At 44.2% G+C, this 71227-nt stretch overlaps 4 protein-coding genes and 3 long non-coding RNA genes across 10 annotated transcripts; 5 read left to right on the top strand and 2 right to left on the bottom strand.

The window, feature by feature from the left end:
• The first annotated feature begins 1174 nt into the window (after window positions 1-1174).
• On the top strand, window positions 1175-1703 carry LOC134216641 (uncharacterized). The gene is made up of 3 exons (XR_009980757.1): window positions 1175-1238; window positions 1302-1475; window positions 1540-1703. It is a non-coding gene; the product is annotated as an uncharacterized LOC134216641 (long non-coding RNA).
• A 5043-nt stretch (window positions 1704-6746) lies between these two features.
• On the top strand, window positions 6747-8378 carry LOC134216650 (uncharacterized). Its single transcript, XM_062695503.1, has 3 exons — window positions 6747-7155; window positions 7214-7690; window positions 7784-8378. The coding sequence occupies exons 1-3, from the start codon at window positions 7064-7066 to the stop codon at window positions 7788-7790; spliced, it is 576 nt and encodes a 191-aa protein (XP_062551487.1). The 5' UTR covers window positions 6747-7063; the 3' UTR covers window positions 7791-8378.
• A 5406-nt stretch (window positions 8379-13784) lies between these two features.
• Window positions 13785-14597, top strand: LOC134216660 (uncharacterized). The gene is made up of 3 exons (XR_009980763.1): window positions 13785-14218; window positions 14276-14353; window positions 14456-14597. It is a non-coding gene; the product is annotated as an uncharacterized LOC134216660 (long non-coding RNA).
• Window positions 14598-19077: 4480 nt separating this feature from the next.
• LOC134216669 (alpha-ketoglutarate-dependent dioxygenase alkB homolog 7, mitochondrial-like) lies at window positions 19078-20351 on the top strand. 2 transcript variants are annotated; one of them, XM_062695525.1, is made up of 4 exons: window positions 19078-19486; window positions 19541-19878; window positions 19942-20117; window positions 20170-20351. In XM_062695525.1, exons 1-4 carry the CDS (start codon window positions 19357-19359, stop codon window positions 20285-20287), a joined length of 762 nt encoding a protein of 253 aa, XP_062551509.1. In that variant the 5' UTR covers window positions 19078-19356; the 3' UTR covers window positions 20288-20351. The 2 variants fall into 2 exon arrangements, with proteins under 2 accessions (XP_062551509.1, XP_062551501.1); XM_062695517.1 differs by having other exon boundaries at window positions 19095-19486; window positions 19541-19884.
• On the bottom strand, window positions 20337-21189 carry LOC134216687 (large ribosomal subunit protein bL32m-like). The gene is made up of 2 exons (XM_062695531.1): window positions 20966-21189; window positions 20337-20883 (listed from the first exon to the last, which is right to left on the bottom strand). The coding sequence occupies exons 1-2, from the start codon at window positions 21066-21068 to the stop codon at window positions 20369-20371; spliced, it is 618 nt and encodes a 205-aa protein (XP_062551515.1). The 5' UTR covers window positions 21069-21189; the 3' UTR covers window positions 20337-20368.
• A 456-nt stretch (window positions 21190-21645) lies between these two features.
• On the bottom strand, window positions 21646-23093 carry LOC134216697 (uncharacterized). 2 transcript variants are annotated; one of them, XR_009980786.1, is made up of 4 exons: window positions 23039-23093; window positions 22731-22824; window positions 22229-22663; window positions 21646-22165 (listed from the first exon to the last, which is right to left on the bottom strand). It is a non-coding gene; the product is annotated as an uncharacterized LOC134216697 (long non-coding RNA). The 2 variants fall into 2 exon arrangements; XR_009980778.1 differs by lacking the exon at window positions 23039-23093 and having other exon boundaries at window positions 22731-22947.
• A 9370-nt stretch (window positions 23094-32463) lies between these two features.
• Window positions 32464-52529, top strand: LOC134216707 (protein spindle-F-like). 2 transcript variants are annotated; one of them, XM_062695548.1, is made up of 3 exons: window positions 32464-32670; window positions 32731-33508; window positions 51611-52529. In XM_062695548.1, exons 2-3 carry the CDS (start codon window positions 32782-32784, stop codon window positions 52075-52077), a joined length of 1194 nt encoding a protein of 397 aa, XP_062551532.1. In that variant the 5' UTR covers window positions 32464-32670; window positions 32731-32781; the 3' UTR covers window positions 52078-52529. The 2 variants fall into 2 exon arrangements, with proteins under 2 accessions (XP_062551532.1, XP_062551527.1); XM_062695543.1 differs by having other exon boundaries at window positions 32465-33508.
• Window positions 52530-71227: the final 18698 nt, after the last annotated feature.

Raw genomic sequence — 71227 nt, forward strand, 5'->3', positions numbered from 1 at the left:
ACATTGACGAAACTGTCGGAAGCTGTTGCGTTGCAAATGAAAATTATCAAGCTGGAATACGAATTTCAAAACGCAACTGAGATTGTTTACAAGCTGGAAGACCGCATGGCACAAAATTGGAACGGTATTGAGCTGCTGCGAGAGGATTCGTTTGATCGGTGCGTTCACAAATTTGGCCTGTTATATATCTTAAAAATTTCTTCCATTGATCTACTCTCGGAGGTTTTCAGTTCGTCAAGACATTTCCATGATTGTATTGTTAACCACGAACAATTTAGGAATCTTTTTTATACGCCGTATTTCAATAGTTTATTTTCTATCTTTGTTTTCAGTTATCACGAATTGTATCAGTCGTATTCGAAAATCTGCGAAATGCCTTCCACGTTGCAACAATTGTTTCTCTGGGAAACAATGCTCGTTAAACAAAAAGTTCGTTTCGAGCAGCTCTCAAAGCTTTCAAAACTTGTGGAAACCAACCAGTTTGAAAAACGTGATTTCTATGAACAACGAATTCATAATAATCGAAAATTACTAGAAGAGGCGCGGCTCAATTACGACCGGAAAAAATACGACAAAGATCTGATCCAATTCAAGCACGATATCCGCACATTGGGTGAACTTCTAGCTGAAGCAGCTGCCCTGCACACGGCCGCTTTTCCGCTGGATGTGCACAAAATGCTCAAAAGCTTCCTGGCAGAACACAAGGAGGAGCTGGACAGCTCACTACAAGTCTTGGCCAGCGAACAAACCGGCGCAATGAATGCTTTCGAAACACGGGATCAACTAGACCAGATCCATCGGGAAATGATCGCGCCCGAGCGGGAAATGCTATCCTACAACTATCTCTTTCTCGAGCTGACGGGCTTCCTGCAGGAGCTCCGCCGCCAGCATCCACCCATCAACTTCCAACAGTCGGCACCGAAAAACATCGATGCGAATCTCCAGCGCGTGTACGAAGCCCGCCAGATGCTCAATGGGACTCAACCGGCCTACACGCCGGACCAGATCGAAGAATTCAAGTTCAAGATTGGCCTCTGTCGTACCGATTTGGGCTTGTTGGCGGAACGACGCATGTTCGTCGCGGCCAACCTGACGCTGCCCTGCATAAACAAACTAACCGTGCAGAAGTTGCGACTGATCACCCAAATGATGGCCGAGCTGCCCCCTACCTGGGCGAACCGGGGCGGCTGGAGTTGAACTTCTACTATGATCATACCAAGCGCCACACATTCGAGAAGGTTGGAAGCTTTGCATTCCTTCAATGTAGTTCGATTCATTAAACGTTTTTGAACTATGTGCAGGATGGCTTCGAGATCGATCGCATTGTCGGATTGAGGGTGCATTTCGATGACATTGAACCAGGTGCAGTGCTCATGCTTGACGGTGATACGGCTATGCTGCCTCATTTCTTATTCTTCGTCTCGTTTTTGTGTATCGAAGGATGCAAACTTCTGCTGTTGGATGACGCATTTGCAGTAAGTTTGTTTATGGGTTTCAAAGGTTATTCGATTAATGAATGTTTTGTCGTAATTTTTACAGAATGTTACCCCAGAGGAGCAGCGGGATGCAGTGAAACTATTGGAGGCGATGTCGAATCGTATGCAAATCTTTGCCGTGGTTGGATCGGATGAGTAGTGTTATTTATTTTTTTGTTTTTTCACACTTCTTGACATATTTTTATATTTAATTTATTGCTATTTAAGTTCCACATTTTTAACAGGTAATACATTTCTTTCGATTTCTACTTCAAACGCGGAGTAGGGAAAACGTGATCTTAAAAGCGTTGATTGCTGCGAATACTACATCGAAAGCAACGGCAGGAGTGTCCCCGTTACACGGTAGATCACTTTGACGTTGTGTGTTACGGTGTAAGATCTACCAAACAGAGCCCTAGCTTAATCCAAGACTCAAATTTCGAACTCCGTCTGAGGCTGAACTGTATGCCTTCAATAGTATTGCTCTCTGTAAAGGGTCTAAATGGCGAGACCGCATCATGCTCTTGAGAAAACAAAACAAGAACTGTTTTTTATATAGGGTTAAAGGCAAATCTGCAAACAGACATCTGAAATTATCACTCAGGGAGTGGGGTTGACAGAAGGCCGATCCACTAAACCCACCCAAGTAGCGGAAGGTTAGGTGCTCGCCCTTAACATACCACGTGAGGCTGACCCGGACGCTCACTCTACTCTCCCCTGCCATGCCTCGAGATTTCGATAGCGATAGGTACCAACAGTTCTACGCTACTACCTTCCTACCTCGGTATGTGCAGTCCATACTAACACCTGTGCGCTAACCCTTCTGCCATGCCTCGTGGTGGCGACTGCGGTTGCCACCCGCTGCGACATTCTTACCTCGACAAGCCTGTTTTCGCTCTAACTAACCAATCACAAGTAAGTCATGCTTGTCGACTGCTGTTCGGCGCGACAGATTCTCTGCAAGCTGCAGGCAATCTGAGTGGTTGCAGTCAAAACTGCGTTCCACTTCACCACCGCTTGGCACATACTGGATTGTGTCCCGACCGCAAACGTCTAGGATAGCTCTTCTTTCGACGTCGAAACGAGGACATACGAACAGTACACCAGGGGAGTCAGGGCAGACGGGGCTCTCCGCGTGCCCAAACCTGTGGAGGTACTGCCGAAAGCAGCCATGGCCTGACAGGAATTGTGTCAGATGGATGTGAACTTCCCCATGGGGTCTCCCCACCCAGCGCGATATACTAGGTATCAGTCTGTGGGTCCACCTACCTTTAGAAGAATTATCTCACTCGCGCTGTAATCTGGCAACCGAAGTCACCCTGATGTGTTTGCGGGCTCCTCTGTTGCTCGTTAGAGATGGTCGGGTTTCACATTTTGTAAACCCGAACCCGACCCGAACCCGATTTATAAATTCCTTTCAAACCCCGACCCGAACACGGAATGAAAAACCTTATCAAACCCGAACCCGACCCGTAGCCGACATTTTTTGCAGTTTTAAACCCGAACTGGACCCAAACTATTTTTTTGGCGAAACACTCAAACTAGTTATTATTCAATATTTTGTTTCTTAAACTCGAACCCGACCCGGACCCGACATTTTATCATCTCACAAACCCGTACCCGACCCGAACCCGACATTGTCCTAATTTTTCAAACCCGAACCTGACCCGAACCCGTCGGGAACGGGTTCTGGTCGGGTTTCGGGTTTGAAAACCCAAAACCCGACCATCTCTATTGCTCGTAGATCGAAACACTAGTCGACTTCCCGGTTGACCACCCCGACTGCTCGCAATCACGCAGGCTGCATCGTGTGATATCGTGCGGCAGGTAGTCGAAGCCCTCTTGCAAGCCACATAGTCGACAAGGTCAGCTTGTCGTCTATTACGATCATAAGGAGGTTCAAACTCCACTTTAATGCGATCGCGACTTCACCCACGTGAATCACTGCATGTTGATCCGACTTGCGGTTGTTGACGATAACCACCTCCGTCTTAAGCCCTCTGTACACCTCCCGTGAACATGAACATGAACAAGAGGTGAGAAAGAGCGATAATTTCACAGTGAACATCGTCGTGGACAATCGAGTCTAGTTGGAAGTGTTGAGTTATTGCCCACAAATGCAGGCAGCAAGTAAGTGTGCAGTAGTAAACGAAGAAAATAGAAATGAAACATATTGTCGCATATATATATTAGAGTGGGGCGCAGTTGTATGGGAAAACGAAAACTTCGTCCGATCAAGTGAGATCAAGGTTTTTCTGAATCGTTTTGGGACCCCAATCAACTGTGCAAAATATGGGCTCAATTGGTTGCGACCTCGCATGCCGCATCGCGTTTAAAGTTTACATGTAGATTAGTATGGGAAAACGTTCTTTTTTACATTTTTGCTCTTAGCGGCTTTAATTTATCATCAATCACGTGACTCAATACGTTAGCATATAGCCTGGAAGATGCCGAAAGACTTTGCCGAAAAAGGTACGCAGCTGGAAGGTCTACAAAAATGTTATTACGTTTCGAAAATTGATTGTTCAAACCATATGCAAGAAACCAATGTTTCTGCCAGCACTACCGGACAACCTGTAGTTGTCAAAAAGCAAAACCTATTTTCCTTCCAGTCGAAATTCTTACTTTGTGAAATCATTCCGAATATCTCCCATTGACTCCAAAGTCGTATAAAATCAATAATTTTGAAATAACACTCAGTTAAATTATTGCTCCACGTAGTTCGGCAGTGCTGGCAGAATAAATGATTTTTTGCATATGGTTTGAACACTCAATCTTCGAAGCGTGGACGTGGACGTTCCAGCAACGTGCCTTCTTCAGCAAAGTTTTCGGCATCCTTTGGGTTATACTTTAACGTAATGTGCCACTTGGTTTACGATGAACTGAATCCTTTAGTACTAGAAATGCAAAATAAACGTTTTCCCATACTAATTCCCATACAAACTTCAAACGCAATGCGCAAAGCGAGGAAGCAACCAATTGGGCCCAAATTCTGCACAGTTGTTTAGGACCCTGAATGGCTTCGAAAACCATTGATTTGAAAAATGACCATGACGCCCCACTCTAATGTATATGAATTATTTGAGTAGGTAATCTAAGGAACGATGTTGATCAAGTTGTTTAATTTCAATCATCTTTTCGTTTAAATGTTCGGGAATTTTGTTATGAAAAGTCAGTAGGTACATAAACTTAATGATTTCTGAATGGCAAATTTTCAACTGTGCCAAATGTATACATTTTGCACCGTTCAAAGTTGAATTAACAAGTTCCGGTGGTCAATTGACCTGAATCCAAATATTATCTTTCGACTGGTATGCATCAAAGGAAAGAACAACACATTTTGTTAAATTATCTATATAATTCTGTACAGGATCATTACAAAATGTATACACAAATTGGGCTATACAGAATTGCTAGATTCTTCTATGTACAAGAATGTTGGCCTATATTTTTAACGATTTTCTTCGAAATTTATAAACATTAACTTATCAAATATTCGTTGAATAAAATAATATTTGATACATAAATTTATAATGCAATTGAAAAATAAAGCAATTTGTAATGTTGCAAGAAGAAGAAGCAAATCTAATGAACAGAGAGATACGCTGCAAACGCAGCGTTTTGTCATTGATGGTTTTATTTAACTCTAGCGAGTTTGAGGAGTTCTGGCAAAGCTAACCACGAAGCATGTAATTCACATGATTCATTCTGTTCCATACATTAATACAATAATGTTCAATTATGCAATTAAAGTTAAGAAAATACGAATTTACGAATAGAGGAAGTATTTTTTCCTAATTTTCTATTTAGTGACTTCTATCCCATTTGAACGATTGATTTTGACATGTAGTAACAAGTTTAATTTGATGAGAAATTATTTATTTTTTTTTACTTTTGCTAGATATAATTTTTAATCTTCTCTTCTGACTTACAATTGTTTAATACTTGGTGTGGTGGATATAGCGTATATAGTGTATATATCAGAGAGGAGAGAAGCTTTCTCTGGTGAATACAGGTAAAAAAATTCCACGGAGCTCGTTCACGTTCGAATGCCAAAAGCATTCTAAAAATCTGTTCACCGTGAACGACAGAGACGATGCGCAAGCATATCAGAAGCATATCAAATGATTCAGCAATAGCCTAATAGGCAAAGCAGAAAAAGTATGCCAAGCATTTATAACTAATATAGCTAAGACTTTAAATAAACAAATGAATAAATAAATTAATTAATAACTTTAAATTAATGGGTTGACAAATTAAAAAATGAACAATCGATTTAATTACAAAATTATTGATTTGAAAAACTAATAAATGGATAATTTTTTAAATTAATAAATTCAGAAAGGAATAAAATAATAAATTATTGAATCAATAAAAATTAAAAAATAATAAATATAATATAAAAAATAATAAATTTATCAATTAAAGAAATAATAAATTAATAAATTGATTAATAAAAAAATTGATGTAATCATCAATTAATAATTAACAAATTACTAAGCTGCCGCTGCAAGCATAACTGTCCAATATTTACATGATTTGCTATCTATATGGGAAAGTTATGCTTTAAAGCGCAAAAGTAAATTAATCAATTAAAAAGAAATTAATAAACTAATAAATCAAAAATCTAATACTAAGGGCAGTAAATATATTTTGCTGGTAGAAGTTGAAAATTTAAGGAATTTTGGTGTTGAATGAGCGTCAAAATGCAGTTTAGTTGAATTTTTCGGCCGCGATGATTTGAAATCGTCGCAAAGCAAATTGGGTCCTAAAGCCCTACCTCGTTTATGGTTGCAAACGATAGTGCATCGGTCAAGATTACTTGTACCGTTGTTATAAAAATTCTGGTAAAATTCTAAATCAGTACACTGAGAAAAATTCCATGGTAACGGTTACTATTTTGTAGACTACGCCATGTTTTTAAAACAACCACAAATTTTCAGTTAAATTAACCACGCATTCGGACAAATTCACCACTGATTCAGTTCATGCAACAACATTCCACCAGGACCACAGTTGATTTTTACTGCGCGCATGGTAAAATCAAACGGGTTTGTTGTCTGCTGAAAATCGTCGGTGCGTATTCTTAAATTAACCCTCGGAATGGTAGTTTCGACCGCAACATTTTTTTGCGTGTAAAAATAATATTTTTGTGTTTAAGACATTTTAAGGCAAATTTTGGGCTGTGCAACATTTCAGAACGAATGAACCATCAGCCCAAAACGTCAGCCCCATACACGCTTAGTTCAGTTTACCTATAAATAGGTACTTGATTCACCCATATTTGGGTAACCGGCGCATTACCAATAATATGGGTGAACTGTACGGAGAAAATCGGTAAATTTCACTCATATTATCAGTAACCCGACTTTACCCAAATATGGGTGAGAAGGAATTACCAATATTTGGATGAAAAAAGCGACTTTCATTTTTCAGTCAGTCAGCTCAGTGTTGTGTATTTATTAAGTTTCACAATATTCGGTCGCACGAAAAACGACAAAGTTTGCCGTATCCATATAAGATTGGTTATACCGATTATGCCGGTTATGTAATTATCTGTTCCGTAAGTTCTGGATATTGGATCTGCTATGAGTACGAAATACCATACAAGAAGGCAGAAGTGGACCACTTCACGCGATTTTCTGCGGCTGATGTCGGATCAACTGGATGATGGAATACAGTAAGTCGCCCATATTTTATTTATTTGAAAACTTCAATAATATTAGCTATGCTTGCAGTACGAGTAAACAAAAATCATGCGGGGAAAACCCCCATTTCAGCAGTATGGTAGACAGCCGAAGCAACGGCAGGCGGCAGGGACCGGTGGTCAAGTTCAGCAAGCAACGATCGTCGTCTGTGGTGTTGGAACCAGTGCGAGTCCGACCGTGGCAACACTTGTGCAAGCCTCATCAATACAGGCCGGACGCGCCCAGCCTGTGGTCTCGACCCCAGCCCGAGTCAGCAGCAAATTGTGAAGGCCATAGTTGCAAGCCCTTTAAATCAGAACATTATCACCCAGCAACATCATCCAAACAGGCAGTACAAGTGCAATCAGTCGGACAGAAGGTCTCAGTTGCTACGGTTAGTACTAGTTACAAGTTGCGCAGCCGGCATCTATTGCCGCTGGTGGACAAATCGTGCTGGGGAAGACCAGTGTCGGACGGTTCTTTCCGGTGTCAGTGTCACAACAGGCCAACCAACGACAGATCGTTCATGTGAGTATTGATTCTCTACTACATCGAATTGCGACTGATTTTGTAGTTAGATCATCCATTAATAACCCTTAAATTTATCATCAACATTTTCAGGTTGTGACCGCAACTTCGGCTGCACAAGCAAATGCAGCTGGCAACATCCGAGCCCATGTTCCTACTCAGAACATCGGGAACATTAAGGTGGCCGCCGGAGCGACTTCAGCTCAGCAACAGCAGGCTATTCTGACTGAATTTCAAAATCAGCAGCGCTCAACTGCAAGCTCAGTGAGATTGCAAACGTCCAGCGGATCATTAGCGATGGTAGCGGAGGCAACCGCTACCAGTGCAGCCGAGCTGCAGCAACAGACGAAACAAGTTGTTACAGCTGGTATATCTCAGGCGCAACAGCAACAAACGCAAACCGCAACCCAAGTTCTGCAAATTCAAACAATTTTATCGACTCGATCGGGTGCGAAATGCCATTTGAAACAATGAGTGATATACAACCAGAATCTTTATCGAAATGATTTGCCAGGAGTACGCTGAATACCAGGTCGAAAGATTATTTTGTATAGAACGTACGATTATCTTTATCATGACCAGTCTCTGTGAAGTGTTAGGGTATCAGACTAGCTGAAACCTATTAGTAAATTAGATATGTATGTTTTATAAAATATAATGAATAAATTGTCCTTTGGTTTATCCTCGGAAACCCATTTATATCGGTTGTTTTTTTTTATTTTAAATATTCAATTTAAGGAAATGATTCCGGTGTATCCCGAGGTATATCCTATATACAAAAGTATGAAAAAATACCCATATTTGGGTGAAATTTACCTATAAGTTTGCTCCTATCGAATTACCCATATATGGGTAAAGGTCACTTCACCCATATTTACGTATGTGCACTTTTTGGCGATTATAGGTAATGTTCACCCATATGTGCGTGAACTGAACTAAGTGTGTATACTAACTGTCAAAGGTTGAGTCAAGTGCCCTGCGGTGTTTTGCTAGTGCGTTTTAATCCGTACGTCAAACAAGACCGAAAATGTCGAGGAAGCATTTTTCATCTATTTTTCAATTTCAAATTAAACAATGTCCTTTTCGATTTTTGAGTCTAAAGAAAAACTTACATGTTTAGAATGATTACCTTCATCGTTCCCTGAAAGAAAATCGAATATCTATTCTTCATTTTAGGACCCAATTGTCGCCGAAATCGTCGCCAGCAAACATGGCCATAAGATATGTCAGATCAACTGTGAACAAAATTGTTTGATTTCAATAATCAGTCCAGAAATTGAGTACTTTTTTGCTTGTTTTAATGATTTGGCTTTGCATTAACACAGATTTAAATTAAAGATACTGGCGACGATTTTAAAGGTGCATAAAAAGTGATCGACGCGTTTTGTTACCAGCGAAATTGACAATTCTATTATTTTAAATGATATTTGCCAATGATATAATGAAAATAACGAATAATCATATATTTCATTGAATGTATTGAATTATAGGGGACTTTGGGGTCATACAAGTCTAAAAGCTCATTAAATATATTTTTTTATACAAAATAGGATAACTTTTTTCACGGACGACTCACAGAGGAGAATGAGGGCTTATTCAAAAGGAAATTTTCAAAGAAATTCGGTGAGTGATTTTTTATAGACGCGGGATACTACTGTATGTAGTTATTGAGCTCGTTTTACTTCAATGTCCCATAAATCATTTTTTTTTCTTTTTTTCGTCCTTTTATCTTTAAAATATTGTGCTAAATGTGTTTTCCTCTTTATTGTGGATCCTCAAAAAGCACTATACATATTTAGTTGGTGAAAGTTGGAAATTCAAGTGATTTTGGGGTAGAATAATCATCAAATCGCATTTATGTAAAGCGCATTTATGTGAATTTATTTTAATATAATATAAGCTACTGAGATTGTTTGACTTCAAAACCCTTCTGGAATCATTTTTTCAATGCAATATAATATTTGTTATTTTCATAGTACAATTGACGAATTATTATTAAATTAATATTACTCCATCATTTCTTAACTCACAATTATTGAGCTATATAATTTCATAGAGGAATTTGGGCGAAAAGGCATGAGAAAAGAATATTTCCGATCTCATCCTATCTATTGTCACATCGACTCTCAAATAATATGATAACACTTGTCTAGTTGTGCAATCGGGTATGGTTTGGAAATGTTCGGCATCGGCTCTATTCAGAAGTATTTAAAAATCGTGCTTTATCCAATAAATCACAAAACAAAACATTTGCGAAATGATTTACTTCATTAGTTATTGTTTCGTAAACATTTATCAATATCTGTACAACATTTTTTTATCAACAATTATCTGTAAATACTATTTATTTTTACAGAATACATGAAAAATTAACATAAAATGCACTTTGATGCCTATTTGACCCCCAAATCCCTTAAATTTCTAACTTTTACCATATTTAGTGCACCTCTATGGATCCACAGTGAAGAGATGAACACAATTTTAGAGCGGCAGCAAAATAAAATTTCCATTAAAAATTAGAAATTTTCCATAAACAATTAGGAAATTGCCAATAAAGAAATCAGGGTATGAGCAATAAATAAATATAAAATTTCCACAAATAAAACAAAATTTCCATAAACAATTAAGAATTTTCCACAAAACAAAAATAAATAAGCACTTTTAAAAGCAAAAATAGCAATTATAAAAGAAGAATTTTCCATAAAGAAATAAAAATGTTCCACGTAAAAAAAAACAAAATTTCCATAAATAAATCAATATTAGCAATAAAAAATTTAAAAAAATTCCACAAAATAAATATATTTTTTCCCTTTCGTTATTATAAAATTCCCTTTCGAATAAGCCCTTGATTTCTTCCGTAAATTGCTCGTAAAGAAAGTTATTTTTTTCCTTCTTCGAAATTGTTACTCAAATTATTACTCTAGAAATGACAATAGAACAATAGAACAAGTTAAAGGTAAGCCAAGTTTCAGTGGCATGTAGAGCCATTGATGAGGAAGGAGAAGAAGAAAAATAATGAATTTATTTTTTATGAATGAAGCAATCTATCCATGAAAATTTTTTTTTTTTGATTGAATATACGAATGATTGAAGTATTCTAATAAAAAATATTTAAAAAGAAAAAATAATATTACCAAATAATAAAAAAGAAACACAACTCATTTAAGAGAAACTACTGAGTTATTTTCCTTCCGACCAAACCGATACGAGTATTAAAATGGGCGACAGCAACACACAAAGCAGGAACGGTGGGTTCGAAACCGATTCAACGAGAACAGTAAACACTCTCGGTCGATGTGAACTCCCAATCAAAATCAATCTTTTCTCCTTGTATTTTGAATTCACCACAGCTCCACGTTCATGTTCACCGTCGCGTTTACACTAGGGATGAGTTCACCGTATATACGATTTCACGATGATTTCACAGGCATGACCGTGGAATGCTCATAAATCTGATATTATTATTGTTCTTTAGTTTTTAAGCATCTCACTACTAAATCCAGCATCTGCCTTTCATTTGAACATGATTCCCTCACGATTTGAGTATGTATCAAGAAGTTATTATCGAAAAACAGTTTGTTCACGTTCACGTTCACGGGAGGTGTAAAATGCGCTTTATGTTGAGCTCAAGGCCTCTCGCACTCATCCAGTCCGCCACAGTGCTGATCGCGTGTGCTGCGGTTAGTTCTACTTCGGAAATTGACTCCCGTCCGTAGACCTCAAGGTTACGGCATCTGTGAAGCCGACGATCTTAACACCTGGAGGGAACTTCAGAATCAGAACCCCGTCATACATAAGGTTCCATAATAAAGGGCCCAGTATTGAATCTTGCGGAACTCCTGCGGTACTAGGTACGCTTGTCTGACCTGCATCGGTCTCGTATAATAGTACAGGCTAAGCCGGTGTAACGAGAGCGCGATGGCATCCCAGCTTGCGCTGTTGAATGTGTTCTTCACATCAAGTGTCACTAACGCACAGTATCGAATACCTCGCATTTTCCTGTTGGATCGCTATCTCGGCGGTCTTTACCACCGAGTTAATAGTGTCCAACGTGTACTTACCTTTGCGAAAAACTGAACTGATAGCTTGACAGGCCGTTCGTACCCTCTGAGTACGGGGTCAGTCTGTTGAGGCTTTAAGAGTCTATAAGACAGACTGATCTATGCGCCGATGGGTTGCCGGCGGCTTTCCGGCCTTCGGCAACAATAACACTCATCAAGGCATCTCTGCATAGCTAGCCTGAACATCTCCGGGTTCGCTATGATTGCTGCCTTGAGAGCGCTGTTCGGAACTCCATCAGGCCTTGAAGCTTTGTTCGTTACCAGGGATTTGGCCACAGCGAGTAACTCTTCGTTTTCTCCGGAGCCACCATTTCGGCCGCACTCATATTGTCTTGCAGTGCAAGAGGGCAGGGACTTGTGGCTCGGGGTGAAGAGCTCCTCGATAATCCTCACCAACCTATCCAGGGACCGTTCGGGGGGTGAAGAGGTCCCTTTGGTTTTGGGCATCACTGTCCTGTAGGCGTCACCCCAAGGATTTGCGTTGGCACCTTCGCATAGGTTTTCGAAACACGCTCTCTTACTGCTCTTGATGGCCTTGTTAAAAACCAGTTCTGCAGCTCGAAACACTTCACGGCGGACCGCTCTTTCATCCTCGGTGCGGGCACGTTGCATCCTTCGTCTAACCTTGAGGCATGTTGATCGAAGGGCCGCAATCTCGGGACTCCACCAGAATACCGGTCGTCTGCCATTTCTTGGCAGGGCTTTCCTCGGCATGGTGGCGTCGCACGCGCTTAGTCCCAGGTCCGCGGTGAAAACTTTGTTGTCGAATTGATTGGTCCTCCACCCACGGACCTGACAGGGATCCCCGGACCTCGGATGTTGCACGCCATAGTTGATCTTAAAGCGAATTACTAGATGATAACTATGGGTGTAGCCCTCATCCACCCTGCAGTCCAAGTCTGGTGCCAGACCAGGCCTGACAAACGTTACGTCAATCCATGACTCGACCCCGTTCCTTCTGAACGTGCTAGCGAAACCATATCATTGACTAGCACTGCATCGAGCTTCGCTAGCGCCTCTAGGAACGCTTGACCCCTTCGTTTGGTGGAGCGGCTGTCCCACTCCACTGCCCAAGCGTTTAAATCTCCTGCTATGACGACCGGCCTACGACCCACTGGGTCGGACGATAGCCTATCTTATCTGGTTGAACTGTTCTAATGGCCACCTTGGTGGGGCATAGCAGCTACAATAGAACACACCATTGATCTTGGCTATCGCGACACCCTCAGCAGAGGAGTGTACCACCTCTTGGATCGGGTACCGTCCCGTCGTGCAAATAGTCGCCATCCTAGACCCGTCCGCCACCCAATTGCCGTTATCGACAGGGACGTTGTACGGGTCGGACAGGAGGGCGACATCGGTCCTCGACTCTGAGACCGACTGCCACAGTAGCTGCTGGGCAGTTGCACGGCTTCTTCTTGTTTGTCTTTTCCATAGGACATGAAGATCTACCCATAACGTAGTTCCAGGCTTGCTTTTTGTGCAGATGAAGCACTTTGGTGCCTTACCGCATTCCTGCGTCTCGTGCTCTTCCTCACCACAACGACGACACAGATGGCTACGGTCTGGGCCCTTACAGTTGTAGGACTTGAGCCCCAACTCTAAGCACCGATAGCATCTGTCCACTGAAGGCGTCTGGAGTTTGCTCACTGGGCATACTGACCAGCCGATCTTCAACTTTCCTTGCTCCATACCTTTTGGCTTCCACAACCGGTAACCTAAGGTCTTCTCGACCTCTGCACCGCACTGGTCTCTGACGGCAGAGACGACATCGTCCGCGTTCCTGACCTCGTCCAGTTGCTTGCACCTGAGGGTCACTTACGCCTCCAACGACCTCGAATCGGCCCAAGACCTTGTAACCTATGTTGTACAAACGCCACAGACCACGCGTGAGTTTGAATTATTACTCCCAAGGTCTACCACATTAACAGAAGTGTATGTTCCTCTCGCCATATGTGAACCACCACACTACACAACAGCACAACAGAACAGATTTTGTCAACAATCATCATCAGGCAACCAACAAGCCCATACGCAGATGAGAGGGCATCGCACTACCTACTTTCCTTATAAAATAGGTCAGAGCAGAGCACAAAGGACCGACCAGTATATGCACACGCCTATAGAGGAGGTAGTCAAAAACCACAGTTCACTCGCATCCATATAAGTACCATCATCAAGCGGCTATCGCAGCATCCGATCTCGCGTCGATCCGATCTCATCAATATCGGTATGCGTTATCGCTATCCACCGGCAGACGAGGCGGGCTTGAACGTCTGCTTCGATAATCACTCTGAGCACTAAGTCAGTAGTCAGTTAAACGCAAAGCAGGCTAGACGGTATACCGACCAAATTTGTGTAGTTGCCTGACTGGCATTATATTTCGATACAAGTGAAGTGCATGATAGAGTGGAAGTTAATCTACGGAATTGAAGTGGCAAATCGATAGTGAGGAGCTTGGCTCCAGGTAAAACCGCCTAAGGTGAATTGTCTTTGCCAGGTGAATTAATTGGACTTTTCTTAGCTAGCTTATGATACGTAGATATGTGTGCTGAATTCATTGGAAGCATGGAGTAGCTAGCATAAGATTACTGTGAGATCGGTAAGCCCCTGAAGCACCTTTCTGAGTTTTTTTAAAACAAGTCCCAAAAGTGCATATTATAGACGTGTGAATCTAAGTGCTCCCTTGTCTTGTGCTCAATAGGCCTTTCTTCCATCCAAAACTATGGTGGTGGCTGCCATCGAGTGGATCGGTGATGGGCTCCCCGCATCTGTACGAGGCGTGTGGCGTTGGAGAGTTCGGCATTGTGCCGGTTATAAGACGTTTGTCCGGGCAAGCGCGCCTTCTTGCTGACGCCGTGGGATACACCCTAACATTGACGCCTACTCAACATTAGGTCTAAGTACATTAATCAACTAATGAGTAAGTAATACAATTAATTATAATGCATGTGAAATATACGCTTTTGATTCTGTATGGAGTGACCCTAGTAGCTTACTTTTGCATTGGTTCTACTGACTGAATCGAACCTAGTCTTTTCGGTAAGTACGGGTAAGTATGAGGTAGATCAATGCCACTGCCACTCTTTCGACCATCTTTGTCTCCATCTCATGCGCCCTCACCCCCCAAGGGGAGGTGACAACCTCTTGGACCAGCTTCCTGCAGTCAGTTCCGCTAACTTGCGCTCCGCGTTTCAGAACTAAGATCCGGTCTTGGTACGTCTGACGCTTCGCACGTCCTGACCTAGTACCGAAAGCTTTTCGGCCGCCTGCATCGTTTTAAGGAGTTCAACGTACCTTTCCTTATCAGTTTTCACCAACAAGGCCTCGTCTTTGTCCTTAGCTTTCTTTGCGGGTCGAGATGCGTTCGACTTCCGCTTTGCTCTACTGACCAACTGCCAGGGATTTTCGGACCCTTGTGCCGACCCCTTCGGGCTCCTCTGCACCCCGATCTGCTCCGTCTAGACGACGTTTGTTCTTTATGGTCGCACGTCGTTTAGCTTTGCTATGAGCGCTATCGCCGGATTGCTGCCTGAGCTGTTTCGGGTTAGGCGCAGTCTTATCTTCATTGGCCGTCAGGGTGAAATTAATCGCCACTTGAGCCATAGTCGCTCCTCCACGGAAGGAGAAGGCATCGGTTTGGGACCTTTGTCGGCCTTCTCTTTTCCAATCATCCGCCAGATAAACGCATCCTGTTCATGTCTTGCGACTCAAACAGCCTGGCGGAGCCTCCGAAGGTTCTGTTTCAGTTCCTTACTGATGCTCTGCTTTGCGCTCGCGAACTCGATGGTATCATCGAGTTGCTCGGCGACCACCCGCAACCTGGGTAGTGGCACGCCGAGCGCGCTGATAGGGCTATTCGTGCTGGGGAGATTCCGTGAAAATCGTACTCTTAAAGGAACTTTTGGAAAGGAACTTAAAGGTGCTGCTAGCCTCCGGGCGAGGCCGAGTGTCCGAACCGGTGTAGATACTATCTGAAGCAACCATGGCCTGTAAGGACCTGGGTCAGGTGGAAAGTGATTTCCCCATGGCGCCTCTTGACCCACGTACCTATCTCCGGTATCAACCTATGTGTCCATCTACCCTTAGTGGAACTGTCCCACGCACGCTGCCATTTGACCATTGAGGCCAACCTGACAGTCCTACGGATGCCTCTCGTGCCGCGCATTTCGAAGCACTCTATGTCTTCACCGATAACGATGTCAATAGGCATCATACCGGTGATGACGTAAAGTGCATCGTGCGACACGGTACGGTACGCGCTCGCAACTCTTAGGCACATGAGCCTATACGTACTTTCTAACTTCGTTCTGTAGCAGAGCAACACTAGCCAGAAGCTTGCGCTTGCTGGCATAAACCGCAGAGCTATTGGACATCCGGGATAATGCCACTATAGCTGTGGAGGTACGCTTGCAGGCGTAATTGACGTGGCTACCAAAGGTGTGCTTATCGTCGATCATTACCCCCAAGAATTTGATGGAGCGTTCAGAGGTGACCGCGTAGTTGCCTGCCCTTATCACCGCTTGTTGCTCCGACTTTCGGCTGTTAACAACAACCACCTCAATCTTGAGGTGAGCCAGTCCTAACTTCCTGGAACTCATCCACTCCTCCACAATTGCGATCGAGTGGGCTGCAGTCAACTCCACCTCTTCGATCGATTCGCCGTAGACCTCCAGCGTAATATCGTCAGCGAAGCCGACGATTACCACGCCCACCGGGAACTTCAACCTCAAGACACCGTCGTACATGACGTTCCATAACACCGGACCCAGTATGGAACCTTACGGAACCCCTGAGGTTATGTCAACGCACTTCCGACCCGCCTCCGTGTCGTATACCAGTACTCGATTCTGGAAGTAGCTTCCGAGCATCTTGTACAGGTACTTGGGAATTCAAAGACGCAGGAGCGCATCTGCAATAGCTGCCCAACTGGCACTATTGAATGCATTCCTCACGTCGAGAGTCACTACTGCACAATAGCGAACTTCCCTCCTCTTACGCTGGATAGCTATCTCCGCGGATTTGGTAACCGACAAGATAGCGTCTACGGCTTACCCTTTCGGCAGCCAAACTGGTTACTCGATAGACCATCCGCACCCTCCGTGCTTATCAACAACCTGTTGAGGATGATCTTCTCGAGCACCTTCCCCGCCGTATCAAGCAGACATATTGGTCTATATGCCGACGGATCCCCCGGTGGTTTTCCCGCCTTTGGCAGTAGGACCAAGCTCTGCCTTTTCCATGCTTCAGGGAAGACTCCCTCGTCCAGGCATTTCTGCATAACAGATCTGAACATCTCGGGAGCCGCAGCAGTGGCCGCTTTGATGGCCAGGTTCGGAATACTATCCGGTCCTGGCGCCTTACCTACACTAAGGCACTGTACAATCCCGCAAGTTCCGCCACAGTTACTATTCCCTCGTCGGCCACCCTGGCCCCTGGCAGCTCTACAAAGTGAGGCCAGGGACTTGGGTCGTGACGTGGGAATCTCTCCATCTCTGATCCTCTCCAGCATCTCTGGAGACCGCACTGTAGGGACCATCGCCCCACGTGTCTTGGCCATTACGACCCTATAGGCGTCACCGCATGGATTCGCGTTGGCACTTTAACACAGGCCTTCGAAGCAGGCTTTTTTGCTTGATCTAATCTCAGTCTTCAGAGCGGCTCTAGCAGCCACGAACGCCACCCGTCGTTCAACACGCTCCTCTTCTGTGCGTGCTCGCTGCATCTGCATGCGCGGCGCAGGTTCGCAATTGCTTGAGTCCACCAGTAAGCCGGTGGCCTTCCATTCCTAGGGTGGACTTTCCTAGGCATGGTGGCATCGCATGCACGCGAGAGTACTGTTACCAGTTGTTCGCCGCTCAGACCGAGAGTATTGTGCTCGCGGCGGAGCGCTTCCTTAAACACCTAATCGTCGAAGTATGATGTCTTCCACATACGAGGGCTAGCTATGATGGCGATATTCGTCCCCCATTCAGCAACTGTCTGACACAGCAGTTGCTGGGCTACATCACAGTGGTTCAGGTTTAGCTGCGTTACCTGCACTGTGATTTTGCAGCACGCTTAAACGCCGGGCACTTCGAACCCCCCATGGAGTGCTTGCTGTTCGCAGCTTTGCTGGAACAGATCAAACAGTTGGGAGGGTTCGTGCAGCATTGTGCCTTATGTCCCTCCAATCCGCAGCGTCGGCAGAGATTGCTTCTGTCAGGGCTTTTGCAGTCCCATTGCTTGTGCCCCGGTTCCAGGCACTTGAAGCAAACTTCGGGTTGCTCGTATATGCTTACAGGGCATACCGACCACCCCACCTTGACGCTCCCTAACTTGACTACCTTGGAGGCGTCCGCTGCAGGTAGCCGAACCAATGCTACCTGTGTCCCTGCCGGACCTTTCCGTAGCCGAACGGCTGCGGTGGACGCCTCCACTTCACACTGTCGCCGCAGTGCCGTGACGAGCTCTTCGACTTCGGTGATCTCGTCCAGGTCTTTAACCTTTAGATTCACCTCCGTCGTGAGTGCCCTCACCTTGACCGTCTCGCATAGGACTTCCTCCGCCAACTTCTTGTAGGCGGCGCCCTTTTGCGAGACGCCCCGCTTTAGCTCGAGGATCATCTCGCCCATCCGGGTACGTCTTATTCGACGTACGTCGGCGCCGAGTTCACCGAGCTTGACGTCACTCCTCATCGCCTACAGTACTTAGCTTCGTCCGTCTTGATGACTAGGGCATTGCCCCTGGAGCGATTGGCGCCTACCCTAGACTTCTTGCTACCCTCATTCGCCTGGGCCTTCTTTTCGGCATTTGACGTCTTCGGTTTCCTCTTGTTCTTGACCAGGGTCCAGGAGGCGTCATCCCCCTCTATTTCCCTGGTCTGGGGCGGCTGAGAGCTCTCAGCCTGCCGTAACCCCTTACCACCGTCTTTCCTGGGTGGACGGACCTTTCCAGGTCCTTCCTCCCCCGGTTTTGGAGGTACCTGGCCGGGGTTCAGCTTCCCAGCCCCACTACCCTTGTTCGGGGTAGTAACCCTCCGCGTTTTGGAGCGGTCCCCAGGGAGCTCATCCCCTGGAGACTGTCTCCCCCGTTTTTGTGTCTGCTCCGTTGGAGCAGTCACCCCCGACATTGTGGGTCTGGGTAGACTTTCGCACCACCGTCTTTGCTGGCACGCCCTTGCCCGAGTCCACGAATTCTTGGGCCTCAGTCTGGGTAGACCTCGACTCCACAGATTTCACGGGTTCGCACTTGGCCGTCCCGACCGCCTTCCCCAGCTTGGCGTCCAACATCGACTTTCGAAGTTTCAGCAAGCTCCCCTTGAGATCCTTGCTGATATTATGCTTCGATGACGCAAAGTCGATGATGGCGTCCAGTTGTTCCGTCGCCACCTCGAAGGCCGAAAGCCCAACGCGTTTGCGTGTGTGTGTGTGAGTGTGTGTGAGCATTAAACAATGTCAAAGTCGAATCGTCTTGTAAATTAAAAAATCAACAAGCGTTTTTAGGTTTTTTTCACGTGACACAGTTTGATGCTATTTTGTTTATTTTGATTTTCTCTGCTCTATACATAAATCGCATAACAGAGTGCTTCGTATTTAGATTACTTGTTTTTCTGCTGAGCAAATCATGAAATTTGCACTACAGAAGTGCCTATTTGCAGTGAACTTAGTGTCTAGTAGGTGGTGCGACCATGGTTCGCGCAGTATCCGGAAGTTGTGTTCCGCGGTAAAGCCAACCAGCAGTTGCAACAAACTTCGTAAGTATTTTCCTTCAGTTTGCCACCACGAATCTAGACTAACATACACTACAGAGCTCCCTCCATACCTGACCCTACACGGCCAATGGCCGCAGGACGACCGCGAACAGTTCCTCGCCGGAATGACGGTGTTTCAGGACTTCATTACGGAAGCGGAAGAGCAGGCGCTGCTGCAGGAAATCGAACCCTACCTCAAGCGAATGCGGTATGAGTTCGACCATTGGGACGATGCCATCCACGGCTATCGGGAAACGGAACGGAAGCATTGGTACCCGGCAAATAGAGCGATATTCGATCGCGTGAAGCATCTGGCCTTTCAGGGCGAGACTTTACCTTATATTCATGTCCTGGATCTGACCAAAGAGGGTGTCATAAAGCCACATGTCGATAGTGTTCGGGTAGGTTCGACAGACTTCGTTGTGATCTGACTAATCGTTATAATTATGTAATTTTAGTACTGTGGAAGCACTATCGCAGGAATCAGTCTTCTGTCGGATTCGGTGATGCGACTTGTCCGAACAAACGACGAAGAACAAACCAATGCGGAATATCGACAAATTTTTGCTAGTCATCGCGGTGATAAACATTGGTCCGATGTATTCCTCGCCAGACGGTCTTTGTACATTATGAAGTAAGTTCATGTCAATATAATCGAACGCGTTGAAATCTAATTCATATTTTAGACATGCCGCTCGATACAAATTCACTCACGAAATATTGGCGGGGGATGACTCCGTATTTCAAGAACGAAAAGTTGACAAAGATCGCCGTATTTCCATCATCTGCAGGAACGATCCCTGACCAACCGGATAAACTTTTTTTTTCTTTCCTTGTAAATAAACCTCGATGATTCAGTTTAGAACAATTTATTCTTCACCTTGACTAACCCAGCTTCTCCGTTTCCGGCTTGACTTCGACCGTATCGGCCGATTGTTGGGTGGTTCTCTGCAACAGATTCTTACTAAACCACACCGGCCGGCTCTTCTCCATCTCGACGATCCGTTTGCCCTGCCAGAATTCTTCCGGTTGCTCCTCCCTTTCCCGGTCGTACAGAACAATTACCTCCTTGTCTACCGGTTCCAGTCCCAGTTTGGCTTGGATCTTCTCCTGCATTAGCTCGGTTTCCGTGCGGACCTTTTTGTAGCACGTTGGGCAAAGCACTCCCACCTCGTGATCACTTCCGCACGATGTACAAATCCGGAGGTGTGTCTTGGGGGTGAAAATTTTCAACTTGTATTCCGGAGTACCGTACTTGCGCTTGAGTCGTTTCTCGATCGTTCGACGGTGCTTCGGAACGGCCCACAGCAGTCCATCCCCGATCAAGTCCTTGATGCTGAAAGTTTTCCCTGTTTCAACTGGCGGCCGGCTTCCCTCGATTCCAACTAACGCCAGGGCACCTGAGAAGTTGAATCGCAGTTTGTTATGTCCGGCATAAGCAAAGCATGTTACGTAAAAATTGATGTAATGAGATTCACTTACCAGTGGGGGGAAATCGATTCCCAGGAAATCCGAGCAAACTGGGCAGAATTTGTTCTAAACGTTCAAAGGCATACCGCAAGCGGAACCACAATCCGGTATTCATGTTTCTGGTTGTAATTTGAATGGTTTGTTAATTCAAAATTCCACAGGAACTGTTATTTACTTGTCGCATGTTTTTCAGTTCGCTTTTGGTGTTTACTTCTGACTGAACTGACTGTCAAACCCGTCAAACCGCGGTCAAACCTTTATTATCCCGCTGTAAAAAGAATGGAAGTATCGGAATGAGCCATTAGGGCTGCCACATACAGTCGCCTCTCCACATCTCGATATTTATTGAAGGGATGAACTAGAACCTTAACCTAACCATAGCTGAATAAAGTTTAGACAATAATGATTATAGTTTTTTTGGGACTCGACCATACGAACAACAGGTTGTTAAGAATGTTAACCCTTAACTAAATGGAAATTTTCTCGAACAATTTCCGCACGCGGACAATAATAAAACCGTAGCTTGTGAGGTTGATTATTTTCCTCCATGAAGTTGGTATAATGGTTGGGATATAGTTGCACCGTTATGATAAACAGTTGATGATATGGTTCTGATACAAATGGATTATGAATGTCATATTATAAATAATAAAATAATAATTTTTCATCCTATGTATGTATATTTTGCGCTTCTTGAATTACAACTAAGTTAGGTACTTCTTGTCATGCATTTTGTCCGGTTTTGTGGCCGATGCTCCCTTCAGCCTTTTTCAAACTGCCACTAAAGCGGGTAAACAGTGCCGTTCCGTCGTACTTTACACATTCCATGAGGATGATCGTCGAACGACAGTGAACCTTTTGGAGCATTTTGTATACTTTGTTTGCAGCGGAGTCAGACGCTTTGCTTTACCATTCAGTAAGTCGATCGAATCGTTAGAGGTTGATATCCGGTAAAGAATTTCAGACAGATGGCATGGAATTAGGGCAGCACCCGGTCGGATAAACACAACTGATATAAAAAGATCCATCAAAACTTGGTCACTGTTTGATTAAAACATATTTTTCAATGCTCCAAAATGTGAAGAGCGCACAAAACATCAGGAAAGGTTGGGTTCTGCTACGTACTCCTCCTTGTACTGCAACACATCCAAATGAGTGCACTTAACAAGGCTGCTGCAGCAGCCACGATCCTCGTATGACCTCGACAGATCGCTTTATAACAAAATGTTAAACTATTAAATAGGAAAAAGAAAAATTCAACAAAGTCAGACTTACCGCGTAGCCGATTTTCTCAAGAGTCAAACAGAATTACAAATGGATTCTGTTTTCTGATCCCCTCAATCGTCGCACCAACCTCGCTGCCAACGAAGACAGCAATCCTAATACAGCCAGCCTAGTCTAGAAACGCATTCCGCAGACAAATCGAATATAATAGAATCGATTTGGTAGTTGTCCGTTGATGATTGTCGAAATAATAACATCCGGCGAGTGTTTGTTCAGAAGTTCTTCTCTGTCACTGGTATATCTTTGGTGATCATCATGTTTAAATGAGGTGCTCAATTCGTCCTTATGATCACTTTTCTTGGCAAAACATGCAATTACATTCTTGCGTATATTTTGAGTAGGAATCATTTGTTCTTCGATCGTTTTATTCGCGGAATCTTCTGTGGTGATCACTGCAGCTTGTGGTTGGGTTGGTCTTTAGCTGGACTGGAATCAAACCGGCGAAGTTTTAAATTCTTCATTCATTCGAGATCTTGAACATGTATATACTTACTCGAAAGATCAGACGCGGCAAGCAAGCGGGAAATCTAATTTCGGTTGCACCAGCACTCCGAACAGCCACCGCGCTTGGAAAACAAACTGTCGAACTGTCGTATGTGAAAAAAAAATGGAAGACAAATTTTTCAAGTCCGGCCAGCTCAAGGTACAACAGCTGTTATGGTATGAATAAGTTCACTTATACATTACTCGAACATGAACAACTGTTCAACTATTTGCAGACCGTAATTATAACAGTTACCATTATAACATTCGGCTATGCTAAAGTTTTACCGTTTAGCAGGTACTTTAGCAAGAACATACCGTTTAGTGGTAACCATTTCCTATATGCCCTTGTTATATTTTGAACTGTTCGACGTTTGGTAAATATGTATGCGGGTGATGCAGGGGGAGAAGGCGGAGCACTGAATCCCTACCCCGACATGTGCTGGTTCTAAAATGTAAATAACAGTGTTAATTCTCTACCACCTTTTTGTTATGGCGAGGCACACTTTTGTTTTCGATATTTTACAAACAATCAAATTATGCAGCAATATAACGATGTGGTGTGCGTGAGATACCTGCTTGATCAAAGGGACTCGAAAAATAATTTATTTGCAGTAACTAACCGAATATAAAAATGTTCGCATTAACGATTGCGTCCTAACACTGGTTCTAAGCTTCGATGCAGAGTACACGAGCTTTGTTCGCCAGTGACAGGCGTATGAGGCCCTTGGGGAGATGTTCCGGACAGCGACGACAGCGACAATCTTTATCTAGTAACTATTGTACGTTTACTTGCTAAGTGGACACGGTCAGTTAAAGTAGCCGTTCCAACAAGTGTTCGTTAAAGTAGTCACTAGAGTATTCGCTGTTGGTTTTAGCGAGACAAAGTAAACGTCAAAAAAATTCCAACCAGCAAATCTGAGTGAAAGTGCGAATATTTGTTTACCGGAAACCACGTGCTTTTTGGAATTTGCATTTTGGCGGACAAAAGAATGAGCACGTGTCCCAGTAGGTGAGGGGTAGTTAGATGTATATGATATTTGTTATCTGATCGTGAGATATAAAATGTTTAATACTTGCCCTAAAAAACCGCGAAAAAATACCTACATTATTTCATAAGGGCAGGGCAGCAGGGACTATGTCCAAGGGCTTGACGATCCTCCCCAGTCCATCTGCGAGTTGTGAGGCTTGCCTAGGATGTGGTGGGGTTTGACAGTGGGCCCTGTTAAACCTCTATAAAAAGCTGCATGTATCCGCAAGTAGGCCCCACCAAAGCGACCGTGTGCCGCTCAAAGCGCACAAGCCCAAGTCCTGGTGTTAGGTGGGACGCTAAACAGCCCTGACACGATGGCCCTCCGACGAGACAGGAGGTTTGCGCTGGCCCAATAAGCCGCCTATAAAACCAATCATTACGAACAATATAAGAGATAATGCGACTCGATATAATCGGCAAAGACCTAGGCGACGAATACAGGATCACGATTGGAAGCTTGGAACATGGAATTGCAAGTCGCTAGGTTTCGCAGGTTGCGACAGGATGATCTACGATGAATTACATCCCCGCAACTTCGACGTCGTGGTGCTGCAGGAGATTTGCTGGACAGGACAGAAAGTGTGGAAAAGCGGGCATCGAGCGGCTACCTTCTACCAAAGCTGTGGCACCACCAACGAACTGGGAACCGGCTTCATAGTGCTGGGTAAGATGCGCCAACGCGTGATTGGGTGGCAGCCAATCAACGCAAGGATGTGCAAGCTGAGGATTAAAGGCCGTTTCTTCAACTATAGCATCATCAACGTGCACTGCCCACACGAAGGGAGACCCGACGACGAGAAAGAAGCGTTCTACGCACAGCTGGAGCAGACATACGATGGATGCCCACTGCGGGACGTTAAAATCGTCATCGGTGACATGAACGCACAGGTAGGAAAGGAGGAAATGTAAAGACCGGTCATCGGACCGGATAGTCTGCACACCGTATCGAATGACAACGGCCAACGATGCATAAACTTCGCAGCCTCCCGCGGAATGGTAGTCCGAAGCACCTTCTTTCCCCGCAAAAATATCCACAAGGCCACATGGAGATCACCTAACCAAGAAACGGAAAACCAAATCGACCACGTTCTAATCGACGGTAAATTCTTCTCCGACATCACGAACGTCCGCACTTACCGCAGTGCGAATATTGAATCCGACCACTACCTAGTTGCAGTATGCCTGCGCTCAAAACTCTCGACGGTGTACAACACGCGTCGAAGTCGGACGCCGCGGCTTAACATTGGGCGGCTACAAGATGGTAGACTAGCCCAAGAATACGCGCAGCAGCTGGAAGTGGCACTTCCAACGGAAGAGCAGCTAGGCGCAGCGTCTCTTGAAGATGGCTGGAGAGATATTCGATCCGCCATTGGTAGCACCGCAACCGCTGCACTTGGCACGGTGCCCCCGGATCAGAGAAACGACTGGTATGACGGCGAATGTGAGCAGTTAGTGGAAGAGAAGAATGCAGCATGGGCGAGATTGCTGCAACACCGCACGAGGGCGAACGAGGCACGATATAAACAGGCGCGGAACAGACAAAACTCGATTTTCCGGAGGAAAAAGCGCCAGCAGGAAGATCGAGACCGTGAAGAAACGGAGCAACTGTACCGCGCTAATAACACACGAAAGTTCTATGAGAAGTTAAACCGTTCACGTAAGGGCCACGTGCCAAAGCCTGATATGTGTAAGGACATAAACGGGAACCTTCTTACGAACGAGCGTGAGGTGATCCAAAGGTGGCGGCAGCACTACGAAGAACACCTGAATGGCGATGTGGCAGACGAAGATGGCGGTATGGTGATGGACCTGGGAGAACGCGCGCAGGACATAATTCTACCGGCTCCGGATCTCCAGGAAATCCAGGAGGAGATTGGCCGGCTGAAGAACAACAAAGCCCATGGGGTTGACCAACTACCAGGAGAGCTTTTTAAACACGGTGGTGAGGCACTGGCTAGAGCGCTGCACTGGGTCATTACCAAGATTTGGGAGGAGGAAGTTCTGCCGCAGGAGTGGATGGAAGGTGTCGTGTGTCCCATCTACAAAAAGGGCGATAAGCTGGATTGGTAGTCCGAAGCACCTTCTTTCCCCGCAAAAATATCCACAAGGCCACATGGAGATCACCTAACCAAGAAACGGAAAACCAAATCGACCACGTTCTAATCGACGGTAAATTCTTCTCCGACATCACGAACGTCCGCACTTACCGCAGTGCGAATATTGAATCCGACCACTACCTAGTTGCAGTATGCCTGCGCTCAAAACTCTCGACGGTGTACAACACGCGTCGAAGTCGGACGCCGCGGCTTAACATTGGGCGGCTACAAGATGGTAGACTAGCCCAAGAATACGCGCAGCAGCTGGAAGTGGCACTTCCAACGGAAGAGCAGCTAGGCGCAGCGTCTCTTGAAGATGGCTGGAGAGATATTCGATCCGCCATTGGTAGCACCGCAACCGCTGCACTTGGCACGGTGCCCCGGATCAGAGAAACGACTGGTATGACGGCGAATGTGAGCAGTTAGTGGAAGAGAAGAATGCAGCATGGGCGAGATTGCTGCAACACCGCACGAGGGCGAACGAGGCACGATATAAACAGGCGCGGAACAGACAAAACTCGATTTTCCGGAGGAAAAAGCGCCAGCAGGAAGATCGAGACCGTGAAGAAACGGAGCAACTGTACCGCGCTAATAACACACGAAAGTTCTATGAGAAGTTAAACCGTTCACGTAAGGGCCACGTGCCAAAGCCTGATATGTGTAAGGACATAAACGGGAACCTTCTTACGAACGAGCGTGAGGTGATCCAAAGGTGGCGGCAGCACTACGAAGAACACCTGAATGGCGATGTGGCAGACGAAGATGGCGGTATGGTGATGGACCTGGGAGAACGCGCGCAGGACATAATTCTACCGGCTCCGGATCTCCAGGAAATCCAGGAGGAGATTGGCCGGCTGAAGAACAACAAAGCCCCTGGGGTTGACCAACTACCAGGAGAGCTTTTTAAACACGGTGGTGAGGCACTGGCTAGAGCGCTGCACTGGGTCATTACCAAGATTTGGGAGGAGGAAGTTGTGCCGCAGGTGTGGATGGATGGTGGCGTGTCCCATCTACAAAAAGGGCGATAAGCTGGATTGTAGCAACTACCGCGCAATCACATTGCTGAACGCCGCCTACAAGGTACTCTCCCAAATTTTATGCCGTCGACTAGCACCAACTGCAAGGGAGTTCGTGGGGCAGTACCAGGCGGGTTTTATGGGCGAACGCTCCACCACGGACCAGGTGGTCGCCATTCGCCAAGTACTGCAGAAATGCCGCGAATACAACGTGCCCACACATCATCTATTCATCGACTTCAAAGCCGCATATGATACAATCGATCGGGACCAGCTATGGCAGCTAATGCACGAACACGGTTTTCCGGATAAACTGACACGGTTGATCAAAGCGACGATGGATCGGGTGATGTGCGTAGTTCGAGTTTCAGGGCATTCTCGAGTCCCTTCGAAACCCGCAGAGGGTTACGGCAAGGTGATGGTCTTTCGTGTTTGCTATTCAACATCGCTTTGGAAGGGTAATACGAAGAGCAGGGATTAACACGAGTGGTACAATTTTCAATAAGTCCGTCCAGCTATTTGGTTTCGCCGACGACATAGATATTATGGCACGTAACTTTGAGAAGATGGAGGAAGCCTACATCAGACTGAAGAGGGAAGCTAAGCGGATCGGACTAGTCATCAACACGTCGAAGACGAAGTACATGATAGGAAGAGGTTCATGAGAAGACAATGTGAGCCACCCACCGCGAGTTTGCATCGGTGGTGACGAAATCGAGGTGGTAGAAGAATTTGTGTTCTTGGGCTCACTGGTGACTGCCGAAAATGACACCAGCAGAGAAATTCGGAGACGCATAATGGCTGGAAATCGAACGTACTTTGGACTCCGCAAGACGCTCCGATCGAATAGAGTTCGCCGCCGTACCAAACTGACAATCTACAAAACGCTAATTAGACCGGTAGTCCTCTACGGACACGAGACCTGGACGATGCTCGTGGAGGACCAACGCGCACTTGGAGTTTTCGAAAGGAAAGTGCTGCGTACCATCTATGGTGGGGTGCAGATGGCGGACGGTACGTGGAGGAGACGAATGAACCACGAATTGCATCAGCTGTTGGGAGAACCATCCATCGTTCACACCGCGAAAATCGGACGACTGCGATGGGCCGGGCACGTAGCCAGAATGTCGGACAGTAACCCGGTGAAAATGGTTCTCGACAACGATCCGACGGGCACAAGAAGGCGAGGTGCGCAGCGGGCAAGGTGGATCGATCAGGTGGAAGATGACTTGCGGACCCTCCGTAGACTGCGTGGTTGGCGACGTGTAGCCATGGACCGAGCCGAATGGAGAAGACTCTTATATACCGCACAGGCCACTTCGGCCTTAGTCTGATTAAATAATAATAAATAATTATTTCATAAAGTTCTGCGACTGTAATATTGAAGAATTAATTTCATTTGACTAAATATTTGTAATCATTAAAATTAAGTTTTACACACTTATTTTTTTTTCACCGAGGCCGGCAAAATAAATTACCGAGAATCCAACAGCTGATATCTCGGTAAAAATCTCGGTTAAAACAGATTACCGATTGGTCGTAAAATGTGCGAAACCACCCATCTGTCAAAATTTGCCGTTCCGTTCGGTAGTTCACTGTGGAATAGATCGGTAATTTGCTTTGCCGAAATTCAGTGATATTTTTTTATTTACTTCCAGATAGACCAAAATAAAGAAAACTAAAAGCGTAAATTCAAATTAAAAATAATATATTTTGTTCGTTTTTGTTGCTGTTTATATTCATAAATCAAAACAATCTTGTATGTAGTATGTTCAAACACGAAAATTACTTCCAAAATTATGGTTCAGTACAGGAGGAACGGCACAAATTTTTCCGGAAGATCTGGAAAATGACGACAAAATACGCACAAGATAAAAATACCGTATTAGTGGAATATGCAGTCTTTTCGGGATATTCCGATTTGGAAAAACTTGTGTCGTTTCCCTTGGTTCAGCATGAAGTTTATGCATTTTTCACAATATACATGGTCTAGTCTACTCTGGAAGAACTCCTTTGCGCGAAGAAGTCGAATTTGGTTGACCTTGCTGTGTCTCTAACGAATGATTCTATTATGGACTACCGGCCATATTGTTTCCTAAAAATAAATATACATAAGTTTTATCATGTCAATATTGAAGGCAGTCAGTAATGCTGTTAGGCCGGTCCCAATGCTGAAGTTGCAGTTTCAGTTTGGTACTGCTTGATGTTATAAAATTTATAACTGTCAAAATAGAACTACAACTTGGTGCCCGCAGCGCAGAGTTGTAAACGAAATGCAACTTGGTTTTATTTTTCATAAAACAAAATAAAACAAACTAACGTTTTTCGCGGTAGTTTTACCTCGCATACGAACAACAATGAGTTTGTCCATCATCTCAAACAAACAAACACAATTAAATAAATTTGAAACTCAGTTTCATTCAAGTTTCAAATCAGGTTTTATTTGCAACAAACCAGTCGAGCAGTTGCAAATCAGTTTCAAAAAGTGCTCGAAAAATAAAACTGCAACTCTGCGTTGCGAACTGCTAGTTTCAGTTCTAGTTTGATTTCCAAACACGCCATACAAAACCCAACAGCATTGCGACCGGCCTTAGAATCTATTTATATCAGTACAAAATATGAAAATAAATACTCACCAATAGAACTGATGATGGCCACGTGATTTCTAACGGTAGATCGCGATTAAGATTTATGCTTTTGACAATTGAGTTTGCCGAAATTCGGATAAATTATAGGTTGCCGATAACTATGGCAAACTTGACTACCGAGTTTCAGTAACTTGCATAAACGTCATATTTATTAACGAGATTTCAGTAAAAATTGGCTTTTACGATCATGTTCGTCAATTCGTTTTACCGAGATAAAAATTGTCGATTAAGTGTGTATAAGACATTATCATTGCCGTTCCCCTCGATTTTTTGCGCTTACTCCAAGGGGTGGGTCGCTGAGCACATTGTGCCAAGCACACTTTTTCCCCGTGCTTTGAAACACTGTCAATCACAAGGAACAATCAATTAACAATTATGGCACACTGAGGCACACCTTTGACATTGACATTTACAGAAAGTCAGAAACTGGCAACGTTGCCAATTAATGTCATTCTACTCCCGCCTTTTCTTCCACATGTTTGTTTGGGGTAACAAAGCAAACAAGACAATAATTTTCAATGTGAATCGTTTGTTTCTTGCGAAAACGGATGCAAGCATCAATTTGTTGCCACACTTTCCTAAGACATCGAAACTATTTATAAACAATCATATGTTGGTGGTGTAAGCTTGCGTGGGCGTGAGAAGGATTAACGAGACGGTTTTTGATTATGGGAAAGTAATACTATAAGGACACACCTGTGGTACTTGTACCATGGTACAAAAGAACAAGAAAATTATTCCAAGACTATCTTTAATAAAGACAATAATTGGTACGTATAATATGGTAATCATTTCAAGATTCTTGTACCATGGTACTTGTACCACCAGTGTGTCATTAGTATAAGGTCATTTTGGAGTTCGTTGATTGTCCACTTGTGACAAAATAAACGAACCACCGTTCGATCAAGTTGAAAGCATTAGATATTCTTTTCCAGTTTCTATGTATTATGAATGTTATTCACTAGGATATCTGGGAAATCTCTAGAAAACATCGCAAAAAAATAAGCGACTTTAAAACCGCTCTAGAAGTTAGTCCATTTGCAAAGTTGTTGAAGCAATATTTATGTTGGAGTCTATTTTATACAAACTTTCCTAAAAGCATGCCGCCTTTTCAGGAACTCTTCTGCTTGGATGAACTTGCCATTCTCCTCGTCAGCATCGCAGCAGCCAGAATATTTTGCGAACAATTTTGCCATTATGTAGAGAGGAAAAGCTAGCTCAATCGCATGCGATACAGTTTCTATTATATTGTTTCCGCTTATTATCAAGCGAAATGAATTCATTGATCTGGAATTCAAACAATATAGACTAACGCAAAATGAACTCCCCCAAGAAATTATGACGTTTGAGCGGGTCGCATAATGAACGCAAAATGAACTTTTGTTCGAGAAGACGACCCGCTCAAATGTCAAAATCCATCGAGTGAGTGAATTTGATGAACTCCTGCACAGCCCAAGTAACCATGGAGCTATATGCTTGCAAATAATACAGCCATTAAAGCTGACTTAAAGTGGAGAAAGGCCCTTTTACGACCGAAATAATGCTTCATTACTTTGACATGCTGAAATAAAACACAAGTAATGCATCGCTGCATTCGTAACGTTGAACTAGTGTATCGTTGCTTGACAGTTGATGAATAAATGCATCTTTACATCGTTGAAACTGATCTAATGCAATAAGCATTTAATATGCTGATCTGTGATCGATTACATGCATTAATTAATGCTTGGTGGTTACTTGGGAGGTCTATCCAGTTTTCCGCGAGCGGTAATGGCCGCCAGCTTGCCTGCGGGCTAGTCTCTGATTTGACGTTTCTGGAGGTCAACTGCACCCACCGCTCCGAACATTCTGACCAATGTTGCATATAAGAAGGTGCTGATTCAGTGAATTCAAGCCTTCTTATATACCGCATTGAGAAAAATGCTGGAATGGTGGGTGCAGTTGACCTCCAGAAACGTCAAATCAGAGACTAACCCGCAGGCAAGCTGGCGGCCATTACCGCTCGCGGAAAACTGGATATGAACATTTTCTTTTGATACACTCCGATTGGTGGATGAACATTAGAATTTCTTCGGATTGTTTTTATGTACCTACGTTTGACAAGTCAGCTGATAATCTTTATGGCCGTGCAGTGCAGCCAAATTCAGTAATTTTTCAGTACTTTTATCACGCACAAAATGTGGAACATTTCGGCACACAGTGGCACAAATATTTAAGTGAACACAATTCAAATTGTGCTCAGCGACTCTCCCCTTGGCTTACTCTGAGTAGCCGCGTAAAAGTAATCGGGAAAATCTTGATAGCGAGTAAATCCACAATAAAATATCTTTTGATAGTTTATTTCTTCTGGGTCTGGCCACCCTGCGGTCCACTGTTAAAAGAATTGAAGTATCGGTATAAGCCATAAACCCGCATCATCAGAATCACATCTTTACCAGAAGATCTGTGGTGGTAACAATCAAAACATTATTAGGGTCTGTCTCATTTGGAGAATTAAACTTAAAAGTGACAGTTAGAAAATTAAAAAATCACCCCGTTATAAGATTGGATGGTGCTACCCAGCAATTCCAATAGGACATCGATGGAAAACAGGGGTATAGCAAAAGTCAAAATCACCGTATCAAACATAAAATACATACCTAGATATGTTTACTCTTTTATTCGTTGACTTACCCAGATTTATAACTTAAAAATGATTTATTCCTCTGAAACGTGTAGTGCACTCACGCGTGCACGCCAAAAAAAACGAGTCGTTTACAGGAGTTAACCCAGTTAAAACTCATGGAAAAAGGTCAACTGAATTAAGCGTGCACAAACCGAAAATGTCAGAATGCCCAAAACTGTCAGAATTTCCAAAAGTGTCAAATTCATGTTTACTACGGTGCATCTGTATGGGGTTGACAGCTGCGCTATATCCCTGATGGAAAATGATTCGATATCTGTCAAAAGTAATCTTGCTCTGCGAGCAGGGTTATTCTATAATTATTGAAATGTCACTTTTAAGTTTAATTTCAGTTTAATTATCCAATTGAGACAGACCTTAATGTCCGTCTGGCAGTGAATAGTGAATCAAATTGATGAAAATTCGGAAAATTCACAATAAAAGTGACGTGTGTTTTTATCGAGACTGTTTATCTCGGACGACGCAATTCAGACGGTGCTTATCAATGGCTCATTAGTGCAATAAAGTGAAGAATCAACAATACCGCAATTCCAGGAAGGCGAGAGCTTCAAAAATCAAGTTCTGCGGACGAACAAAGTCCCCGCAATGGCGACCACAGAAAATGATAACTCCAGTTCCTCTTCGCATTACGCTCTGCATGTAGCGCTGCAGACGATGAAGGAACGCTGCCAGAATCTGCAGAAGCGGCTGGATGCGCTGGAAGAGGAAAATCTAGCATTGAGGATGTCTCAAACTAGCTTGGTCTCGCAAGAGATAACCAACGAACGCAGGGTTTCCAACCAAACGGAGATGGAAGTGATGCGGGAAAAGGTCTCGGAACTGTCACGCCAAAAGATCCAACTGACGGATCACATTTCGATGGTGGCCGCGGAGAACAGACAGCTGTGGAGCCGGCTGTCCAAGCTGACCAAGGACAATCAGGCACTGGATGGGTCTATGGCTCGCATGAAGGAATCGTTGGCGGGAGGTTCGCAGAATTTGATCCGATCGAAAACCTTCACCAAGAACGCACCGAATCCGAAGCTGCGGGACAAATTGCCTCGCGAGGGCAGCGCTGGGTCGTGCTCGTCCGAGGAGATCAATCTGGAGCTGGAAGATGCCACGCTGTTGAATAAGTGTGGATTCGTTGACAATGGAACCGGGGCGGAGATGGGTTTCCTCCAACACGATGGGGAAGAGTTGCTGTTGTTTGATCAGGACAGCAATCCGGACGCCAAGCGGTGCATCGAGGGTTTGTTGGAAATTCAGAAGGACTTACTGAGGCAGCAGGTGCTGCTGAAGGCGGCATCCGGGAAGCTACAGACAAAGCAGGGTATGTAACATTATATTTTGCTTGTCGAATATTATCATTAATTCACGCCACCCAAATTGATAAGTTAGGAAAGGATTTCCATAATGCTTAGAAGCACAGATTGCGCTAGAAGTCTTATTTGACATGTCTCATTGTTTAATGAAGAAAATAGATTTAGAAAACCAAATCCTGCTTGCGATTTCAAATTATGCTTCTCAGTACGGATACTCTTTTTTACATGCAACCGATGCTTGCTTTAATAATCGATTTCTAACGGTAAGCTTTTCTATACTTAAATCATGTTCGGGGGGTGATTTGAAAGTTGCTAAGATCGGGATCAAACACAGTCAGGTTTCGTGCTTGGACAATTCCTCAAATTTTCCAAAATTTGTATGAACCGTGGACATTCACCATAACCTCCTCCCTCCTAAACTGTCCACGTGGTATGTGGATAACCCATGAGTTGATTCAAAAGTATAAGATTGCTAATGTCGTGCCTGTTCGCGTGATTAACATCTACTAGACCTGTGCGCCGCCGCGCCACGCCGCCGCCGCCGACACTTATTGGCGTACGCCGACGCCGGTCAAGGTGTCGGCGGCGCGCCATACGCCGGTTGGCTCGACGCCGCCGAATTTCGTATTTCACGCCGATGATTGGCGAACACAAAAATCACAGTATGCAGATCGTTTGCATCTGCCGAACCATGGCAACCTATCAGACATTAATTTAATAACTGTTCTACCTTTAGCAGATTTAATTGCTTCTATCTCTGTCACTTTTACTCGCATTGGCGTGTTAAATTTTAGATCACCTAAGATCTCATTGGTTACAGAAAGCAATAATGGTAACTTGGCTTCTGATGCTGGAGCACGATAGGGTACGTGACCCACCAAATTGAACTTTTCCTTCACTCTCCTTGTACTTAAATAGCCAGAATTGTTCTAAAAACAACGGTTTCGATTTAATTTGATTAACAATTCCCAAAGCAATTTCTTGGTTTTCCTGAAATAACTTCCGAAGGAAGTCCTCTGCCGTAATCTGAAAAAGTGAAGTATACGCCATTTTCCAAAAATGGTTTTAACGAGTACTACTCATAGAGCTCTTTAACAGAAAAATGGAAAACATGCATGTTGTAAAATGGCTGTTACGTCACTTTTCCAGATTACGACAGTCCTGGAGAAAGTTCTGAAGGAATACCTGAAGAAAATTCTTAGTCTTGAGGAATTTCGGAGGTTATCACCGTCTGGAAGATTTTCTGAAGGAATCCCTTGAGAAAATTCTGAAGGAATTCTTGGAGGAATGTCCAAAGAAATTCTCTAAGAAATTTAAGCATGTCGGTAATTCCTTTAAAAGTTCCTTTGAAAATTGCTCACTGTCAGAATTAATTGTAGGAGAGTTTTTTAGGAATCTTCAGAAAAATTTGTTTCATTTGTGGAGGTTTTTTGAAGGAATTCCTGGAGAAATTCCCGATCGAATTCCTGACGGAATTTATGAAGGTATGTATACTAGAATGAGTTTCTTGATGACTTACCGAATAAATTTTCTGAAGAATTATTAAAGGTATTTACGAAAAAAAATATGTAGAAATTTTCGAAGGAGCTCCTGCAGTAAGTTCCCAAGGAATTCTTGAGAATATTCAAATATCCGCAATCTCAGGCGTGGTACCCGAGTAGACGAAAATATCTCAATAATATCAAATGTTGATAAGATAGCAAAATGAGATATGGACATGATTGATATAAGAGATAAAATATCAGACGACAATATCAATATTTTGCACTAAAATATCATAAGGATATCAAGATATGTTATTTGTAATAAGTAATCGATATCAAGTGCCATTAGTTTGTTCTTATCCATAGCATATCTTGATATTTAAATGATATTTTGGTTCAAATTTTTGATATTGTTGCCAGTTATTTTATCTCTTATATCAATCAAGTCCATATCATGTTTTGTTATTCTGTTTATGGCTTCTGCCCGGGTAGCGGGTCACTTTTTTGTGACTTGGTCACTTTTTTGGGCAAGTCACTAAAAAGTCTTTTTTTTCGAGCTCAAATCACTATTTTCAATTATTTTGAAACTTTTGGCTAATTTTAATCTTGGCCAATTCATAGAGTTCATGGCGGAAATTGAATGACGGATCGTAAAAAATGACCGCTAAGTGTCTTTTTGTCTGAAAGTTGCTCTTAACTTCTTCGTGACTTAATATTCGCTTTGAAACTTGTCCAACCGTTTGACTTGATGTTCTTATGGGATTTTCGATAATAATTTATTGAATGGATTCCATGTCATAGTTTATAAACTATAAGTGATGCAAACAGAATGCCCACAAGGATTTGTTGATTTTATAAGTTTTTCCAAAAACTATTAAATTTCATTTCATATTAATTTAACTGTTTACGTCTAGATTAATATTTTCAATTTTAGATATATTTTCCAGTGTTTCAAGGAAACTGAAAGTGAGCAAGGGGTTAGTCGAAAGGTCATTAATGCATTCCTTAAGCAAACATGCATGCTTTCCATTTCTTGTATCAATTTTTTTTTCAATTTTGTGACATAAAATGAATCAAAATATTCAAATATGCATCTGTGTTTGATAATGGTAATGGAATTTGAGATGGTTTATTGATTACGTATCAATACTTGTGAATTTTTAAAAATATATTCAGATGATATTCATCTGAAACTGAAAATGCATAAATTTTGGACACTCAAATATAAAAAATCGTGAATGTTTAAATTTTTTGATGATTTTGAATTTGACACACACCGTATCCCGAGCAGAGGAAAATAGCTCAATAATATCAAATCTTGATAAGATAGCAAAATGAGATATGGACATGATTGATATAAGAGATAAAAGATCAGGCGACAATATCAAAATTTTGCACTAAAATATCATGAGGAAATCATGTTATGTTATTTGTAAGAAGTGATCAATATCAAGTGCTATTGGCTTGTTCTTATCTATAGCACATTTTGATATTTAAATGATATTTCAGTGCAAATTTTTGATATTGTTGCTTGTTCTTTTATCTCTTATATCAATCAAGTCCATATCATGTTTTGTTATGCTGTTCATGGCTTCTGCCCGGGTAATGTCACTTACACCCTTTTGCTTCTGACCCACTCAATTGTTTACCCAGTTAACTAACATGTTTCGTACAATGGAGTCATTTTTTACGCAGGTGATTGGTATTTCTCGAAAACTTTGTAAACTTATGTGGAATTTGACCCGTGTAAAAACTAGTCTGACAACGCTTGTAGGAAACATGCGCGCGTAGTTTTATTTTATCGGAATTGCTTAATTTTCCTCGGACACTTCCTTATTATGCTTACTAGTAAGTTGTCCATTTATGTTCGTAAAATTCATGATTTCATAATGTAGATTTACTGCTCCTCGACTTCATCATATAGCTCCTATGTTCATCCCAAGAAAAACAAAGCAATGAAAATGAATTCAATTAGCTGCTTATTCTTGGATTTTTTTAAACGGTGTGCATACATGTTTGTGAAAAGATACAACGAAGATTGTGCTGTATTTGTTTGTTTCGCGATGAGATGAATATATGTTTAGTGAAATGGAAAACGGAACAGTTCCCTTTATGAATATACTTTAAAGTGGGATGCATTTTTACAAGTTTTATAAAGAAAGTTAACGACAGAGATTCCGACCACTGACTTATAGACGTGATGAATCGAAATAATTCTATGTCTGAAAAATAATTAAATATGTACCATTGCCACATGAAAGTCAATTTTTTGTCACTTCAACTGAAAGTGACTATTTGGTCACTCTTTCTATAACTGAAAGTCACTTTTTGGTCCCTTTTTTGTCAGAATTGGTCACTAAAGTCACTATTTTGAACGACATTGGTCGCTATTAGCCCTGCAATCTCGATATTCTGGGAGTTTTTCCTGGCATGTAATTTTGATTCTACAGTCAAAACTGAATTTGTTTTACTACTGTCCGGGTTTTTGAAGAAATTCCAGGAGAAATATAGGAATTTCTATGTAAATTCCAATAGCTGTTTGGAAAATCCATTTAAAATTCCTTCGTAAATTACTTTCAGAATTCCTTCGAAAATAACTTCAGAAACAGAAACTAATTCTTAAAGTAATTTAAAAGGAAATTTTCGAAGGTCTACAGGAATTTCTGGGAAAGTTGCTAAAGGAATATCCCAAGGAATTCCTATAAGAAATTTGAACAGAAGTCCTGAAATTTTTTTCAAATGAATTCCAAAAGGGAAATTTCGAAAGAATATCAAAAATATCTTCCTAGAGTTTCCGAAGAAATGTTTTGAGGAATTATTGAAAGATTTTCTATTAGAAATTTCTGAAGGATTTCTCCCAAATGGATTTTCGAATGTATTCCTAAAACAGTGTCCGTAGGTATTCTCATAGAACTTCTTGAAGGATTTTCCATGGGTATCTAATTCTTAAAGGAATTTTCAAAGAAATCCCTAAAAATAGTTTCGAATGGTTGACTGAAGAAATTCCCAAAAGACTCCGTAGAAGAATTTACGAAGAAAACCCTCAAGTAGAAGGAAATTCCCGATGGAACTTTTGAAGAAATTTCGAAAAGAATTTCCGAAGAAATACCCTAATAAATTTTCAAGTGAATTTTTGGTGGAAGTTCTGAAGGAATTCATTAGGGAAATTTTAAATTAATTCTTAGAATTCCTTTCTCGAATTTTCTGAGGAATATCTTGAGGAATTTCCACATGAGTTTCTGGATTTATATCCGAAGTACTTTCCAATGAACTCATGTGCTGTGGTGCAGAAATGTCCTAGTGGAGGATGTAATGCAAACTTTTACTGTGGAGATACAAACCATTGCTATTAGAATGTTCCCCCAGCAGTCTGACTGAGACTAGCAATTGTACAAAAAACCCTAAAATTCATAAAATGCATGAAATGCCTTGCTGCGTGATTTTTTCTCAGCTTAAAATTCTTCACGCCGATTCACGCCGCCGCCGCCGCCGCCGAACATTACTTACGGCGTGACGCCGCCGACGCCGCCGCCGCTGGTGTAAAAATGGCCTTACGCCGCCGCCGTTCACAAATACTTCGGCGCACAGGTCTAACATCTACTTCGATCTTGCAGCCAAAGTACCGATACTACAAGTGTCAAAACGATGTTGGTTATGGAACCAAACATGCACTTCAACATGACGTATAAATTATGGCCAATCGAAGCTTGTTGAAGCTGTTGGTATGGTCGCAGATCGGACAGAAAATAAAACACGTGTGGGTTTTATTGGGCACCGTACGGACTGCTTTGTTTCTTTCTCACTGCAAAGAAATTAGAAAACAACAAGGCCAGTAAATGTTAAATTACATGAAGAACGAAAGAGAAAGAGATTCGTCCGTGCCCTATGAACTACAACGGGAAAGTGAAAATTATATTTTACTGTACGTAGTCATGGTAACTAGTAACAAATTTCAAATTTTAATGGCATGCTACGTCGAACGTCGTCATCTCCCACACTCAAGTGATGAACTTCTCTTTCTTGAAAAAATCACGTTAATAAAGACTAAAAAAAATAAAATCTCCCACACTCCTCATCGACGGAAGAACATCAGCAGCTTCACGGAAACCCCTTAATTTGACGGACTGCAACGGCTTTGCCATCATGTCGGCAACCATAGAATCAGTCAAACAGTAGTGTAGGTTGATTTCTCCATTCTGTAGCAAGTCACGAACTTAGTGGTATTTTGTCTCGATGTACTTCGAACGGCGACTTATGGTAGGGGAATCGGTTTGCTTGATGACTCCTTGGTTGTCTTCGAACACATCTACTGAACAAGACAGTTTCACATCAAAATCGTCTAGAATGCGATAAACCCAACGAAATCGCTGCTGTTCCTTACATGACAGGTGTCGCACATCCGGTGGAACGGACCTTGGGCGGAGAAGTCCTTTCTCAGCCTGGCCTGGAGTGGCCCGTCCGAAGCCGGGAAAATGCGCGTTGTTCTCTCCAGTCCGCTCGATCCTTCCATGCTCTGGTCTCTCCCTTAATTTTCCGCAGGAACAAGGAGCGGTTTCCCCACCACTCTGTTTCTCATGAATCTTTCACTGCCCTCCTTATTTTGTTTCTGGCATCGGGCCCAGGAACCTCTCGCGTGAGGTAGGCGCTGCTTGTTCCCAGGTTGGCCAGCTTATCCGCCTCCTCATTTTCGCGGATTCCGGCGTGGCCGGGTACCCATAGGAAGGTGATGTTGCTGTCAGCTGCTTGCACGAGCTCCTATGTGGCTTGGATCCACGGGTGCTTTGTTCTGGGTGTTTCCAGAGCCAACAGGGCGCTCGCTGAGTCTGAAACGATCAAAGTGGATACCGCATTTGTGTCAGATGCTGCCTTGGATAAGGCCGCTGCTTCGGCTGAGTACACCGTACACTGGTCGGGAAGTCTCAGGTGTATCTGCAGATCTGAACCGAAGGCACCGATCCCCACCGAACCATTAGCCTTAGGTCCGTCAGAGTACCGAATTTCCGTGTCTTGGTATTTGTGTCGGATCCTTTCACAGAAAACTGCTTTGGCTCGAGTCGGGTTGGTACCCTTAAGCAGCTGCGCCTTGATTGCCCAGTCGGTTGGGGCTTTGGTCTTCCAGCTTCCCGGACCTACTCGGTGAACCTCAGCCACCGGGGTAAGCTTAGATTTGGCCACCGCGTTTAGGGCAATGTTTGCTTTGGTTTGCAGGAAGCAAGCTTGTCGATTTCTCCTTGCACGTTCCAGGAATCCAACTGCTCTGCATCCGATTGTCGCTGCTAGTTTGGATCGGAATGGTAATACTCCGGTTTCCGCGCAGGCTGCAAGGGCAGGAGTTGATGGGTGAAACCCAGAGATGGTCCAGATGGCCACGTTATTGGTTGGGGAGAGTTTTTGCAGAGGCATTGCTCGTGATCTCCTATCCATACATTAGGGGCTATTGATAATAGCGTTCGCCACACACTTCCGTATGTCTCGGTCACTCCTGATTCGTTTATTGGTGATTGCCCGTATTAGATTGATCCGAGTCCTACATGCCTCCCTAATCCTCTCGAAGTGAGGTTGGAATGTTAGGTACCGGTCGAGTGTCACTCCAAGTCACTTCTTAGTAGGGATCGGGTTACCTGCGATTTTGATGGGCTCACACGGATGTGAAGCCTGGCACACTTATCTGCTGCAATGTCGAAACCTGCATCTTGGGCCCAACTGACGACTGCTATCACTGCTGCTTGTAGTTTCCTCCTAATGCTTCTGGGATGCTTACCGGTGACGATCAGGAAATATCATCAGCATGTACTAGATTAAACACCCCTTTTGGAAGCACCGAGACGCCGCTCATCGCCACGAGGATCAACGTAACCGCGATCACCGATCCTTACGGGACCCCGGTTTCTTCCTGCACCACTTTAGACTTGTGGTTTCCCACCAGTACCTGGCTCGAAAAGCCAGCATATCTCCAGTAATGCCCCATTTCTTGAGTTTCTCCAGCACCCCAGTAGTCCACGCCCGATTGTAGGCTTTCGCCAGATCAAGGGATGCAAGCTCAACATGCTCGCCATTCTTCATGCAGTCGTCCATGATCTGGCCAAAGGAAGCCAGGTACGTCCCAGTGCCAAGGCCAGGCCGGAAAGCATGCTGTCTGAAGTCCAGTCGTTTGTGCTGTACAAGGTGGTCCATTAGTCTGCGGTTCACCATCCTCTCCATCACCTTTGCCACACAACTGGTCAAGGCGATTGGGCGGTAGTTGCCGACCTCGTTGGCGGAACCGGTGCCTTTAGGGATGGGGATTACGTAACTGTGTTTCCAGCCTTCAGGAAGTGTTGCCTCCAGCCACTCTTTGTTCATTCCTTGCAGGAGTGCTGCTTTCCCGCTGGGGGGGGGAGGGGGGGGGGGCTCTTAGGCATTGGGTAACCCAGTTCATCTGGTCCTGTAACTTCACTCATACCGTTTTCTTCGAGTAGTCGGGATATGTAGTTCTGTAGTCGAATAGTGTATACACTTCTTTCACGCCGAATCTCTTTGCCGAGGAAATGGCGAATATCCCCCAGGCATGAGACTTCGAATTCCTTCTTCAGACCTTCCGTAACTTTATCCAATTCGCTGGAACTCTCCGACGCCAGTGAGTAACATGTCATCGACATATACGAGCAGAATTACCTTATGTCCTCCGCATTCCCGCACATACATGCAAGGATCAGCAGACGATCGCCAACACATTGCGGACTGATGTAACCCGTAGGTGCCCCTCCTGAGCCTGCAGACGTAGTCTTCCTTTCCCGGTTCCGCGTACCCTGATGGTTGGCGCATGTTCCATGTTCCGTCTAGATGCAACAGCTAGCAGTGTACGAAACGTTGCGTGCCTAGTGTCCGGAGCAAACACATCCTCGAAATCTTCACCGAATTTTTGAGAAAATCCTTGGGCAACTACTCTCGCTTTGTGTTTTACAATGTGCCCATCCTACAGCTTTTCCTCCTTTTCCTCAACTTCCAAAGCTTCACGAACGTTGATCGGTTCTTCCGAAGCACAGGCCATTGTACCAAGTACGTAATCATCCAGGTTTCGTGGTGCCACACCACGCGTTACGCGCTATGAGCGACGAACTGGTTCCGCCTGCGCCATGATGGAGTTCTCGTCATCATCAAGCTTTAGAGGATCTCTCTTCTCGAGCATTACTTTCCGCTCTTCGCTGGCTCCAGGTTTCAACTGGATTTTAACCGATGAGCTACCGTTCCCCAGTTCAACAAAGTGCGCGTCCCGACTGACAGTGACGATGTCAGTCTCGCATTTACTGTCTAGCTTGCTGCGCTTCTGATCTGGCACATGTACGTAGGCACCGAATACACGAAGATAAGACAAATCCAGTTTGCGGTTCCACCATAATTCGTTAGGCGTTTGCGGTACACTCCGTGAGGGCAAACGGCCCGAGATAAGTTTGAAATCAAACTGAAATCAAAATTTGCTGCCATGATGTCAATTATTTGATTACTCCAGTTGATGTTGTTTTGTATGGATTTATGGTTAACATAGCAGAAATAAGAGCATATTTTTATTCTGTGGAATCACACTGAAAACAAATTTTGCTGCCAATGGAATCAACATGATTACTAAGTTTGTTATCATAAGATTCTTAATCTGATATCAAAATGAGTACTAGAATAGATTATTCGCTTTAGATAATCGAGAGCATAATTTGGTGTAAAGCTGTTATCATTATGATAACTGGAGAATGCATATTAAAAACATGTTTTGATATCATTTTTCATTAAATAATAATTGATATCAAATTTTGTTTTCAATATAATCTCAACAGCAAAGCTAAATATCAATTTGCTCTCATTTTGTTAACCGACTTTGCTTGGGGGTTTTGGAAATAGGTTGCGGTTAATACCGCCTCTCCCCAATAGCCGACCGTGACCGAGGCGTCGAAGCAACTGGTGTTGGAAGTTTTCCCGATGTTCACCTGCTACAACCTTATTGGAAAGCTCTTCCGTTCGCAGGTAGTACAAACTACCATAGCGGTAGCCCGTCGCAACGATGTCTCCTCCTACATCAGCAATCCGACAGCCTTCGCTATCGAAACTTACTGCAAGCTTCTTTTCCGCCAACTTGGCCACTGATATCAGGCTCGTCGCTAGTCCCGGGACGAACTTAACACTCTTCATCTCGATCTTCACTTTGTCACCCGAAACATCAACGCTGTTGAGCAGTCCACTTCCCTCTTCGAGAATTTTCGTCCTTTGTCCGTCGGCAAGCGTGATCCACCCACCGGAAAATTCACTCAACGTGTCGAAAAACTCACGATTGTTTGTCATGTGGGCGCTCGCTCCACTGTCAGTAACCCACGCACTTTTTGATGAGCACTGCAACAGTTGCTCTCTACTGGTAAAGGAAACACTTCTTCCTGTAGTGGATAAGATTGGAATGAGGAGTTATTACAAAATGCCTTTAAGATTATTACTTGTACTCATTTATTGATTGTTTTTAATCAGCGTGTAGGGCTAACTTGAGCTCTATGGTAATAGAGCTTGCTGACGTTAATCATCTTTCTCTTGCACGCGCACGAAGGGGATAGGATTTATTTTCATCGGGAAACGCTATGAAAACAAATCTTATCCTTTCTGTGCGCGTACAAGAGAAAGATGATCAAACGTCAGCATGCTCTTTGTTTTTTCGTTCGTGTCAGAACGAATCGACAACAGAGTTCAGTTTGCTGAGTATGGTTGCGACGAACGGTCGAGCCTCGTACGGGTCACGACAGTTACGTAACCCGTAAAAGACTTTTTTCGCAGCAGCAATACATCACACATTATCACACATCCCCATCAAGCACTATACCTCAGCACCAACACCACTAGGTCTTCCTCTATCTCTACCTGCCACCATGTAGTTTGTCTTGGTAGAGTTTGTAGTGGATTTGGATTGGATTTGAATTAAATGTGGGTAGGATTTGGACTGGATTTGGATTTAGATTGGTTTTGGATTGGTTTAAGATTGATTTTGGATTGGATTTAGATCGATTTTTCTATTGGATTTGGATTGGACTCGGGTGGAATTTGGATTGGATTTAAATATAATTTTATGTGAACAAATTCAATTTGAATTTGGTGGGAATTTGGATTTGATTTAGATTGGACATGGATTTGTTATGTATTGAAATTAAATTGAATTTGGATTGGATATGAATTGTATTTTGAATGTATTCAGATTAGCTTTGGGGGTTTGAATACAATTTGAATTAGTTTAGGATTATATTGAGTCGTTCGCATATTTTTCTTCATTGTTGAAAAGGGGGTTATTCAATATTGATTTAAAAGGAATCGATAATGATATTTCTTTTTTATGTTTATTATGCACCTCCAGAGTAGAGGAGGGAAAGAATGTAGTGGATAAGATTGGAATGAGGAGTTATTACAAAATGCCTTTAAGATTATTACCTTGTAACGATTTGTACTCATTTATTGATTGTTTTTAATCAGCGTGTAGGGCTAACTTGAGCTCCATGGTAATAGTTTTTCGTTCGTGTCAGAACGAATCGACAACAGAGTTCAGTTTGCTGAGTATTGTTGCGACGAACGGTTGAGCTTTGAAGCCTCGTACGGGTCACGACACTTCCCTCGCTCTGAACAGCTTTCGCTTTTGGGATATCTTTCCCAGAACCACTTTCTGCTTTCTGTGTCTTAAATTTTCGGCAATCGCGACGCAAATGACCGACACGCCTACGAACTTGACACACGCGAGATTCTTTCGGTTTGTTATCGACTGAACGCATTGCTTTATCCGTTGTTGATCCGGTACCGGCATCTTCGCGCTCCAAACGACGGTGATATTCATCCGTCAGTTTGGATTTTACGATATCTGGCGAGATACCATCGTCTTCGCGGCTTCTCAGGAGCATACACACTTTGGTGTCTTTGTCTAGCTCCGTTCCTGCCGCGACGAGACGGTCAAACAATTCGTCCACTTCACGCAAATGTTCCTCCAAATTACCGCTCTTCATTAATGAAACTCGTACCGAACGCATCGCCTTTGGTGGTACGATTTCAAAGCCCTAAACACCGCGTGAGCACTTGCACAGTTTTTAATGAGTGACAGCTGGCTGTCTGCATATCGTATCGAACGACAACGGCTAACGATGCATAAACTTTGCAGTCTCCCGCGGAATGGTAGTCCGAAGCACTTTCTTCCCCCGCAAGAATATCCACAAGGCCACATGGAAATCACCTAATCAAGTAACGGAAAACCAAATCGAGCACGTTCTAATCGGCGGTAAATTCTTCTCCGGCATCACGAACGTACGTACTTACCGCAGTGCGAATATTGAATCCGACCACTACCTCGTTGCAGTATGTCTGCGCTCAAAACTCTCGACGGTGTACAGTACGCGTCGGAGACGTCCGCCGCGGCGCTGCTAAACATTGGGCAGCTACAAGACAGTAGACACTTCCAACGGAAGGGCAGCTAGGCGCAACATCTCTTGAAGATGGCTGGATAGATATTCGATCCGCCATTGGAAGCACCGCAACCGCTGCACTAGGCACGGTGGCCCGGGATCAGAGAAACGACTGGTATGACGGCGAATGTGAGCAGTTAGTTGAGGAGAACAACACCGCACCAGGGGGACGAGGCACGATACAAACGGGCGCGGAACAGACAAAACTCGATTTTTCAGAGGAAAATGCGCCAGCAGGAAGATTGAGACAGTGAGGAGACGGAGGAACTGTACCGCGCTAATAACGCACGAAAGTTCTATGAGAAGTTGAACCGTTCACGTAAGGGCCACGTGTCACAATCCGATATGTGTAAGGACCTAAACGGGAACCTTCTTACAAACGAGCGTGAGGTGATCCGAAGGTGGCGGCAGCACTACGCAGAGCACCTGAATGGCGATATGGTAATGAACCTAGGAGCACGCGCGCAGGACATGCGACTTCCGGCTCCGAATCTCCAGAAAATTCAGGAGGAGATCGGTCGGCTGAAAAACAACAAAGCCGCTGGAACTGACCAACTACCAGAAAAGCTGTTTAAATACGGTGGCGAGGCACTGGCTAGAGCGCTGAACTGGGTGATTACGGTTTGGGCGGATGAGGTTCTGCCGCAGGAGTGGATGGAAGGTGTCGTGTGTCCCATGTACAAAAAGGGCGATAAGCTGGATTGTAGCAACTACCGCGCAATCACATTGTTGAACGCCGCCTACAAGGTACTCTCCAAATTTTATACCGCCGACTAACACCAATTGCAAGAGAGTTCGTGGGGCAGTACCAGGCGGGTTTTATGGGCGAACGCTCTACCACAGACCAGGTGTTTGCCGTACGTCAGATATTGCAGAAATGCCGCAAATACAACGTGCCCACACATCATCTATTTACCGACGTCAAAGCCGCATATGATACAATCGATCGGGACCAGTTATGGCAGCTAATGCACGAACACGGATTTCCGGATAAACGGTTGATCGAGCCGACGATGGATCGGGTGATGTGCGTAGTTCGAGTTTCAGGGCCATCCTCGAGTCCCTTCGAAACGCGCAGAGGGTTACGGGTTCGTGTCTGCTATTCAACAACGCTTTGGAGGGAGTAATACGAAGGACAGGGATTGACACGAGTTGTACGATTTTCACGAAGTCCGTCCAGTTATTTGGTTTCGCCGACGACATAGATATTATGGCACGTAACTTTGAGAGGATGGAGGAAGCCTACATCAGACTGAAAAGCGAAACTAAACGGATTGGACTAGTCATCAACACGTCGAAGACTAAGTGCATGATAGGAAGAGGCTCAAGAGAGGTCAATATAAGCCTCCCGCCACGAATTTCTGAAATCGAGGAGGTTGAAAAATTCGTGAACTTGGGCTCACTAATGACCGCCGATAACGATACCAGCAGAGAAATTCGGAGACGCATCATGACAGGAAATCGTACGTACTTTGGACTCCACAAAACGCTCCGATCGAATAGAGTTTGCCGCCGTACCAAACTGACAATCTACAAAACGCTTATTAGACCGGTAGTTCTCTACGGACACAAGACCTGGACGATGCATGTAGCGGACCAATGCGCACTGGGAGTTTTCGAAAGGAAAGTGCTGCGTACCATCTATGGTGGGGTGCAGATGGTGGACGGTACGTGGAGGAGGCGAATGAACTACGAGTTGCATCAGCTGTTGGGAGAACCATCCAATCCGGTGAAAATGGTTCTCGACAACGATCCGACGGGAACAAGAAGGCGAGGTGCGCAGCGGGCAAGGTGGATCGATCAGGTGGAAAATGACTTGCGGACCCTCCGTAGACTGCGTGGTTGGCGACGTGTAGCCATGGGCCGAGCCGAATGGAGAAGACTCTTATATACCGCACAGGCCACTTCGGCCTTAGTCTGAATAAATAATAATAATAATTCTACCGATATTCATTCATTTATTTAGTTTACATCTAAACAGATAACACTGAATCAACAACTTGGCGCCACAATACACGGTTCGAGGCCGCATCATTTCATCCTCGAATGCGCCCCACGCTCGCCAAGTCGTTCTGTACCCTGCTCATCTTTGTAGGGTTGCTGTCCGGCATTATTGCAACATGCCCTGCCCATCGTACCCTTCCGGCTTTAGCTACCTTCTGGATACTGGGAGCGCCGTAGAGCTGGGCGAGCTCGTGGTTCATTCTTCACCGCCACACACCGTTTTCTTGCACACCACCAAAAATGAACTTACTAAGCACCCGTCTCTCGAATAGTCCGAGTGCTTTAAAGTCCTTCTCGAGCATTGTTCGTGTTTCATGTCCTTAGAGGACTACCGGTCTTATCAGCGTCACATTTGGTGCAGTGAGGAATCTTTTTTGACCGCAGTTTCTTTTGGAGCCCGTAGTATGCTCGATTTTCACAGATGATGCGGCTAATGAAATAAACGAAGATTAGCCATTTTCAAACAAGTTTGTTACTAATTACAAATAGTGTCTGTTTCAACCAAAACCAAGATTTTAAAACAACCTAAAATTAGTTTGAAACGACCAGAATGTGTGTTTGATATTCAACCATACATGATTGTTTCAAACTAAAGACATCTGTCTCCGTGTCTCTATATAGGAAAATTGTCGCTGTTGTCACTGGTGAAACATCTTATTAGTACTGAACAATGAGAGCTTGAAGTACCTCGAAGTGTCTCCCTGTCCTGCTCATGTTTATTTGTTGACAAAAAAGAACAACCAGGACAGGAGAAACATTGAGCTACTTCAAGCTGTTCATTGCACTCTCCTGAGTCGGTGATTAAGGTCAAATCAACGACTGGCAACACGATTTCCGACCATGAAGTGATCTACCTTCTGACCAACGTTAGAATACCACGGCCTATACCACAAACCATTCGAGTTAGAAATTTGCAAGCCTGCGGTTACAAGCGGATTTCCAAGCTAGGGACTTCAACCCATTCTTCACTACTGTGGACCCTTGCTCAAAAGCTGACTTACTGACTACCGAACTGAAGCAATTACTTCAACACCATGCTCCTGAACGTAACATTGTCGTCCGTGATAAACGTACACCATGGATCACAGAAGGCATCAAACGTGCTGTCGAACTGCGGAATCTGGCCTACACGCTCTATGCACGAAATCCAAACCGGGTTCGAGGTAACGTTCAATGGCAAGACTACGTTCAGAAACGTGATAGAGCAAACTCACTCATCTTTGAGGCCAAAAAAAGCTACGCCGAGCAACACTTTGACCACAACCTACCTGCAAAAAAGCTATGGAGCAATTTGAGACGTGAAGGAGTGCATAACACTGCAAGAAACTCATCTACCGAGGAAACCAACGTTGACGATCTTAACCAGTTCTTCAATGATAGTCATCGTCAGCTACTTAACACAAGCCAGCCCAGATCTTCTGCTGAACCACCACATCGCACAGCTGTAGATCGCGGAGCTGTAAATTTCAACTTTCGTCACACCAACACCGAAGAAGTTTGCCGCAAGATATGAGAAATCCATACGAATGCTACTGGAGTCGACGATATTCCGATCTCTTTCATAAAAAACCTTTGTCCCTTTATCCTACCAGTTCTTAGCCATCTTTTCAATGCAATCATTGATGCTAAAACATTTCCTGAAAACTGGAAAAAGGCGATGATTACACCCATTCCAAAAGTGTCTAATCCCGTTCAACCGAAAGATTTTCGACCAATCAGCGTCCTTCCAGCGATCTCAAAGGTGCTTGAAAAAATCTTACTTATGCAAATAACTGACCATATCGATAACCCAAACGCTCCGCTGTTAGATAAATATCAGTCCGGATATCGCAAGGGATATAGTACGACGACTGCTATGGCAAAAGTTGTGCACGACATATACAGTAATTTCGATGACAACTACTGTACTGTGATGGTTCTTGTCGATTTCTCCCTCGCATTTAATTGCGTCAATCACAGGATTCTCGAAACCAAGCTGCGAAAAGAGTTTCTTTTTAACCAGGCAGCATGTGATCTTGTATTTTCATTCCTAGGCGACGGAAACAAACGGTCCGTTCCGTTTGGGAAATGTTGAATCAGCTGAGCGCGATGTTCTAGATGGAACTCCACAAGGGTCATCACTAAGCGCATTGCTTTTCATTTTATACATAAACAACCTACCGTTATCATTCAAATGTAGGTATTACTTATATGAAGATAATTTTCAGGTTTATGTATCCGGTCCAACTTCAGAAGTCGAACGACTTGTGACCTTCATCAACGTTGACCTTCGATCAACCTGGGCCGAGACGAACTAATTATTGCCAAATCCTAGAAAAATAAAGGCAATGATCTTGAGCAGAACTTGCGTCGTAATGCTCCAAACAAACATCGTTTTCTGTGGAGAAATCATACCAGTTTCGAACAAAGTGACGAATTTGGGACTGGAGCTTGATAACAATCTGTCGTGGAACAATCAAGTGAACGGTGTAATACAGAAAACCTACAATACCCTACGCACTTTTCGTCGTTTTGCTCCTGTACTCTCTTTGCCGACCAGACTTAAATTTGTACAATCGGTGATAATGCCCATCTTTACTTACTGCGATATTGTATATTACTCAGGTCTAACAGTCACCCTGAAGGATCGTCTACATCGATGCTTTGAATCTACGCTGCGATTTGTGCATGGTCTTCGTCGAAGAGACTCAACCGAAACCGTTCGAAGTTCGATTCTGGGACATGATCTGCCGTCTAATTACAAACTACGGATATGTTGCATAATGCGGCATGCCTACTTCGCTCAGCTTCCCAATTACATCATGGAACATATGCAATAGGGTGGTTCAAAAAATCGATTTTGCTCCACAGTGCTCATCTGATTCTTTACCATGTTCTGAGTGTCCTCTGAAAATTTTAGCTCATTTGGATTAAAACTGATTTAGCACAAGCCGTTTCAAGTTTGCATGCAAATTAGTATGGGGAAATTTATTTTTTCATTATACTGTTAATGACGCTTCTCCATTAAGCGCAGGTGAAAAGAAAACCTATATAGCTAAAAGGAATGCTCAACAGCTTTCACTCAGTGAAAACCGCATCTCAATTAATCGTTCCAATAATTAGTAATCGAATTTAATCTACACCGTGGTTTGCATAACTCATCAACAGGCAACATTGCTGCTCGTGGCGCGAAAGATAGCACACACAAATTCAGGCTACTATGTTGCACTGCACATTTCAGTGATGCCCTCAAAGAAGTTTAACGAGCATGACTAAAGATTCGCAACCTGTCTTAAAATCGATTACTAATTATTGGGATGATTAATCAACATGCGGTTTTCGTTTGGTGAAAGCTGTTGAGTATCCCTTTTAGCTATGTAGGTTTTCTTTAAACCTGCGCTTAATGGGGAAACGTCATTAACAGTATAATGAAAAAATAAATTTCCTCATACTAATTTGCATGCAAACTTGAAACGGCTTGTGCTAAATCAGTTTTTATCCAAACGAGCTCAAATTTTTAGAGGACACTCAGAACATGGTAAAGAATCAGATGAGCACTGTGGAGCAAAATCGATTTTTTGAACCACCCTAAATGCAACAAGGTCGCCTAGAACGTACCCGTTCCTTCATCGTCCCTCGGCACACAACATCAAGAGGGAAGAGTCTGCTGATATACGGTGTTTCCTGTGGAATGTCTTACCGCTTGAAGCCATAACGAAACCAACTTTAACGTCCTTCAAGGCCGCTGTCAAAAGATTAGTTTAAAGTACATTCCTAATTTTCTTTTTTTTTTCTTGTTAATTTCACCTATTGTTAGTTTTTGATGTAGTTTTTTTAGTTTTGATTGTTTCGTAATTTATTTGTTGTTTTTAATGTTTTAGTAGTTTTTGTTTTGACCCTTCCTTGACCCGATAATAAGGGTAAACTAACCGGTTATCGTTCCCAAAAAAAATTACAATTACAATTATGTCTATTGTTCATCATCCTGTTTATCATAAACAGGAGTGGTAAAGTTGAAAAAAATGCAATTCATCAATGCGCGGTTCTTTGAAATGAGAAGAATACAATCCATGTTTTTATGTTCATATGTTTTTACAGAAATTTGAAAATGTTACTATATATGAAAAGAGATGAAAAGTAATTGTATCATTCATGGTCATACCAAAACTAAATTTCTTGCTCACGTTTTTTGCAGAAATTTGTAACGCATGCAAACACAAAAAGACTGATGGCAAACCGCAGATGGTGGACAAAACCGTGGAAGTAGGCAATGACCTTCCCCAGGGGGATAAGGCCGCAACAACGTCTACAACCATGACACATTCAACGGAGGATCTTCCTTTACCGGAGATACCTACCGGTGGTGTCGCCGGAGCTGCTGCGAAAAACGGAGGAACCATGCCGACAGCAACAGCAGCAGCCGCAACCACCGGAACTACGGAAACCGAGGTCAGCACTCTCAAGTACATCAACATACTGCAGGAGAAGGTGAAAGCGGACGCTCTGGACAAGATGTGTCCCATGTGCGGCAAGATCTTCGTGAACATTCCGTTCGACGAGTTCCAGGAGCACGTGGAGGGTCACTTCATCGACGACAACGAGATGGACCTGAGCCTGGATCGGACCTACGAGTACATCTCGCAGACGGTCGGCAACTTTTGACCAGACGCCGGGAGACGAATTTACTTTTTTAGCGAATTGTAGTGAACCTAATGGAAAAGAAGAACAAGGAAGGCGCCAAAGTAAGTGCATGACATGGATGGGAGGCAGATCACCCGGGGGTAAGTTTTCATTTGAGTGGTGTAAAGTTGACAGCCGGATTGGTTTCGTTTCGGTTTGGTTGACCCTAGTTGCGTCATTTATGAAATGTTGGACCTGTTTGTTAAGCAAAAAAATATCGTGAGCGAAAATATTGTATACCTATTAATATCTACTCAGTAATGTAAGTTACGATAAATTTTAGCTTACGGCAATATTATTAATCCTTTTTTAATTGCGTGTACTTTATGTATGTACCCGTCGCTTCTAGGTGATGAGCAATTCGCTTCTCTCAATATTGTTGCATCGGGATTGATTGTAATTAAACTTACGAATTTAGAAGCCGATTCCAAATATATTCCTGAACTATGTTTATTTGGAAATAGAAACAAAGAAACCAAGCCTTTTTAGTTATTCTTCGATTCTTGAGCTTCTTTAAAGGTAACGGTAGGTAGGCTATTCAACATGCGTAATAAGCTGAGCAGGGCTATCACGAGAGGTAAGAATTACAAAGGTTGTTAGTCTCGTCTCGTCAACAGCATTGATATTTTGTAACTTAATTAGAGAAGCTTGGATTTCCATTAAAGAGCAGAGAAAAGCTATATGTATGGTCAAAGTTACAATATTCTGTAATTTTGTTCCACGATTTGTATTGCTTTCATACCTGTCGTGAAGTCAAGTATGTATAGTCACTATGACTATACTACCATAATATTTAGGGCAGTTGGGGATATGTTCGGGCTCGAGCAGAAATCGAGATGGATACAATGAATCAAGGACTAACAGTTGTTTCATTCCACTCCTTGAGTAAAGCCGGATGACATCGTGTCTGGATATGGCGGGCGGGCGGTGGCCGTACTTAAGGCTGCATCCGCAAAACTAACCATGGGCTAATTAAAGTAACCCACAAAGCAACAGAGGCAAACCTTTTTGCCTCCAGAAGGCGGCATTCTGGATCTGTTCGCAGATAATACCTCCATCGTCTACAACGATAGAGTGATCAGAGCGCTTGTGGCACAACTCCAACGAGACCTGGATACCCTGACAGAGTTCTTCAGAGTTCCAGCTGAAAGTTGTTTTTCAACGCGGCGAAGGTCCAGTTCATCATTTTCCCCCACTCAATTTAAGTCTCCGAAACATGTTTCTCCTGGCGACTGTAAAATCATCGTCAATGGCACATTACTTGACCCTCGACAGCAAGCTTATTTCCAGGCAACAGGTTGACAAGACGGTGACGAAGTATAACGTCGGTCGTCGTTGTCCCTGAAAAATAGGCTTGCTGTCTACAAGCAAAATCATCTTCCCTGTGATCGAATATGGCATGCCGCTTTGGGAGAGCTGCACTAAAACCCACCACCTCAAACTTCAACAGGTCCAGAACAAATTCCTGATGATGACCCTCAACACACCTCCCAGGACAAGAGCATCCGAGGTCCACCGTCTGGCCGGGATAAAAACCTTACATGAACGCTTTGGTGAGTGTAAAGAAAAGTTTAGGGTCCGTTGCTTGCACACGAATCAGGATGCTATTAGGGCGCTAGTTCCAATTTAGGTTTTCAAATTCTTTTGTATATATTAGTGTATATAGTAGTTATAGTTATAGTAGATATAGTAGTAAAGGCAAACATGATAAAGTAGAGGCTCTATAAATAATTTTCCCTTCCAAATAATCAAAACAAAATCATACATAAAGCTGAATGGCCAAAAGGCCAAACACCTAAACTGTAAAAAATTGTTACAAACTAAAAAATGAAATAAAATGAATTTAAGTCAAAAGAAGCAAACCTCTATATAAGGAGAGGTTTGGAGTGGTCTCCATCCAACGCATCTCCACCCAACGCGCGAGAGTTGGAGCTGATGGAGACGAGTGACGAATCAGTCGTCGAGGAAAGCATTAACGGTGCACCAATAACCATCATGCAACAGCACAATACGGTGGAGAAAGGGTCGAGCGGCCTCTTGCCGAGCTTGACCATTGGTATGGTGCAACTCGAAACATCAAATCTCCCAATGAATGAGACCATATTTTTTGTCTGTTTGTGTTATTAAATCTGTTGGGAGAACTTAACCTGAACTTGCTTAAGCTTCGTAAGTCGGTTCTTACTGCAAAGTGCTAATGGCTAGGCTGCAAGGCTGTGGCAAGGCAAAAAAAAAAGCACACAGACTGCTCGCTTCTCTTTCCATAATACCCCAAACATGGCGCATGAGACGTTAAATTTTGCACTCAGCAATAGAGCGGCAGAAAGGGAGACAGACAAGCGTACACACATAATTCACAGTATTCGGTAAATTTTACCGAAATCTCAACAGCAGAACTGTTCGGTAAATATTTCACAAATTTTTTTGTAATTTTTACCATTGTTCAAATGTCAAAAATCACCGAAAATCAGTAAAATTATTTACCGAATAGTCCTGCTGTTGAGATTTCGGTAAATTTTTACCGAATTCGGCGATTTGTTTTAAGTGTGTACCATGGACTCGCCCGACAATAAGCGCTTCCCAAAAGTCGGGAGAGCACATGCCTGGAGAGGAGACCCACGAAGGTCGTAAACAGCTGTAGACGATGTGCCAAGCGGTGGAGAAGTGGAACGCAATTTCGACTGCAACCACTCAGATTGTCTGCAGCTTGCAGAGAATCTGGCGTGACGAGCAGCAGTCGACAAGCATGATTACCCTTTGATTGGTTAGTTAGAGCGAAAACAGGCTGAGTTTGGGGATGTGAATGAAAGTTTGCACATGTCGAGGTAAGAGTGTCGCAGCGGGTGGCAACCGCAGTCGCCACCACGAAGCATGGCAGAAGAGTGACCGCATAGGTGTTAGTATGGACTGCATATGCCGAGGTAGGAGGGTCGTAGCGTAGAACTGTTGGTACATATCGCTATCGATACCTCGAGGCATCGCAGAGGTGAGTAGAGTGAGCATCCAAGTCAGACTCGCGTGGCATGTTAGAGGTGAGCACCCAAGTCAGACTCGCATGGCATGTCAGTAAGTAAGTCCCACATGGTGTGTCAGGAGGAGTGGCAGGGTGTGCTATAGTAAGCACCCAAATAAGGCTCAGATTTGTGTGCTAGAGCGTAAATCAGGTGGTAGGGTGAGCATCCAAGTTAGTCTCACATGGTGCGTAAAGGGTGAGCACCCAAGTTAGACTCACATGGTATGTCAGTGGTGAGCATCCAAGTAAGACTCATATGGTGCGTCAGAAAGAGTGTCAGTGTGTGTGTTTTGGGGGAGGAGGAATCTGCTCAACAGACATCTTGGGTTGACCAGGAAGTGCGGGGTTAGGGAGGCAGGACTACATCCCCGACCCGCTAAACCGTTTCCATTGCCGCCAAGCCCATAGTCCCTTCGGTACAACCAGAAAGTAATGCTTCAAAGGGGGCCAGTGCACAACGCACCCTCGAGGTTAGCTGCGTGTTCTTGCAGCACCGAACATCGTAACTCGCTTTTTTAGAAGAACACCATGGTATCGTGCCAGCGCGTTGCCGGCTTTCCAGGTGGCCTTACCACGCCCTATGTCCTCGGAAGGTGGGAAGGGTCGACTTCGCGCCTGCTTCCCTCTGCACGACTGCTATCAAGAATGATGATGCCGCGAGCACCCCAAATTGACCTTTCTGCGATAGGGCCTATTAGCCAGCACACAGAGGGATTTGCCGACGCGGTGCCTACGCCTGCCCCAGCCTTGACGAGGACCCCTTTCCGTCCTCGGGCACCCGCTCGGTTGACCAACGCCGCGAAAGCGACGATACCATGTTGTTCTTCGCGCGGCCACTTGTTCGATAAAAGGATCGAGTTCGACCACAGAGCATGACCACCGGTATGACCCATGAAGCCGACTCCGATCCCTTGGACCACCTCTTATTTGCGCCTGAACTAGCCATCCTTGAGTCCACGCGCCACATTCTGTGTAGCTCCGAGACGATTTGGGCGATAGCCGATAGAACGGCGTTCCAGCCAACTTCATCTTTACACATCCTCCGAACTAGGTTGTCCGGGTAGTGTCCAGACCACATGTGGCAAGCATGTGGTCACGCATTGCGCGAAAACGTGAGCACACGAACAACACGTGTTCCGCCGTTTCCTCTAAACCTGCGCACACCAAACACTCGGGCGAGGCCGAGCAAGCCAGCTGCGTTACCTGCACTGTGATTTTGCAGCACGCTTAAACGCCGGGCACATCGAACCCCCATGGGGTGCTTGCTGTTCACAGCTTTGCTGGAACAAATCAAACAATTGGGAGGGTTCGTGCAGCATTGTGCCTTATGTCCCTCCAATCCGCAGCGTCGGCAGAGATTGCTTCTGTCAGGGCCTTTGCAGTCCCATTGCTTGTGCTCCGGTTCCAGGCACTTGAAGCAAACTTCGGGTTGCTCGTATATGCCCACAGGGCACACCGACCATCCCACCATGACGCTCCCTAATTTAACTACATTGGAGGCGTCCGCTGCAGATAGCCGTACCAATGCTACCTGTGTCCCTGCCGGACCTTTCCGTAGCCGAACGGCTGCGGTGGGCGTCTCCACTTCACACTGTCGCCGCAGTGCCGTGACGAGCTCTTCGACTTCGGTGATCTCGTCCAGGTCTTTAACCCTTAGATTCACCTCCGTTGTGAGTGCCCTCACCTTGACCGTCTCGCCTAGAACTTCCTCCGCCAACTTCTTGTAGGCGGCGCCCTTTTGCGAGACGCCCCGCTTCAGCTCGAGGATCATCTCGCCCATCCGGGTACGTCTTATTCGACGTACGTCGGCGCCGAGTTCACCGAGCTTGACGTCACTCCTCATCGCCTTCAAAACGTCCGAGTACTTAGCCTCGTCCGCCGGGATGACTAGGGCATCGCCCCTGGAGCGATTGGCGCCTACCCTAGACTTCTTGCTACCCTCATTCGCCTGGGCCTTCTTTTCGGCCCTTGACGTCTTCGGTTTCCTCTTGTTCTTGACCAGGGTCCAGGAGGCGTCATCCCCCTCTATTTCCCTGGTCTGGTGCGGCTGAGAACTTTCAGCCTGCCGTAACCCCTTACCACCGTCTTTCCTGAGTGGACGGACCTTTTCAGGTCCTTCCTCCCCCGGTTTTGGAGGTACCTGACTGGGGTTAAGCTTCCCAGTCCCACTACCCTTGTTCGGGGTAGTAACCCTCCGCGTTTTGGAGCGCCCCCAGGGAGCTTATCTCCTGGAGACTGTCTCCCCCGTTTTTGTGTCTGCTCCGTTGGAGCAGTCACCCCCGACGTACCCGCAAATACTTGCGCCTCAGTCTGGGTAGACTTTGGTACCACCGTCTTCGCTGGCACGCCCTCGGTCGATACGACCTTGCCCGAGTCCGCGAATCCTTGGGCTTCAGTCTGGGTAGACCTCGACTCCACGGATTTCACGGGTTTAGATTTGGCCGTCCCGACCGCCCTCTCTAGCTTGGCGTCCAGCATCGACTTTCGAAGTTTCTGCAAGCAAGGACCTTACTGATATTATGCTTCGATGACGCAAAGTCGATGATGGCGTCCAACTGTTCCGTCGCCACCTCGAAGGCCGAAAGCCCATCGAGTTCATCGCCTAAACAAGCAATGGGCCGTCAATAACCCCTACCGGCGTTTTTTTAGCCGAGATGAAGGTTAAGCGACCCACGCTGGCGCTGCGCACTGAGCTGCCGACTATTGCCTCTGGCCTCCTAGGCGGAGACCTGAACAACCCACCTCTTGCGAAGGGGTTGTCGCCTACACTACTACCACTAATTGAAGAATTGACTTGGTTTTCCATTTTGGTCCCACGAGTTGCTCGGGAAAAGAGGTCCACCACGCCAGAGCCCAGCATGACGCGGTAAGGGACAATTACTGTGGAGGGTGCCCAGGTACCCCACAGGCTCCGTTAGAGGCCTAGCTCATTATTTCACCCCCCCTGGCCATGCATCCCCTCGGCACGGGTCGCTTAACGCCTTGGGATTAGGGGTTAGGGACGATGGTCCCGGTCTAACTCGCAGTGGCCATGGGGAGGGGTCGTCAAGCCCTTGGACAAAGTCCCTGCTGCCCCCCTCATATGGTGCGTCAAAAAGAGTTTCAGGGTGTGTCAAAGGGTGTGTTAGAGAGATCACACAAGTAAGACTCATACGGGATGAGTCCCTGTGTGAGCGTGAATGAGCGAGTATATTAAGTACTGCCTATCCCCCAGAAGTAATGCTGGGAGGCAGTTCCTGGGGGAACCAGGGTATTAGTAGAGAGGGTAACTCAAGTAACCTTCTGTTGCTTGGGTGGGTTTAGTGGGTCCGGCAGGCTGGCCTTCTGCCTTCCGCGCCAACCCCACTCCCTGAGTGATAATTTCAGGTGTCTGTATCCTCGCACCTCTTCTTGTTTCTCAGTGGGTACAAACCACTGTGGTGTGACTTACTGAAGGTCTGATGTATGCAGGACGCGTCGTATTTCGAACTCTTTTGTGACACAAAAAGCGCAAGAGGTGGAGCCTATTTGCAACATCTTGAGGCTACAATGAAAATAAAAACACAAAAACCAACCAAGAATCGAACCATGAACCATGAGATTTGCAACCTTCTACTATAACCATCACACCAACAATTCTATTTGGAGATTCTGCCACAAGTGCACTACATAAACAACAAAGTCATTTGTAACTTCATTGTACCTTATACGGAACATGCAGGGGACTGTCAAAAATAAAATACTGCTCAGCTGAGCTCAAAGTGTTTTGCAACATATCAGAAACATTGTCGTAACAGCAATGAACCAAAGTGTTATTAATTCTGCAACTTATCTGTTTTGTTTCTGATATGAAACACATCAAATTTTAAAACACTCAAGAAGTCAGATGGGTAGAATATTGCGACGCCACTTAAACGGAAATGAAACATTGTGATTTTCTGAAACTGGGAAGTGGCTTTAATGTGACTCGATGTATTGCTAGTGTCTTCAATGCAATTTATTAGGAACAAACACCTATTTGAAAGATGTTGCGCGTGCTGCTTGGGATGCAGATTTGCCTTCATCCTGCCTTCTAAAAAAAGGGACCAAAAAACTCTGACAGCTGGTCAGCAGGGCAAAGTGCATCTTGACCCGCAAAGAAAGCAAAGGACAGATGTGAGGCCTTGTTGGTGAAAACTGATAAGGACAAGTACTCCAAAGTCCTTAAATCGATGCGGACGGTACAGAGATCGAGGAGACCTCTGTACGCCTAAGAGGCGGTCCCTTTGACACGCAGGTAGCCTATATTAGGATATCGGTCATGGGAGCCAAAAAGGTAATGGAGCGAGGGAAGTTGAAGATCGGCTGGTCAGTATGCATATTAAATAAACTCTAAAGGATTTGAGGATTAAACTATTGAAGGATTTAAAACGCTAGTTGCAGTATTATTATTATCAGACTAAGACCGGAATGGCCTGTGCTGCACATAAAAGTCTTCTCCATTCAGCTCGGTCCATGGCTGCACTTCGCCAACCACGCAGTCTGCTGAGAGTCCGCAAATCGTCCTCCACCTGATCGATCTACCTTGCCCGCTGTGCACCTCGTCTTCTTTTTCCCGTCGGATCGTTGTCGAGAACCATTTTCACCGGATTACTGTTGCTAGTTGCTAGTTGCAGTAACTCATACTAAATGATAACAAAATTGCAATCATTTAGTATAAGCTACTGCTATTAGAGCTATAGCTTCGTTATTAGTGAAATTCAAACAACGAACTGTTAGAGTGTTAGGTAGATTTGTTGATAAACCCTTGCACTAGAAGTCCACCATATAACACAATTTGAAATTTAGCGTCTGGAATGAACTATTGACAAACTAATCATGTTATGATTATGGATGGATCTTCGTGTTACATCGAAGAGACAAACAAGTAGACGTGAGGAGGAAACGTGCAAGTAACACAGCTGAATCTTAACCACTTTGAAACTGCCCAGCAGTTTCTGTGGCAGTCGGTCCCGGAGTCGAACACCGATGTCGCCCTCCTGTCCGACCCGTACAACGTCCCTGTCGATAACGACAATTGGGTGGCGGACGGGTCTACGGTCTGAGGGTGTCGCGATTGCCAAGATCAACGATGTGTTCTACTGTAGCTGCTATGCCCCATCAAGGGGGCCATTAGAACAATTCAACCACATGATCTTCAGGCTGTCGTCCTACCTATTGGGTCGAAAACCGTTCGTCATAGCGGGAGACTAACACTTGGGTAGTGGAGTGGAGCAACCGCTGCATCAATCGCAGGGGTCAAGCGTTACTTGATGCACTTACGAAGCTCGACACAGTGCTAGCCAATGATGGTTCCACTAGGACTAGCACATTCCGTAGGAATGGGGTCGAGTCGTATATTGACGTAACGTTTGTTAGTCCTGGTCTGGAAATATAGACATGGACTGGAGCGTGGATGAGGGCTACACCCAGTGACCACTTAGCAATTCGTTTTAAGATCAATCATGGTGTGCAACATCCGAGGGCGGTCCTGTCAGACCCGTGGGTGGAAGACTAATCACTTCGACAGCGAAGATTTCATCGCGGCCCTGGGACTGGATGCCAACACTGACAGTCTAAGCAAAGATGCGTTGGATAGCTGTCCTCTAACGCGCGAGCGACGCCTCTATGCCGAGAAATGGCAAAACGCTCGGTATATTGGTGGATTGGCGAGATTGCAAATCTCCGTGCCTGCCTTGAGGCTAGACGAAAGATGCAACGTGCCCGCACCGAGGAGGCAAGAGCGGACCGCCGAGAAGTGTTTCGACAACTTGTGCGAGGGAGCCAACGTGAATCCGTGGGGTAAAGCCTAAAGGATTGTGATGGCCAAGACCAGAGGAGGCTCTTCACCCGTCCGTCCGGCTCGTCCTAGGCGAGAGCTCTGGGGGTAACCAGTTACCTGCGGAAGCTGCAGAACTCGTACCGCTTGATGTGTCTCAGAGTGACATCTGCCTACCACACTATGCAGCCTGCGTAATAGCGAACATGATGCCAGTTGGGCTGGTCATCCGGGAAGACCAGGGAGCAGGGCCGGATTTATGGGGGGGCCGGGGGGGCCGTGGCCCCGGGCCCCCACAAATCTTATGTACCAAAACCAACCTTTTTTGTAAATTTTGGGGCCCCACATACCGTCGGCCCCGGGGCTCCCTTCCGGCTAAATCCGGCCCTGCCAGGAGTGTTTCGAGCTACGTGGCACCAGAAGAGCCCGCGAGCGTACAAGGGTGACTTCGGTCGCCAGATGGTACCGCGAGCTGGGTTGGGAGTTCACTTCCATCTGACACAATTCCTGTCAGGCCATGGCTGCTTCCGGCAGTACCTCCACATGTTTGGGCACGCGGAGGTTCCCGTCTGCCCTGACTGCCCGGGTGTTGACGAAACTGTAGAGCACATACCATTTGAATGCCCCCGTTTCGACGTCGAAAAAAGAGCTATGCTAGACGTTTGCTGTCGGGACACAATCCCGGATACCCTTATCCAGAGGATATGTCAAGTGGTGGAGAAGTGGAATGCAGTTTAGACTGCAACCACTCAGATTGCCTGCAGTTTGCAGAGAATCTGGCGCGCCGAGCAGCAGTCGACAAGCATGACTAAAGCCCCAAACGTAATATAACGGAACGGCAACGGAAACGGAAAATTTGACAGTTAGCCCATATATTTTCTGTCAAATTTTCTGTTTCTGTCTGTTTCCGTTTCCGTATTGCGTTTGGGGCTTAACTTGTGATTGGTGAGTAAGAGCGAAAAGGGCTGAACGCGGTGAATTGAGTGAGTGGTTTAGTGGGTGGCAAATAAAGCCTAAAAAAGAAGGCGAGGCTCGCAGCGTATTTTTCTTTCGATTCCTTACTTTGTTTTTCCTTTTCAGGTGGTTCAAATGCTTCAAATTTCCATTGTCAACACTTTGTTTCGAAGGACATTAGTGTAGTCGTCACAGCAGGAGACTCGACAAAAGTATATGGAGCAACCACCAACTTAAACGTTATTATTATTATTTATTCAGATTAAGGCCGAAGTGGCCTGTGCGGTGAATAAGAGTCTTCTCCATTCGGGTCGGTCCATGGCTACACGTCGACAGTCTACGGAGGGTCCGCGAGTCATCTTCCACCTGATCGATCCACCTTGCTCGCTGCGCACCTCGCCTTCTTGTGCCCGTCGGATCGTTGTCGAGAATCATTTTCACCGGGTTACTGTCCGACATTCTGGCTACGTGCCCGGCCCACCGCAGTCGTCCGATTTTCGCGATGTAAACGATGGATGGTTCTCCCAACAGCTGATGCAATTCGTGGTTCATTCGCCTCCTCCACGTACCGTCCGCCATCTGCACCCCACCATAGATGGTACGCAGCACTTTCCTTTCGAAAACTCCAAGTGCGCGTTGGTCCTCCACGAGCATCGTCCAGGTCTCGTGTCCGTAGAGGACTACCGGTCTAATTAGCGTTTTGTAGATTGTCAGTTTGGTACGGCGGCGAACTCTATTCGATCGGAGCGTCTTGCGGAGTCCAAAGTACGTACGGTTTCCAGCCACTATGCGTCTCCGAATTTCTCTGCTGGTGTCATTTTCGGCAGTCACCAGTGAGCCCAAGTACACAAATTCTTCTACCACCTCGATTTCGTAACCACCGATGCAAACTCGCGGTGGGTGGCTCACATTGTCTTCTCTTGAACCTCTTCCTATCATGTACTTCGTCTTCGACGTGTTGATGACTAGTCCGATCCGCTTAGCTTCCCTCTTCAGTCTGATATAGGCTTCCTCCATCTTCTCAAAGTTACGTGCCATAATATCTATGTCGTCGGCGAAACCAAATAGCTGGACGAACTTATTGAAAATTGTACCACTCGTGTTAATCCCTGCTCTTCGTATTACCCCTTCCAAAGCGATGTTGAATAAAAATATTAAGTGTGGACGAGCATGATACAACAAACAACTGGAGCACAACCTTGGTGTGAATCTGACACAGCATGCATGAATGGACACTGCATCAACAAGTGATTATGCAGAACACTTATGCCCTGATACTTCAGGTAAGTATTATTTCCTTTTTTGTATTTGTCTAAGAGATATGCTGCATTTTTGTAGGGAAAATGCAGCATTAGCTAACTTTTAGTAAGATTAACGAAAGCCAAAAACATAACCGATCAGTATTACAGATTTTTTGCAATGAATTAAATACTTTTTTTTTACAATTTTTCACCATTAAGTTTGAACCGATCTCTTAAATTATTCTGATTTTATATGTTTCAATGATGCAGTTTAGTCGAGAATTATTCTCGGGTTCATGACCACCAAACTCTCCAATAGATGAGCTTAATTACCACTAATTATCACTAATGGAGCATGTCTCAGATAGCTTCGATTGATTTATTCGTTTTATACTCCTCCCGGTGCAAACAATAGAAACATCAGCCGACTTTTCGGGAGCAGTTGAAACGTTTGCATTTTGATGAAATACGGTCTCCAAAAGTTTGGCATCATCAGTAACACATCGAGTGGCTGGAATTTCTTCTGTTGTTTGAAGTTCGGAATGGTGATGTTGAAAAATGTTTTCTTCTAAATCGGCTGTGCTTTTAATGACATCCTGCGGTATCGCTTTACCGAGTGCAAGGAGCTGTTTACCTTCCGTCCGTAGCCACCTTTTTCGTTGTACCGCTTTATCAACGCTTCCTTTCTGGCACTAAAATCACAGTCAATTTTCTTTACCGATGCCAAATAATCATCGTTTAATTTCGCCAATCGATGTTCGAAATCCTGTTTGATTCTCGCCGTATTTTCTTGCTGTTTGGTTCGCCATGACTTGTGATGCTCGTCAATATCACCAAAAACCCTGATTAATCCACCTAGATAGATGTCCTTCTTGTACCTGCCGGGTCGGAAGTAACCACCAGCTTTACAGGGTTGCTGTCCGGCATTCTTGAAATATGCCCTGCCCATCGTACCCTTCCAGCTTTAGCTACCTTCTGGGTACTTGGTTCGCCGTAGAGCTGGGCGACGCCAAAGATGGTCCTAAGCACGCATTGCCGTTATTAGAACCATAAATATTTACAACTGACTTATCTTAAAAAACTGACATAAGTATGTTTTTGTATGGCTAACTTTATCGAGTTTAGTATAAGTGTTGCTTTCCATGTTTAATAGAATGAAAGGTAAAAATTAATTTTAATTTAGCGTTTATGTTCATAATGGAGAGAAGTAAGACTAGAGTTCGTGTAGAATAATTAGAAGCTGTTATACTCGATCACAGCACTTATTAACCGATCTTTGCTGCCAAATCTCGTCAAAGTTCTAATCAACGGACTAGATAAAGCATGTTTGATATGTAAGCCAAGACATATTACGGTACCTCTACAGAACTCTGAAACATGATAATTCAAGATATGGAACTGAGGCTTTTTCCAGCTGCTAGCAAAGCCATCAATTGCTTCCTCAAAACCATGCTCGAGTTTCAAAGAGTTGTATCTTGCGTACACTTTTTTGAAATCATTCAGAACCTGCTGATTGAAATATTAATTAGAAAATTGTTAATGTTTAAGCAGAGTAACTTACCGTGACGTAATCCGAAAGATTGGGATTCTAGTGAACTCTATGCAATTTGTTGAAGCCTCATCTGTACTTGATTCACTCATAGATTTACTCAACATGGCGCTTCTCGAGCAACTTTAAAATCGTATTAACAACTCCGAACTATAGATTGTGTAGAGTCGGAGATAAAAAAAAGGTTTTTTGTTTCTTTATTAAAGTGTTTTTAAAAGTTCAAAAATTAAATATTTTATCTTCGTCGTAACCGAAAGCCTCAAAAGAATTAGTACATATTCATTCTTTCTCTTGTGCATTTTTCCTGATGTTCTTCTTGGTTCTCGAGATCTCATTCTATATGCCGAGCTCACTCTTAAAAATCATAGCTTTTCCTTACCGCCATCTTTGGAGTCATTACCAGTCCGATGATCCTTTTGCGGGGAAATCTCAGAATTTGATAAAGCTCCGTCAATTCAATTGTTACAGCATCTGACGAAGATCTAACCTGTTATATAATGCTAAACAACTACACTACTTTAAACCATTCTTAGGGCTGTTGGTTTTTTCATCAATTTCTTCCGTACTCCAATCTTTACTTCTGATGCTCGAATACATTTGTGAATACAATAAAAAATACAAACTGTAATCTGAATGGCATTCAACAAATAATCTTCTGAACAAAAGGTAGCATTCTTGAAGATAGACGGTTTCGAGCCATACAAAAAACATACCTAAGTCAATTTGGTGAGCTTAATCAGCTGTCAAAATTTATAATTGTAATAAAGGCAACAATGGGGCCCTCCTTAGCCGTGCGGTAAGATGCGCGCCTACAAAGCAAGACCATGTTGAGGGTGGCTGGGTTCGATTCCCGGTGCCGGTCTAGACAATTTTCGGATTGGATATTGTCTCGACTTCCCTGGGCATAAAAGTATCATCGTGTTAGCCTCATGATGTAAGAATGCAGAAATGGTAACTTGGCTTAAAAACCTCGCAGTTAATAACTGTGGAAGTGTTTAATGAACACTGTGGAAGTGCTGCGAGGCGGCAATGTCCCAGTGGGGGATGTAATGCCAATGAAGAGAAAGAAAGGCAACAAATGCAAACTGGTTGAAAACAACTTGGACCACTTTTTGGACGCCTTTGAAGGTATTTTGGGGATATTATTGAATTAAAATATAGATTCTTTTGAAATTTCTCAATTGAAAACTTCAAATCAAGATTTCTCGAGTTTTCTCCTAGGGATTTTTTTAAAAATTGGTCCAGAGGTGCAGAATTACCACAGGAATCGAGCCCTGTACTTGGTTTTGATGGACATTTTTATTTTATAATAACGGTCTACCGGGGCACCGTGACAAAATTATGTTTCGAATTCTGTTAAACAGATTGAGACTGCTTGAAGAGTCCTTCGTCGGCGGATACCAGGCAGGTTTTTTTGAGGGCCAATCAACGATAGATCAAATGTTCACCTTCGGACACATCCTTGATAAAATACGGGAGTATTATTCCCAGATACATCATTTGTTTATTGATTTTGAAACAGCGTACGATTCAATGAAACGAAATTAATTACATGGCAAATTATGCTATAACATGGTTTACCGGCGATACAACAAAGGAGCGATTAGGAGAGCTAATGTGTAAAGAAGCGGTACCTCACATGATCGCATATGATAGTGGGCTTTGCGGACAATATCGATATTATCGAAATTGATCGCCGTGCAGGGCATGCAAACATCACCTGCTCTGCCGATTCTACCTCAAATAACACCTGTGATAGATTTTATCGCCGATGACGCCCTTTGGCATACATAATCGAAGTGGCTCGTAAAATTGAGCCTATCGTCGATCGTCACGCCCGGATGCTTTAATGACCTCACGGAGTTAACTGTGCAGCTCCCTACGTTTATCCTCACTTTCTGCACCTCAACAACCTCAGTCTTGTGATGTGCTAACTCCAACCTCCTTGAGTTGAGCTATTCTTCGACTCTGCTAATCGCGTATGAAGCTTTTAATTCAACTTCGTCGAGAGTGTCGCCTGTGACCTCTAGCATTACATCATCCGCAAAGCCTTCTATTTTCACACCGGCCGGAAGATTTAAGCGTAATACTGCGCCATACATGATATTCCACAGAACCGATCCGAGGATTGATCCCTGTGGAACACTTGCCGACACTTCAATCGACTGCTGACCAGCGTCGGTGTCGACTAACAATATCCTGTTCTGAAAATAGCTTTTCAGAATCCTGCACAGATAATCCGGGACTCTCAAACGATGCAGGGAATCAGCTATAGCTGCCCAGCTAGCGTTATTAAATGCATTCTTTACATCTAGTGCAATCATTGCACAGTACCTAATGCCTATTCAGGATCACCCTCTCTAACAACTCACCAGTTGTACCGAGTAGGTATCAGGTATCAGAACGTCAGCTCAGGAGGCACGTTCCTCTCAATTTGGGAGATTTGTCCCATCGCCATGGCCTTTCTCATCATTTACCTGACGGAAAAGGAAGTGAAAAGGGGAAAGGAAGAGGAAGTGAAGTTGGAAAGGAGAATGGAACAGGTTTCTGGAGAAGGAGGATACAATCACAGACAAACAGACATAACACTCGTCAAATTTCCATCGTTCACTGATTTACTGGCCAATTTAAATAATCTTTAGTTGGCCAATCGATCACTTGTGGCGCGCGCATCGGATTTGCTCGAGTTTGACGTTTGCTCACTATCGCCATCTGGTTCGTGATTTGCCCAACTAACTGAAATCAACAGATGTCGTTAGTGTTTGAACGACGATGAATTTGATGATTGAATGTTCAATGTGTTATGTCTGTTTGTCTGTGATACAATGAATAATACATACATACGATGCATTTTGTAAAACGCAATGAAACGCGAAGCATAAAATATACTGGAAAAGTCACACAATGCAAATGCATATGTTATACCATTTATAGGAAAGCCAATTATGTAGACTCACACGCAATAAGCTAGGGACTAAAGAGAGGTGTCACAAAAACACTGAGGATGTAACAATGGACGAACGTCAAAGATGAAACACAGAGAAACTGTGAAAAACGCATAATGCGAATCCATATAGGTGACAGTTTGTTGGAAAACTAAGTAAAACACATATTCATAACCCCACTCTTATTTAACCTTACGTTGAGATTGAATAAAAGTAGCCGATTATCTCGGAGAAGCAAAAAGTCAACTACGCCATAGCTCCGGTTATAGCGCAGTGAGGGCTAAATACTGTGAAGGGGCCCTGACGCTTCACAGGCTCCGTTTGCGGTTAGGTTCGTATTAGAGCCCCCCTTAAAATTCATTCGTAGGCAGGTATCAGGTATCAGAACGTCGGCTCCAGGGGCACGTTCACCTCAATTTGGGAGATTTGTACCATCGCCTTCGCAGCCTTTTTCATCACACACCTGACGGAAAAGGAAGTGAACAAAAAGGAAAGGAACGTGGATGGGAGAACAAAGGGAATGTTTGGAAAAGGGCCTTTGAAGAGGGCATACAACGCATAAGCGTACAAGAGCTTATAGCTCCTTACCACAACGGGTTATGAACAACAAAATACTCTGAAGGTTCAGGTTTCTGAAGTCAATTTCACTAAGTAAGTGTTTACCAAATATTTGGAAGCGCAATTGTGCATAGACTGGGCAGTTACATATTATATGATGAGAAGTTCCATAATCGGATTCACAACTATCACAAACAGATGATTCAACGCGTTGAATATTTGCCATGTGATAGTTCAGTCGGCAGTGACCTGTCAAGGCCTTGACTAAGACACTGCAATTCTGTTTAGACAGATTAGCTAAATAGCTTGCTACTACCGGAGATGTCTCCCGGATGTACAGTTTTGTTTGATGACATGAGTCCAGACTACTCCAATGCCATTTTGTTCTGAGTGACAGCCCAAGAGTTGATCAAAAGCTTCACCCAACACTTGGATATTGGAATAGCTGGCTCAGGACCAATAAAGTCATGCGATGCTCCATTACGAGCTAACTCATCAGCCAATTCGTTTCCAGCTATGGAAGAATGGCCAGGTACCCATATAACAGGCCTGGTAGCGGGTCACTTTTTAGTGACTTGGTCACTTTTTTCGGGCTAGTCACTAAAAAGTCTCTTTTTTCGACCTCAAGTCACTAAAGTCACTTTTTCTCGCAAAAAGTCACTATTTTCAACTATTTTGAAGATTTTTTTATAAAGGTTTATGTATCCATCGGAAGATGATTTGTTCATGGTGGAAATGAAATTACGGATCTTGGAAAAATGATCGCTCTGAAACATTGCGAGCTATTTAACTCGCTGCTCTTATTGGCATTTCACCAGTAGCTAATTGAAGGTGTTTTACGTCACAATTTATAAATTGGTATACAGTTATGCAAGCATGATACCTGGCGGTTTCGAGTTTTTTAAACTCAACCTTTATGCAGTAGGGGAAGGTGGGGAGACTTGATTCCTTGGGAGACTTGATTCTCCCCTTTTTTACCACGAACTAAACTCCCCATAATCGCATGTTTATAACACTCGCATTTTTGTTCATTTTGTAAAAAGCCTGTGAATCGTTCACAAAGACCAATTTAATGGATTCAATCCCACACAGGTAAAATAGGCTTTACTATCTTGCTTATCTATGGTAAGCTGTAAATGATTGATTTTGTGGGAGGATTGACAAACGATTTACAAAATCATGTGGCGAGTTATTTTTTTAATTGACAATCTTATTTACTCTATTATTTACTGTGTTTTGTTCCCCCTGAAGATGTTTTTTAGTGGCCACGCAAAATTAGAACAACTTCTCCCAATAATGACCAAATGCTATTATTTTTTCACAGCATAAATCCATAAATATGCTAAATGATCTTCACTGAAAAAAATGCCATGATTCCACCACAATTTCAGGATATTTGGATTTTGAGTTGGGGCCCTCCTTAGCCGTGCGGTAAGATGCGCAGCTACAAAGCAAGACCATGCTGAGGGTGGCTGGGTTCGATTCCCGGTGCCGGTCTAGACAATTTTCGGATTGGAAATTGTCTCAACTTCCCTGAACATACAAGTATCATCGTGTTAGTGTTAGCCTCATGATATACGAATGCAGAAATGGTAACTTGGCTTAGAAACCTCGCAGTTAATAACTGTGGAAGTGATTAATGAACACTAAGCTGCGAGGCGGCTCTGTCCCAGTAAGGGATGTAATGACAACGAAGAAGAAGATTAAGAAGAAGTTGTTGCCTCAATTTGAGGAGACTTTACCCTCATTAGGCATCCACATAAAAATTTGACAAAAAAAATTCAAGAACATATTTATTTATTGAGTAGATATCATAGAAAGGCGATCAAGTCTCCCCAATTTTGAAGATTGCATGAATCGTTCATGAATACGCACAGCAAGTCGGAAAATCTGCATATACTTCCAAAAACATCCGTGGAACCTATGAAATTATAAAAATGACAGTTGTGCGATGCTTCCGTATCGAGTGGTGTGCCCTTGAAAACGCGAGTACTTTCAAATTTTGATTCCGTGAGGAGTGTCCTTAAGAGTGATCATATTTCGCTCACTTCCACTGGCGTAAAAATTTGATTTGCTTGAAGACTACTCATAGTTTTGAATAGTCTTGCTTCTGATATTGATTAAATTTTTCCGTGGGGTTAAAAGAGAGGGCAATAATTTTACTTAGTAGTGACTTAGTAGTAGATAAAAGTTAGCGAGTACGATTTTTGTTTCTCTTTTGATTTCGTTCTAAGAGAAAATAGTGGTGAGTGAAAGGTGTTTTCCGCCACAAATTACGAAAAAAATATTTTCCTTCGACCACAAAAAACGCTTGATTTCGTCTCATCGAACTTGAAATTGGAAGTCACTATTTGGTCACTTTTTCTGCAACTGAAAGTCACTATTTGGTCCCTTTTTTCGTCAGCTTCGGTCACTAAAGTCACTATTTTGAGTGGCTTCGGTCGCTACCAGCCCTGATATAAGGTGTAAAGTATTAACTGAATTCAGTTCCTCAATTTGAGTTCGACATGCGATTACTAACTTCGACCTTGAGTTGGCCGAGGCGAGAGCTTTAATAGCTGCTTGGCTATCTGAACAGAAGTATATTACTTTGCCCATAATGCGTTGCTGCAGTGCAGATTGCACTCCACACATGATGGCAAGTATTTCCGCTTAGGGGTCACCTGTATGGTGGACTTTTACCACTGGAACAGGCAATCCGTAATGTTATTCTTAGCCAGATAACCAGCTGCCAACACCACACGGCTATCTAGGCTGTTCGTGGAGAGAAGTTGACATTGACTTTACGTCAACTCTAAATGTGGCCGAACAGCTCTACAACGAACAGCCCGTACCGAGTAGGCAAATTGGTCTGGATTGACGTAGGCTCTCCCGGGGATTTTCCAGCCTTAGGCAATAGCACTAACTTCTGCCGTTTCTAACGATCTGAGAAGTTTCCTTCGTCCAGGCAACGTGGAGGCAGCTCCTGAATATATCTGCAACAGCAAGAATCGCGTGCTTAAGGACCAGGTTAGGAATATAATGCGGATCTGGTGCCTTATTTAGCTTAAGTTTTCTTGCAATGGCGATAAGCTCATCGTTAGTCACTAGCGGTAGCAC

Source organism: Armigeres subalbatus, chromosome 1, assembly GCF_024139115.2.
Source record: "Armigeres subalbatus isolate Guangzhou_Male chromosome 1, GZ_Asu_2, whole genome shotgun sequence".
NCBI classification, from domain to species: Eukaryota; Metazoa; Arthropoda; class Insecta; order Diptera; family Culicidae; genus Armigeres; species Armigeres subalbatus.

Bases quoted from the DNA above. Each gene is read 5' to 3' on its own strand.
- LOC134216650 (XM_062695503.1), top strand. From the start codon at position 7,064: ATGAGTACGAAATACCATACAAGAAGGCAGAAGTGGACCACTTCACGC. The intron at 7,156-7,213 runs GTAAGTCGCCCA...CTATGCTTGCAG, and splicing joins CAACTGGATGATGGAATACA to TACGAGTAAACAAAAATCAT.
- LOC134216669 (XM_062695517.1), top strand. From the start codon at position 19,357: ATGAAATTTGCACTACAGAAGTGCCTATTTGCAGTGAACTTAGTGTCT. The intron at 19,885-19,941 runs GTAGGTTCGACA...ATGTAATTTTAG, and splicing joins CACATGTCGATAGTGTTCGG to TACTGTGGAAGCACTATCGC. The intron at 20,118-20,169 runs GTAAGTTCATGT...TTCATATTTTAG, and splicing joins CGGTCTTTGTACATTATGAA to ACATGCCGCTCGATACAAAT.
- LOC134216687 (XM_062695531.1), bottom strand. From the start codon at position 21,068: ATGAATACCGGATTGTGGTTCCGCTTGCGGTATGCCTTTGAACGTTTA. The intron at 20,884-20,965 runs GTAAGTGAATCT...TCAACTTCTCAG, and splicing joins GAATCGATTTCCCCCCACTG to GTGCCCTGGCGTTAGTTGGA.
- LOC134216707 (XM_062695548.1), top strand. From the start codon at position 32,782: ATGGCGACCACAGAAAATGATAACTCCAGTTCCTCTTCGCATTACGCT. The intron at 33,509-51,610 runs GTATGTAACATT...CGTTTTTTGCAG, and splicing joins GAAGCTACAGACAAAGCAGG to AAATTTGTAACGCATGCAAA.